The sequence below is a fragment of the Ascaphus truei genome, chromosome 1 (genome assembly GCF_040206685.1).
Source record: "Ascaphus truei isolate aAscTru1 chromosome 1, aAscTru1.hap1, whole genome shotgun sequence".
Classification (NCBI taxonomy): domain Eukaryota; kingdom Metazoa; phylum Chordata; class Amphibia; order Anura; family Ascaphidae; genus Ascaphus; species Ascaphus truei.
In genome coordinates, this window is record NC_134483.1 from 285,612,260 (window position 1) to 285,684,348 (window position 72,089).

The window sequence follows — 72,089 nt, forward strand, 5'->3', positions numbered from 1 at the left end:
GCTTGACCTTTATTAGTGAGCCTGGTTACCCCCTCTCGGAACCACAGACTTAGAAATCGCCAGCTCATATACAGTGCATAAAATATATTTATATATATATACCCTTATACACCATTTTAATAAAAAATATCACAAAATTCTTCTAAGTCCCTCGGGAAGAGTGAAAGACGCGCACATTCATTTTCAGAGCTCGTAGACCTTCCTATAAGATGTTAGCCAAAAAGTAGCTTCGAAAAACGCTTAGGGTAAGTTTCAGAGTTGCTTCTAATGTACCAAAGCTGGACTTAGACATAATTTCACTCTCACAACATTATGGCTGGTTGGAGACAGTCCGAACCACAAGTACAAGGTCCATGGTTCTGGGCGTATACTGGGGGGACGGGGATGACTCCCATTAACCCCTGACTATACCGGGGATACGCTTATCACAATGCCTTTCTGGTCTGTGCTGAAGTAGGGCGTGCTGGCAACCAAGTGGCTTGACCTTTATTAGTGAGCCTGGTTACCCCCTCTCGGAACCACAGACTTAGAAATCGCCAGCATATATACAGTGCATAAAATATATTTATATATATATATACCCTTATTCCCCATTTTAATACAAAATATCACAAAATTCTTCTAAGTCCCTCGGGAAGAGTGAAAGACGCGCACGTTCATTTTGAGAGCTCCTAGACCTTCCTATAAGAAGTTAGCCAAAAAGTAGCTTCGAAAAACGCTTAGGTTAAGTTTCAGAGTTGCTTCTAATGTACCAAAGCTGGACTTAGACATAATTTCACTCTCACAACATTATGGCTGGTTGGAGACAGTCCGAACCACAAGTACCGGGTCCATGGTTCTGGGCGTATACTGGGGGGACGACGACGACTCCCATTAACCCCTGACTATACCGGGGAAACGCTTATCACAATGCCTTTCTGGTCTGTGCTGAAGTAGGGCGTGCTGGCAACCAAGTGGCTTGACCTTTATTAGTGAGCCTGGTTACCCCCTCTCGGAACCACAGACTTAGAAATCGCCAGCATATATACAGTGCATAAAATATATTTATATATATATATACCCTTATTCCCCATTTTAATACAAAATATCACAAAATTCTTCTAAGTCCCTCGGGAAGAGTGAAAGACGCGCACGTTCATTTTGAGAGCTCCTAAACCTTCCTATAAGAAGTTAGCCAAAAAGTAGCTTCGAAAAACGCTTAGGTTAAGTTTTAGAGTTGCTTCTAATGTACCAAAGCTGGACTTAGACATAATTTCACTCTCACAACATTATGGCTGGTTGGAGACAGTCCGAACCACAAGTACCGGGACCATGGTTCTGGGCGTATACTGGGGGGGACGGGGACGACTCCCATTAACCCCTGACAATACCGGGGATACACTTATCACAATGCCTTTCTAATCTGTGCTGAAGCAGGGCATTCTGGCAGCCAAGTGGCTTGACCTTTATTAGTGAGCCTGGTTACCCCCTCTCGGAACCACAGACATAGAAATCGCCAGCTCATATAAAATGCATAAAATATATTTATATATATACCCTTATACACCATTTTAATAAAAAATATCACAAAATACTTCTAAGTCCCTCGGAAAGAGTGAAAGACGCGCACGTTCATTTTGAGAGCTCCTAGACCTTCCTATAAGAAGTTAGCCAAAAAGTAGCTTCGAAAAACGCTTAGGTTAAGTTTCAGAGTTGCTTCTAATGTACCAAAGCTGGACTTAGACATAATTTCACTCTCACAACATTATGGCTGGTTGGAGACAGTCCGAACCACAAGTACCGGGTCCATGGTTCTGGGCGTATACTGGGGGGATGACGACGACTCCCATTAACCCCTGACTATACCGGGGATACGCTTATCACAATGCCTTTCTGGTCTGTGCTGAAGCAGGGCATTCTGGCAGCCAAGTGGCTTGACCTTTATTAGTGAGCCTGGTTACCCCCTCTCGGAACCACAGACTTAGAAATCGCCAGCTCATATACAGTGCATAAAATATATTTATATATATATACCCTTATACACCATTTTAATAAAAAATATCACAAAATTCTTCTAAGTCCCTCGGAAAGAGTGAAAGACGCGCACGTTCATTTTCAGAGCTCCTAGACCTTCCTATAAGAAGTTAGCCAAAAAGTAGCTTCGAAAAACGCTTATGGTAAGTTTCAGAGTTGCTTCTAATGTACCAAAGCTGGACTTAGACATAATTTCACTCTCACAACATTATGGCTGGTTGGAGACAGTCCGAACCACAAGTACCGGGTCGATGGTTCTGGGCGTATACTGGGGGGACGGGGACGACTCCCATTAACCCCTGACTATACCGGGGATACGCTTATCACAATGCCTTTCTGGTCTGTGCTGAAGTAGGGCGTGCTGGCAACCAAGTGGCTTGACCTTTATTAGTGAGCCTGGTTACCCCCTCTCGGAACCACAGACTTAGAAATCGCCAGCATATATACAGTGCATAAAATATATTTATATATATATATATACCCTTATTCCCCATTTTAATACAAAATATCACAAAATTCTTCTAAGTCCCTCGGGAAGAGTGAAAGATGCGCACGTTCATTTTGAGAGCTCCTAGACCTTCCTATAAGAAGTTAGCCAAAAAGTAGCTTCGAAAAACGCTTAGGTTAAGTTTCAGAGTTGCTTCTAATGTACCAAAGCTGGACTTAGACATAATTTCACTCTCACAACATTATGGCTGGTTGGAGACACTCCGAACCACAAGTACCGGGTCCATGGTTCTGGGCGTATACTGGGGGGACGACGACGACTCCCATTAACCCCTGACTATACCGGGGAAACGCTTATCACAATGCCTTTCTGGTCTGTGCTGAAGCAGGGCATTCTGGCAGCCAAAAGGCTTGACCTTTATTAGTGAGCCTGGTTACCCCCTCTCGGAACCACAGACTTAGAAATCGCCAGCTCATATACAGTGCATAAAATATATATATATATATATACCCTTATACACCATTTTAATAAAAAATATCACAAAATTCTTCTAAGTCCCTCGGGAAGAGTGATAGACGCGCACGTTCATTTTGAGAGCTCCTAGACCTTCCTATAAGAAGTTAGCCAAAAAGTAGCTTCGAAAAACGTTTAGGTTAAGTTTCAGAGTTGCTTCTAATGTACCAAAGCTGGACTTAGACATAATTTCACTCTCACAACATTATGGCTGGTTGGAGACAGTCCGAACCACAAGTACCGGGTCCATGGTTCTGGCCGTATACTGGGGGGACGGGGACGACTCCCATTAACCCCTGACTATACCGGGGATACGCTTATCACAATGCCTTTCTGGTCTGTGCTGAAGCAGGGCATTCTGGCAGCCAAGTGGCTTGACCTTTATTAGTGAGCCTGGTTACCCCCTCTCGGAACCACAGACTTAGAAATCGCCAGCTCATATACAGTGCATAAAATATATTTATATATATATACCCTTATACACCATTTTAATAAAAAATATCACAAAATTCTTCTAAGTCCCTCGGGAAGAGTGAAAGACAGGCACATTCATTTTCAGAGCTCCTAGACCTTCCTATAAGAAGTTAGCCAAAAAGTAGCTTCGAAAAACGCTTAGGTTAAGTTTCAGAGTTGCTTCTAATGTACCAAAGCTGGACTTAGACATAATTTCACTCTCACAACATTATGGCTGGTTGGAGACAGTCCGAACCACAAGTACCGGGTCCATGGTTCTGGCCGTATACTGGGGGGACGGGGACGACTCCCATTAACCCCTGACTATACCGGGGATACGCTTATCACAATGCCTTTCTGGTCTGTGCTGAAGCAGGGCATTCTGGCACCAAGTGGCTTGACCTTTATTAGTGAGCCTGGTTACCCCCTCTCAGAACCACAGACTTAGAAATCGCCAGCTCATATACAGTGCATAAAATATATTTATATATATATACCCTTATACACCATTTTAATAAAAAATATCACAAAATTCTTCTAAGTCCCTCGGGAAGAGTGAAAGACAGGCACATTCATTTTCAGAGCTCCTAGACCTTCCTATAAGAAGTTAGCCAAAAAGTAGCTTCCAAAAACGCTTAGGTTAAGTTTCAGAGTTGCTTCTAATGTACCAAAGCTGGACTTAGACATAATTTCACTCTCACAACATTATGGCTGGTTGGAGACAGTCCGAACCACAAGTACCGGGTCCATGGTTCTGGCCGTATACTGGGGGGACGGGGACGACTCCCATTAACCCCTGACTATACCGGGGATACGCTTATCACAATGCCTTTCTGGTCTGTGCTGAAGCAGGGCATTCTGGCACCAAGTGGCTTGACCTTTATTAGTGAGCCTGGTTACCCCCTCTCGGAACCACAGACTTAGAAATCGCCAGCTCATATACAGTGCATAAAATATATTTATATATATACCCTTATACACCATTTTAATAAAAATTATCACAAAATTCTTCTAAGTCCCTCGGGAAGAGTGAAAGACGCGCACGTTCATTTTCAGAGCTCCTAGACCTTCCTATAAGAAGTTAGCCAAAAAGTAGCTTCGAAAAACGCTTAGGGTAAGTTTCAGAGTTGCTTCTAATGTACCAAAGCTGGACTTAGACATAATTTCACTCTCACAACATTATGGCTGGTTGGAGACAGTCCGAACCACAAGTACCGGGTCCATGGTTCTGGGCGTATACTGGGGGGACGGGGACGACTCCCATTAACCCCTGACTATACCGGGGATACGCTTATCACAATGCCTTTCTGGTCTGTGCTGAAGTAGGGCGTGCTGCAACCAAGTGGCTTGACCTTTATTAGTGAGCCTGGTTACCCCCTCTCGGAACCACAGACTTAGAAATCGCCAGCATATATACAGTGCATAAAATATATTTATATATATATATACCCTTATTCCCCATTTTAATACAAAATATCACAAAATTCTTCTAAGTCCCTCGGGAAGAGTGAAAGATGCGCACATTCATTTTGAGAGCTCCTAGACCTTCCTATAAGAAGTTAGCCAAAAAGTAGCTTCGAAAAACGCTTAGGTTAAGTTTCAGAGTTGCTTCTAATGCACCAAAGCTGGACTTAGACATAATTTCACTCTCACAACATTATGGCTGGTTGGAGACACTCCGAACCACAAGTACCGGGTCCATGGTTCTGGGCGTATACTGGGGGGGACGGGGACGACTCCCATTAACCCCTGACAATACCGGGGATACGCTTATCACAATGCCTTTCTGGTCTGTGCTGAAGCAGGGCATTCTGGCAGACAAGTGGCTTGACCTTTATTAGTGAGCCTGGTTACCCCCTCTCGGAACCACAGACATAGAAATCGCCAGCTCATATACAATGCATAAAATATATTTATAAATATACCCTTATACACCATTTTAATAAAAAATATCTCAAAATACTTCTAAGTCCCTCGGAAAGAGTGAAAGACGCGCACGTTCATTTTGAGAGCTCCTAGACCTTCCTATAAGAAGTTAGCCAAAAAGTAGCTTCGAAAAACGCTTAGGTTAAGTTTCAGAGTTGCTTCTAATGTACCAAAGCTGGACTTAGACATAATTTCACTCTCACAACATTATGGCTGGTTGGAGACAGTCCGAACCACAAGTACCGGGTCCATGGTTCTGGGCGTATACTGGGGGGACGACGACGACTCCCATTAACCCCTGACTATACCGGGGAAACGCTTATCACAATGCCTTTCTGGTCTGTGCTGAAGTAGGGCGTGCTGGCAACCAAGTGGCTTGACCTTTATTAGTGAGCCTGGTTACCCCCTCTCGGAACCACAGACTTAGAAATCGCCAGCATATATACAGTGCATAAAATATATTTATATATATATATACCCTTATTCCCCATTTTAATACAAAATATCACAAAATTCTTCTAAGTCCCTCGGGAAGAGTGAAAGACGCGCACGTTCATTTTGAGAGCTCCTAAACCTTCCTATAAGAAGTTAGCCAAAAAGTAGCTTCGAAAAACGCTTAGGTTAAGTTTTAGAGTTGCTTCTAATGTACCAAAGCTGGACTTAGACATAATTTCACTCTCACAACATTATGGCTGGTTGGAGACAGTCCGAACCACAAGTACCGGGTCCATGGTTCTGGGCGTATACTGAGGGGACGACGACGACTCCCATTAACCCCTGACTATACCGGGGATACGCTTATCACAATGCCTTTCTGGTCTGTGCTGAAGCAGGGCATTCTGGCAGCCAAGTGGCTTGACCTTTATTAGTGAGCCTGGTTACCCCCTCTCGGAACCACAGACTTAGAAATCGCCAGCTCATATACAGTGCATAAAATATATTTATATATATATACCCTTATACACCATTTTAATAAAAAATATCACAAAATTCTTCTAAGTCCCTCGGGAAGAGTGAAAGACGCGCACATTCATTTTCAGAGCTCGTAGACCTTCCTATAAGATGTTAGCCAAAAAGTAGCTTCGAAAAACGCTTAGGGTAAGTTTCAGAGTTGCTTCTAATGTACCAAAGCTGGACTTAGACATAATTTCACTCTCACAACATTATGGCTGGTTGGAGACAGTCCGAACCACAAGTACAAGGTCCATGGTTCTGGGCGTATACTGGGGGGACGGGGATGACTCCCATTAACCCCTGACTATACCGGGGATACGCTTATCACAATGCCTTTCTGGTCTGTGCTGAAGTAGGGCGTGCTGGCAACCAAGTGGCTTGACCTTTATTAGTGAGCCTGGTTACCCCCTCTCGGAACCACAGACTTAGAAATCGCCAGCATATATACAGTGCATAAAATATATTTATATATATATATACCCTTATTCCCCATTTTAATACAAAATATCACAAAATTCTTCTAAGTCCCTCGGGAAGAGTGAAAGACGCGCACGTTCATTTTGAGAGCTCCTAGACCTTCCTATAAGAAGTTAGCCAAAAAGTAGCTTCGAAAAACGCTTAGGTTAAGTTTCAGAGTTGCTTCTAATGCACCAAAGCTGGACTTAGACATAATTTCACTCTCACAACATTATGGCTGGTTGGAGACACTCCGAACCACAAGTACCGGGTCCATGGTTCTGGGCGTATACTGGGGGGGACGGGGACGACTCCCATTAACCCCTGACAATACCGGGGATACGCTTATCACAATGCCTTTCTGGTCTGTGCTGAAGCAGGGCATTCTGGCAGACAAGTGGCTTGACCTTTATTAGTGAGCCTGGTTACCCCCTCTCGGAACCACAGACATAGAAATCGCCAGCTCATATACAATGCATAAAATATATTTATAAATATACCCTTATACACCATTTTAATAAAAAATATCTCAAAATACTTCTAAGTCCCTCGGAAAGAGTGAAAGACGCGCACGTTCATTTTGAGAGCTCCTAGACCTTCCTATAAGAAGTTAGCCAAAAAGTAGCTTCGAAAAACGCTTAGGTTAAGTTTCAGAGTTGCTTCTAATGTACCAAAGCTGGACTTAGACATAATTTCACTCTCACAACATTATGGCTGGTTGGAGACAGTCCGAACCACAAGTACCGGGTCCATGGTTCTGGGCGTATACTGGGGGGACGACGACGACTCCCATTAACCCCTGACTATACCGGGGAAACGCTTATCACAATGCCTTTCTGGTCTGTGCTGAAGTAGGGCGTGCTGGCAACCAAGTGGCTTGACCTTTATTAGTGAGCCTGGTTACCCCCTCTCGGAACCACAGACTTAGAAATCGCCAGCATATATACAGTGCATAAAATATATTTATATATATATATACCCTTATTCCCCATTTTAATACAAAATATCACAAAATTCTTCTAAGTCCCTCGGGAAGAGTGAAAGACGCGCACGTTCATTTTGAGAGCTCCTAAACCTTCCTATAAGAAGTTAGCCAAAAAGTAGCTTCGAAAAACGCTTAGGTTAAGTTTTAGAGTTGCTTCTAATGTACCAAAGCTGGACTTAGACATAATTTCACTCTCACAACATTATGGCTGGTTGGAGACAGTCCGAACCACAAGTACCGGGTCCATGGTTCTGGGCGTATACTGAGGGGACGACGACGACTCCCATTAACCCCTGACTATACCGGGGATACGCTTATCACAATGCCTTTCTGGTCTGTGCTGAAGCAGGGCATTCTGGCAGCCAAGTGGCTTGACCTTTATTAGTGAGCCTGGTTACCCCGTCTCGGAACCACAGACTTAGAAATCGCCAGCTCATATACAGTGCATAAAATATATTTATATATATATACCCTTATACACCATTTTAATAAAAAATATCACAAAATTCTTCTAAGTCCCTCGGGAAGAGTGAAAGACAGGCACATTCATTTTCAGAGCTCCTAGACCTTCCTATAAGAAGTTAGCCAAAAAGTAGCTTCGAAAAACGCTTAGGTTAAGTTTCAGAGTTGCTTCTAATGTACCAAAGCTGGACTTAGACATAATTTCACTCTCACAACATTATGGCTGGTTGGAGACAGTCCGAACCACAAGTACCGGGTCCATGGTTCTGGCCGTATACTGGGGGGACGGGGACGACTCCCATTAACCCCTGACTATACCGGGGATACGCTTATCACAATGCCTTTCTGGTCTGTGCTGAAGCAGGGCATTCTGGCAGCCAAGTGGCTTGACCTTTATTAGTAAGCCTGGTTACTCCTTCTCGGAACCACAGACTTAGAAATCGCCAGCTCATATACAGTGCATAAAATATATTTATATATATACCCTTATACACCATTTTAATAAAAATTATCACAAAATTCTTCTAAGTCCCTCGGGAAGAGTGAAAGACGCGCACGTTCATTTTCAGAGCTCCTAGACCTTCCTATAAGAAGTTAGCCAAAAAGTAGCTTCGAAAAACGCTTAGGGTAAGTTTCAGAGTTGCTTCTAATGTACCAAAGCTGGACTTAGACATAATTTCACTCTCACAACATTATGGCTGGTTGGAGACAGTCCGAACCACAAGTACCGGGTCCATGGTTCTGGGCGTATACTGGGGGGACGGGGACGACTCCCATTAACCCCTGACTATACCGGGGATACGCTTATCACAATGCCTTTCTGGTCTGTGCTGAAGCAGGGCATTCTGGCAGCCAAGTGGCTTGACCTTTATTAGTGAGCCTGGTTACCCCCTCTCGGAACCACAGACTTAGAAATCGCAAGCTCATATACAGTGCATACAATATATTTATATAATATATTTATATATATACCCTTATACACCATTTTAATAAAAAATATCACAAAATTCTTCTAAGTCCCTCGGGAAGAGTGAAAGACGCGCACGTTCATTTTGAGAGCTCCTAGACCTTCCTATAAGAAGTTAGCCAAAAAGTAGCTTCGAAAAACGCTTAGGTTAAGTTTCAGAGTTGCTTCTAATGTACCAAAGCTGGACTTAGACATAATTTCACTCTCACAACATTATGGCTGGTTGGAGACACTCCGAACCACAAGTACCGGGTCCATGGTTCTGGGCGTATACTGGGGGGACGACGACGACTCCCATTAACCCCTGACTATACCGGGGAAACGCTTATCACAATGACTTTCTGGTCTGTGCTGAAGCAGGGCATTCTGGCAGCCAAGTGGCTTGACCTTTATTAGTGAGCCTGGTTACCCCTTCTCGGAACCACAGACATAGAAAACGCCAGCTCATATACAACGCATAAAATATATTTATATATATACCCTTATACACCATTTTAATAAAAAATATCACAAAATACTTCTAAGTCCCTCGGAAAGAGTGAAAGACGCGCACGTTCATTTTGAGAGCTCCTAGACCTTCCTATAAGAAGTTAGCCAAAAAGTAGCTTCGAAAAACGCTTAGGTTAAGTTTCAGAGTTGCTTCTAATGTACCAAAGCTGGACTTAGACATAATTTCACTCTCACAACATTATGGCTGGTTGGAGACAGTCCGAACCACAAGTACCGGGTCCATGGTTCTGGGCGTATACTGAGGGGACGACGACGACTCCCATTAACCCCTGACTATACCGGGGATACGCTTATCACAATGCCTTTCTGGTCTGTGCTGAAGCAGGGCATTCTGGCAGCCAAGTGGCTTGACCTTTATTAGTGAGCCTGGTTACCCCTTCTCGGAACCACAGACATAGAAATCGCCAGCTCATATACAGTGCATAAAATATATTTATATATATACCCTTATACACCATTTTAATAAAAATTATCACAAAATTCTTCTAAGTCCCTCGGGAAGAGTGAAAGACGCGCACGTTCATTTTCAGAGCTCCTAGACCTTCCTATAAGAAGTTAGCCAAAAAGTAGCTTCGAAAAACGCTTAGGGTAAGTTTCAGAGTTGCTTCTAATGTACCAAAGCTGGACTTAGACATAATTTCACTCTCACAACATTATGGCTGGTTGGAGACAGTCCGAACCACAAGTACCGGGTCCATGGTTCTGGGCGTATACTGGGGGGACGGGGACGACTCCCATTAACCCCTGACTATACCGGGGATACGCTTATCACAATGCCTTTCTGGTCTGTGCTGAAGCAGGGCATTCTGGCAGCCAAGTGGCTTGACCTTTATTAGTGAGCCTGGTTACCCCCTCTCGGAACCACAGACTTAGAAATCGCAAGCTCATATACAGTGCATACAATATATTTATATAATATATTTATATATATACCCTTATACACCATTTTAATAAAAAATATCACAAAATTCTTCTAAGTCCCTCGGGAAGAGTGAAAGACGCGCACGTTCATTTTGAGAGCTCCTAGACCTTCCTATAAGAAGTTAGCCAAAAAGTAGCTTCGAAAAACGCTTAGGTTAAGTTTCAGAGTTGCTTCTAATGTACCAAAGCTGGACTTAGACATAATTTCACTCTCACAACATTATGGCTGGTTGGAGACACTCCGAACCACAAGTACCGGGTCCATGGTTCTGGGCGTATACTGGGGGGACGACGACGACTCCCATTAACCCCTGACTATACCGGGGAAACGCTTATCACAATGACTTTCTGGTCTGTGCTGAAGCAGGGCATTCTGGCAGCCAAGTGGCTTGACCTTTATTAGTGAGCCTGGTTACCCCTTCTCGGAACCACAGACATAGAAAACGCCAGCTCATATACAACGCATAAAATATATTTATATATATACCCTTATACACCATTTTAATAAAAAATATCACAAAATACTTCTAAGTCCCTCGGAAAGAGTGAAAGACGCGCACGTTCATTTTGAGAGCTCCTAGACCTTCCTATAAGAAGTTAGCCAAAAAGTAGCTTCGAAAAACGCTTAGGTTAAGTTTCAGAGTTGCTTCTAATGTACCAAAGCTGGACTTAGACATAATTTCACTCTCACAACATTATGGCTGGTTGGAGACAGTCCGAACCACAAGTACCGGGTCCATGGTTCTGGGCGTATACTGAGGGGACGACGACGACTCCCATTAACCCCTGACTATACCGGGGATACGCTTATCACAATGCCTTTCTGGTCTGTGCTGAAGCAGGGCATTCTGGCAGCCAAGTGGCTTGACCTTTATTAGTGAGCCTGGTTACCCCGTCTCGGAACCACAGACTTAGAAATCGCCAGCTCATATACAGTGCATAAAATATATTTATATATATATACCCTTATACACCATTTTAATAAAAAATATCACAAAATTCTTCTAAGTCCCTCGGGAAGAGTGAAAGACAGGCACATTCATTTTCAGAGCTCCTAGACCTTCCTATAAGAAGTTAGCCAAAAAGTAGCTTCGAAAAACGCTTAGGTTAAGTTTCAGAGTTGCTTCTAATGTACCAAAGCTGGACTTAGACATAATTTCACTCTCACAACATTATGGCTGGTTGGAGACAGTCCGAACCACAAGTACCGGGTCCATGGTTCTGGCCGTATACTGGGGGGACGGGGACGACTCCCATTAACCCCTGACTATACCGGGGATACGCTTATCACAATGCCTTTCTGGTCTGTGCTGAAGCAGGGCATTCTGGCAGCCAAGTGGCTTGACCTTTATTAGTGAGCCTGGTTACCCCCTCTCGGAACCACAGACTTAGAAATCGCAAGCTCATATACAGTGCATACAATATATTTATATAATATATTTATATATATACCCTTATACACCATTTTAATAAAAAATATCACAAAATTCTTCTAAGTCCCTCGGGAAGAGTGAAAGACGTGCACGTTCATTTTCAGAGCTCCTAGACCTTCCTATAAGAAGTTAGCCAAAAAGTAGATTCGAAAAACGCTTAGGTTAAGTTTCAGAGTTGCTTCTAATGTACCAAAGCTGGACTTAGACATAATTTCACTCTCACAACATTATGGCTGGTTGGAGACAGTCCGAACCACAAGTACCGGGTCCATGGTGCTGGGCGTATACTGGGGGGACGGGGACGACTCCCATTAACCAATGACTATACCGGGGATACGCTTATCACAATGCCTTTCTGGTCTGTGCTGAAGCAGGGCATTCTGGCAGCCAAGTGGCTTGACCTTTATTAGTGAGCCTGGTTACCCACTCTCGGAACCACAGACTTAGAAATCGCCAGCTCATATACTGTACAGTGCATAAAATATATTTATATAATATATTTATATATATATACCCTTATACACCATTTTAATAAAAAATATCACAAAATTCTTCTAAGTCCCTTGGGAAGAGTGAAAGACGCGCACGTTCATTTTCAGAGCTCCTAGACCTTCCTATAAGAAGTTAGCCAAAAAGTAGCTTCGAAAAACGCTTAGGTTAAGTTTCAGAGTTGCTTCTAATGTACCAAAGCTGGACTTAGACATAATTTCACTCTCACAACATTATGGCTGGTTGGAGACAGTCCGAACCACAAGTACCGGGTCCATGGTTCTGGGCGTATACTGGGGGGACGACGACGACACCCATTAACCCCTGACTATACCGGGGAAACGCTTATCACAATGCCTTTCTGGTCTGTGCTGAAGCAGGGCATTCTGGCAGCCAAGTGGCTTGACCTTTATTAGTGAGCCTGGTTACCCCCTCTCGGAACCACAGACTTAGAAATCGCCAGCTCATATACAGTGCATAAAATATATATATATATATACCCTTATACACCATTTTAATAAAAAATATCACAAAATTCTTCTAAGTCCCTCGGGAAGAGTGAAAGACGTGCACGTTCATTTTCAGAGCTCCTAGACCTTCCTATAAGAAGTTACTGTAGCCAAAAAGTATCTTCGAAAAACGCTTAGGTTAAGTTTCAGAGTTGCTTCTAATGTACCAAAGCTGGACTTAGACATAATTTCACTCTCACAACATTATGGCTGGTTGGAGACAGTCCGAACCACAAGTACCGGGTCCATGGTGCTGGGGGTATACTGGGGGGACGGGGACGACTCCCATTAACCAATGACTATACCGGGGATACGCTTATCACAATGCCTTTCTGGTCTGTGCTGAAGCAGGGCATTCTGGCAGCCAAGTGGCTTGACCTTTATTAGTGAGCCTGGTTACCCCCTCTCGGAACCACAGACTTAGAAATCGCCAGCTCATATACTGTACAGTGCATAAAATATATTTATATAATATATTTATATATATATACCCTTATACACCATTTTAATAAAAAATATCACAAAATTCTTCTAAGTCCCTTGGGAAGAGTGAAAGACGCGCACGTTCATTTTCAGAGCTCCTAGACCTTCCTATAAGATGTTAGCCAAAAAGTAGCTTCGAAAAACGCTTAGGTTAAGTTTCAGAGTTGCTTCTAATGTACCAAAGCTGGACTTAGACATAATTTCACTCTCACAACATTATGGCTGGTTGGAGACAGTCCGAACCACAAGTACCGGGTCCATGGTTCTGGGCGTATACTGGGGGGACGACGACGACTCCCATTAACCCCTGACTATACCGGGGAAACGCTTATCACAATGCCTTTCTGGTCTGTGCTGAAGCAGGGCATTCTGGCAGCCAAGTGGCTTGACCTTTATTAGTGAACCTGGTTACCCCCTCTCGGAACCACAGACTTAGAAATCGCCAGCTCATATACAGTGCATAAAATATATATATATATACCCTTATACACCATTTTAATAAAAAATATCACAAAATTCTTCTAAGTCCCTCGGGAAGAGTGATAGACGCGCACGTTCATTTTGAGAGCTCCTAGACCTTCCTATAAGAAGTTAGCCAAAAAGTAGCTTCGAAAAACGCTTAGGTTAAGTTTCAGAGTTGCTTCTAATGTACCAAAGCTGGACTTAGACATAATTTCACTCTCACAACATTATGGCTGGTTGGAGACAGTCCGAACCACAAGTACCGGGTCGATGGTTCTGGGCGTATACTGGGGGGACGGGGACGACTCCCATTAACCCCTGACTATACCGGGGATACGCTTATCACAATGCCTTTCTGGTCTGTGCTGAAGTAGGGCGTGCTGGCAACCAAGTGGCTTGACCTTTATTAGTGAGCCTGGTTACCCCCTCTCGGAACCACAGACTTAGAAATCGCCAGCATATATACAGTGCATAAAATATATTTATATATATATATATACCCTTATTCCCCATTTTAATACAAAATATCACAAAATTCTTCTAAGTCCCTCGGGAAGAGTGAAAGACGCGCACGTTCATTTTGAGAGCTCCTAGACCTTCCTATAAGAAGTTAGCCAAAAAGTAGCTTCGAAAAACGCTTAGGTTAAGTTTCAGAGTTGCTTCTAATGTACCAAAGCTGGACTTAGACATAATTTCACTCTCACAACATTATGGCTGGTTGGAGACACTCCGAACCACAAGTACCGGGTCCATGGTTCTGGGCGTATACTGGGGGGACGACGACGACTCCCATTAACCCCTGACTATACCGGGGAAACGCTTATCACAATGACTTTCTGGTCTGTGCTGAAGCAGGGCATTCTGGCAGCCAAGTGGCTTGACCTTTATTAGTGAGCCTGGTTACCCCTTCTCGGAACCACAGACATAGAAATCGCCAGCTCATATACAACGCATAAAATATATTTATATATATACCCTTATACACCATTTTAATAAAAAATATCACAAAATACTTCTAAGTCCCTCGGAAAGAGTGAAAGACGCGCACGTTCATTTTGAGAGCTCCTAGACCTTCCTATAAGAAGTTAGCCAAAAAGTAGCTTCGAAAAACGCTTAGGTTAAGTTTCAGAGTTGCTTCTAATGTACCAAAGCTGGACTTAGACATAATTTCACTCTCACAACATTATGGCTGGTTGGAGACAGTCCGAACCACAAGTACCGGGTCCATGGTTCTGGGCGTATACTGAGGGGACGACGACGACTCCCATTAACCCCTGACTATACCGGGGATACGCTTATCACAATGCCTTTCTGGTCTGTGCTGAAGCAGGGCATTCTGGCAGCCAAGTGGCTTGACCTTTATTAGTGAGCCTGGTTACCCCGTCTCGGAACCACAGACTTAGAAATCGCCAGCTCATATACAGTGCATAAAATATATTTATATATATATATACCCTTATACACCATTTTAATAAAAAATATCACAAAATTCTTCTAAGTCCCTCGGGAAGAGTGAAAGACAGGCACATTCATTTTCAGAGCTCCTAGACCTTCCTATAAGAAGTTAGCCAAAAAGTAGCTTCGAAAAACGCTTAGGTTAAGTTTCAGAGTTGCTTCTAATGTACCAAAGCTGGACTTAGACATAATTTCACTCTCACAACATTATGGCTGGTTGGAGACAGTCCGAACCACAAGTACCGGGTCCATGGTTCTGGCCGTATACTGGGGGGACGGGGACGACTCCCATTAACCCCTGACTATACCGGGGATACGCTTATCACAATGCCTTTCTGGTCTGTGCTGAAGCAGGGCATTCTGGCAGCCAAGTGGCTTGACCTTTATTAGTAAGCCTGGTTACTCCTTCTCGGAACCACAGACTTAGAAATCGCCAGCTCATATACAGTGCATAAAATATATTTATATATATACCCTTATACACCATTTTAATAAAAATTATCACAAAATTCTTCTAAGTCCCTCGGGAAGAGTGAAAGACGCGCACGTTCATTTTCAGAGCTCCTAGACCTTCCTATAAGAAGTTAGCCAAAAAGTAGCTTCGAAAAACGCTTAGGGTAAGTTTCAGAGTTGCTTCTAATGTACCAAAGCTGGACTTAGACATAATTTCACTCTCACAACATTATGGCTGGTTGGAGACAGTCCGAACCACAAGTACCGGGTCCATGGTTCTGGGCGTATACTGGGGGGACGGGGACGACTCCCATTAACCCCTGACTATACCGGGGATACGCTTATCACAATGCCTTTCTGGTCTGTGCTGAAGCAGGGCATTCTGGCAGCCAAGTGGCTTGACCTTTATTAGTGAGCCTGGTTACCCCCTCTCGGAACCACAGACTTAGAAATCGCAAGCTCATATACAGTGCATACAATATATTTATATAATATATTTATATATATACCCTTATACACCATTTTAATAAAAAATATCACAAAATTCTTCTAAGTCCCTCGGGAAGAGTGAAAGACGTGCACGTTCATTTTCAGAGCTCCTAGACCTTCCTATAAGAAGTTAGCCAAAAAGTAGATTCGAAAAACGCTTAGGTTAAGTTTCAGAGTTGCTTCTAATGTACCAAAGCTGGACTTAGACATAATTTCACTCTCACAACATTATGGCTGGTTGGAGACAGTCCGAACCACAAGTACCGGGTCCATGGTGCTGGGCGTATACTGGGGGGACGGGGACGACTCCCATTAACCAATGACTATACCGGGGATACGCTTATCACAATGCCTTTCTGGTCTGTGCTGAAGCAGGGCATTCTGGCAGCCAAGTGGCTTGACCTTTATTAGTGAGCCTGGTTACCCCCTCTCGGAACCACAGACTTAGAAATCGCCAGCTCATATACTGTACAGTGCATAAAATATATTTATATAATATATTTATATATATATACCCTTATACACCATTTTAATAAAAAATATCACAAAATTCTTCTAAGTCCCTCGGGAAGAGTGAAAGACGCGCACGTTCATTTTGAGAGCTCCTAGACCTTCCTATAAGAAGTTAGCCAAAAAGTAGCTTCGAAAAACGCTTAGGTTAAGTTTCAGAGTTGCTTCTAATGTACCAAAGCTGGACTTAGACATAATTTCACTCTCACAACATTATGGCTGGTTGGAGACACTCCGAACCACAAGTACCGGGTCCATGGTTCTGGGCGTATACTGGGGGGACGACGACGACTCCCATTAACCCCTGACTATACCGGGGAAACGCTTATCACAATGACTTTCTGGTCTGTGCTGAAGCAGGGCATTCTGGCAGCCAAGTGGCTTGACCTTTATTAGTGAGCCTGGTTACCCCTTCTCGGAACCACAGACATAGAAATCGCCAGCTCATATACAACGCATAAAATATATTTATATATATACCCTTATACACCATTTTAATAAAAAATATCACAAAATACTTCTAAGTCCCTCGGAAAGAGTGAAAGACGCGCACGTTCATTTTGAGAGCTCCTAGACCTTCCTATAAGAAGTTAGCCAAAAAGTAGCTTCGAAAAACGCTTAGGTTAAGTTTCAGAGTTGCTTCTAATGTACCAAAGCTGGACTTAGACATAATTTCACTCTCACAACATTATGGCTGGTTGGAGACAGTCCGAACCACAAGTACCGGGTCCATGGTTCTGGGCGTATACTGAGGGGACGACGACGACTCCCATTAACCCCTGACTATACCGGGGATACGCTTATCACAATGCCTTTCTGGTCTGTGCTGAAGCAGGGCATTCTGGCAGCCAAGTGGCTTGACCTTTATTAGTGAGCCTGGTTACCCCGTCTCGGAACCACAGACTTAGAAATCGCCAGCTCATATACAGTGCATAAAATATATTTATATATATATATACCCTTATACACCATTTTAATAAAAAATATCACAAAATTCTTCTAAGTCCCTCGGGAAGAGTGAAAGACAGGCACATTCATTTTCAGAGCTCCTAGACCTTCCTATAAGAAGTTAGCCAAAAAGTAGCTTCGAAAAACGCTTAGGTTAAGTTTCAGAGTTGCTTCTAATGTACCAAAGCTGGACTTACAGTAGACATAATTTCACTCTCACAACATTATGGCTGGTTGGAGACAGTCCGAACCACAAGTACCGGGTCCATGGTTCTGGCCGTATACTGGGGGGACGGGGACAACTCCCATTAACCCCTGACTATACCGGGGATACGCTTATCACAATGCCTTTCTGGTCTGTGCTGAAGCAGGGCATTCTGGCAGCCAAGTGGCTTGACCTTTATTAGTAAGCCTGGTTACTCCTTCTCGGAACCACAGACTTAGAAATCGCCAGCTCATATACAGTGCATAAAATATATTTATATATATACCCTTATACACCATTTTAATAAAAATTATCACAAAATTCTTCTAAGTCCCTCGGGAAGAGTGAAAGACGCGCACGTTCATTTTCAGAGCTCCTAGACCTTCCTATAAGAAGTTAGCCAAAAAGTAGCTTCGAAAAACGCTTAGGGTAAGTTTCAGAGTTGCTTCTAATGTACCAAAGCTGGACTTAGACATAATTTCACTCTCACAACATTATGGCTGGTTGGAGACAGTCCGAACCACAAGTACCGGGTCCATGGTTCTGGGCGTATACTGGGGGGACGGGGACGACTCCCATTAACCCCTGACTATACCGGGGATACGCTTATCACAATGCCTTTCTGGTCTGTGCTGAAGCAGGGCATTCTGGCAGCCAAGTGGCTTGACCTTTATTAGTGAGCCTGGTTACCCCCTCTCGGAACCACAGACTTAGAAATCGCAAGCTCATATACAGTGCATACAATATATTTATATAATATATTTATATATATACCCTTATACACCATTTTAATAAAAAATATCACAAAATTCTTCTAAGTCCCTCGGGAAGAGTGAAAGACGTGCACGTTCATTTTCAGAGCTCCTAGACCTTCCTATAAGAAGTTAGCCAAAAAGTAGATTCGAAAAACGCTTAGGGTAAGTTTCAGAGTTGCTTCTAATGTACCAAAGCTGGACTTAGACATAATTTCACTCTCACAACATTATGGCTGGTTGGAGACAGTCCGAACCACAAGTACCGGGTCCATGGTTCTGGGCGTATACTGGGGGGACGGGGACGACTCCCATTAACCCCTGACTATACCGGGGATACGCTTATCACAATGCCTTTCTGGTCTGTGCTGAAGCAGGGCATTCTGGCAGCCAAGTGGCTTGACCTTTATTAGTGAGCCTGGTTACCCCCTCTCGGAACCACAGACTTAGAAATCGCAAGCTCATATACAGTGCATACAATATATTTATATAATATATTTATATATATACCCTTATACACCATTTTAATAAAAAATATCACAAAATTCTTCTAAGTCCCTCGGGAAGAGTGAAAGACGTGCACGTTCATTTTCAGAGCTCCTAGACCTTCCTATAAGAAGTTAGCCAAAAAGTAGATTCGAAAAACGCTTAGGTTAAGTTTCAGAGTTGCTTCTAATGTACCAAAGCTGGACTTAGACATAATTTCACTCTCACAACATTATGGCTGGTTGGAGACAGTCCGAACCACAAGTACCGGGTCCATGGTGCTGGGCGTATACTGGGGGACGGGGACGACTCCCATTAACCAATGACTATACCGGGGATACGCTTATCACAATGCCTTTCTGGTCTGTGCTGAAGCAGGGCATTCTGGCAGCCAAGTGGCTTGACCTTTATTAGTGAGCCTGGTTACCCCCTCTCGGAACCACAGACTTAGAAATCGCCAGCTCATATACTGTACAGTGCATAAAATATATTTATATAATATATTTATATATATATACCCTTATACACCATTTTAATAAAAAATATCACAAAATTCTTCTAAGTCCCTCGGGAAGAGTGAAAGACGCGCACGTTCATTTTGAGAGCTCCTAGACCTTCCTATAAGAAGTTAGCCAAAAAGTAGCTTCGAAAAACGCTTAGGTTAAGTTTCAGAGTTGCTTCTAATGTACCAAAGCTGGACTTAGACATAATTTCACTCTCACAACATTATGGCTGGTTGGAGACACTCCGAACCACAAGTACCGGGTCCATGGTTCTGGGCGTATACTGGGGGGACGACGACGACTCCCATTAACCCCTGACTATACCGGGGAAACGCTTATCACAATGACTTTCTGGTCTGTGCTGAAGCAGGGCATTCTGGCAGCCAAGTGGCTTGACCTTTATTAGTGAGCCTGGTTACCCCTTCTCGGAACCACAGACATAGAAATCGCCAGCTCATATACAACGCATAAAATATATTTATATATATACCCTTATACACCATTTTAATAAAAAATATCACAAAATACTTCTAAGTCCCTCGGAAAGAGTGAAAGACGCGCACGTTCATTTTGAGAGCTCCTAGACCTTCCTATAAGAAGTTAGCCAAAAAGTAGCTTCGAAAAACGCTTAGGTTAAGTTTCAGAGTTGCTTCTAATGTACCAAAGCTGGACTTAGACATAATTTCACTCTCACAACATTATGGCTGGTTGGAGACAGTCCGAACCACAAGTACCGGGTCCATGGTTCTGGGCGTATACTGAGGGGACGACGACGACTCCCATTAACCCCTGACTATACCGGGGATACGCTTATCACAATGCCTTTCTGGTCTGTGCTGAAGCAGGGCATTCTGGCAGCCAAGTGGCTTGACCTTTATTAGTGAGCCTGGTTACCCCGTCTCGGAACCACAGACTTAGAAATCGCCAGCTCATATACAGTGCATAAAATATATTTATATATATATATACCCTTATACACCATTTTAATAAAAAATATCACAAAATTCTTCTAAGTCCCTCGGGAAGAGTGAAAGACAGGCACATTCATTTTCAGAGCTCCTAGACCTTCCTATAAGAAGTTAGCCAAAAAGTAGCTTCGAAAAACGCTTAGGTTAAGTTTCAGAGTTGCTTCTAATGTACCAAAGCTGGACTTAGACATAATTTCACTCTCACAACATTATGGCTGGTTGGAGACAGTCCGAACCACAAGTACCGGGTCCATGGTTCTGGCCGTATACTGGGGGGACGGGGACAACTCCCATTAACCCCTGACTATACCGGGGATACGCTTATCACAATGCCTTTCTGGTCTGTGCTGAAGCAGGGCATTCTGGCAGCCAAGTGGCTTGACCTTTATTAGTAAGCCTGGTTACTCCTTCTCGGAACCACAGACTTAGAAATCGCCAGCTCATATACAGTGCATAAAATATATTTATATATATACCCTTATACACCATTTTAATAAAAATTATCACAAAATTCTTCTAAGTCCCTCGGGAAGAGTGAAAGACGCGCACGTTCATTTTCAGAGCTCCTAGACCTTCCTATAAGAAGTTAGCCAAAAAGTAGATTCGAAAAACGCTTAGGTTAAGTTTCAGAGTTGCTTCTAATGTACCAAAGCTGGACTTAGACATAATTTCACTCTCACAACATTATGGCTGGTTGGAGACAGTCCGAACCACAAGTACCGGGTCCATGGTGCTGGGCGTATACTGGGGGGACGGGGACGACTCCCATTAACCAATGACTATACCGGGGATACGCTTATCACAATGCCTTTCTGGTCTGTGCTGAAGCAGGGCATTCTGGCAGCCAAGTGGCTTGACCTTTATTAGTGAGCCTGGTTACCCCCTCTCGGAACCACAGACTTAGAAATCGCCAGCTCATATACTGTACAGTGCATAAAATATATTTATATAATATATTTATATATATATACCCTTATACACCATTTTAATAAAAAATATCACAAAATTCTTCTAAGTCCCTTGGGAAGAGTGAAAGACGCGCACGTTCATTTTCAGAGCTCCTAGACCTTCCTATAAGATGTTAGCCAAAAAGTAGCTTCGAAAAACGCTTAGGTTAAGTTTCAGAGTTGCTTCTAATGTACCAAAGCTGGACTTAGACATAATTTCACTCTCACAACATTATGGCTGGTTGGAGACAGTCCGAACCACAAGTACCGGGTTCATGGTTCTGGGCGTATACTGGGGGGACGACGACGACTCCCATTAACCCCTGACTATACCGGGGAAACGCTTATCACAATGCCTTTCTGGTCTGTGCTGAAGCAGGGCATTCTGGCAGCCAAGTGGCTTGACCTTTATTAGTGAACCTGGTTACCCCCTCTCGGAACCACAGACTTAGAAATCGCCAGCTCATATACAGTGCATAAAATATATATATATATACCCTTATACACCATTTTAATAAAAAATATCACAAAATTCTTCTAAGTCCCTCGGGAAGAGTGATAGACGCGCACGTTCATTTTGAGAGCTCCTAGACCTTCCTATAAGAAGTTAGCCAAAAAGTAGCTTCGAAAAACGCTTAGGTTAAGTTTCAGAGTTGCTTCTAATGTACCAAAGCTGGACTTAGACATAATTTCACTCTCACAACATTATGGCTGGTTGGAGACAGTCCGAACCACAAGTACCGGGTCCATGGTTCTGGGCGTATACTGGGGGGACGACGACGACTCCCATTAACCCCTGACTATACCGGGGAAACGCTTATCACAATGTCTTTCTGGTCTGTGCTGAAGCAGGGCATTCTGGCAGCCAAGTGGCTTGACCTTTATTAGTGAGCCTGGTTACCCCCTCTCGGAACCACAGACTTAGAAATCGCCAGCTCATATACAGTGCATAAAATATATATATATATATATATATATATACCCTTATACACCATTTTAATAAAAAATATCACAAAATTCTTCTAAGTCCCTTGGAAAGAGTTATAGACGCGCACGTTCATTTTGAGAGCTCCTAGACCTTCCTATAAGAAGTTAGCCAAAAAGTAGCTTCGAAAAACGCTTAGGTTAAGTTTCAGAGTTGCTTCTAATGTACCAAAGCTGGACTTAGACATAATTTCACTCTCACAACATTATGGCTGGTTGGAGACAGTCCGAACCACAAGTACCGGGTCCATGGTTCTGGGCGTATACTGGGGGGACGGGGACGACTCCCATTAACCCCTGACTATACCGGGGATACGCTTATCACAATGCCTTTCTGGTCTGTGCTGAAGCAGGGCATTCTGGCAGCCAAGTGGCTTGACCTTTATTAGTGAGCCTGGTTACCCCCTCTCGGAACCACAGACTTAGAAATCGCAAGCTCATATACAGTGCATACAATATATTTATATAATATATTTATATATATACCCTTATACACCATTTTAATAAAAAATATCACAAAATTCTTCTAAGTCCCTCGGGAAGAGTGAAAGACGTGCACGTTCATTTTCAGAGCTCCTAGACCTTCCTATAAGAAGTTAGCCAAAAAGTAGATTCGAAAAACGCTTAGGTTAAGTTTCAGAGTTGCTTCTAATGTACCAAAGCTGGACTTAGACATAATTTCACTCTCACAACATTATGGCTGGTTGGAGACAGTCCGAACCACAAGTACCGGGTCCATGGTGCTGGGCGTATACTGGGGGGACGGGGACGACTCCCATTAACCAATGACTATACCGGGGATACGCTTATCACAATGCCTTTCTGGTCTGTGCTGAAGCAGGGCATTCTGGCAGCCAAGTGGCTTGACCTTTATTAGTGAGCCTGGTTACCCCCTCTCGGAACCACAGACTTAGAAATCGCCAGCTCATATACTGTACAGTGCATAAAATATATTTATATAATATATTTATATATATATACCCTTATACACCATTTTAATAAAAAATATCACAAAATTCTTCTAAGTCCCTTGGGAAGAGTGAAAGACGCGCACGTTCATTTTCAGAGCTCCTAGACCTTCCTATAAGAAGTTAGCCAAAAAGTAGCTTCGAAAAACGCTTAGGTTAAGTTTCAGAGTTGCTTCTAATGTACCAAAGCTGGACTTAGACATAATTTCACTCTCACAACATTATGGCTGGTTGGAGACAGTCCGAACCACAAGTACCGGGTCCATGGTTCTGGGCGTATACTGGGGGGACGACGACGACTCCCATTAACCCCTGACTATACCGGGGAAACGCTTATCACAATGCCTTTCTGGTCTGTGCTGAAGCAGGGCATTCTGGCAGCCAAGTGGCTTGACCTTTATTAGTGAGCCTGGTTACCCCCTCTCGGAACCACAGACTTAGAAATCGCCAGCTCATATACAGTGCATAAAATATATATATATATATACCCTTATACACCATTTTAATAAAAAATATCACAAAATTCTTCTAAGTCCCTCGGGAAGAGTGATAGACGCGCACGTTCATTTTGAGAGCTCCTAGACCTTCCTATAAGAAGTTAGCCAAAAAGTAGCTTCGAAAAACGCTTAGGTTAAGTTTCAGAGTTGCTTCTAATGTACCAAAGCTGGACTTAGACATAATTTCACTCTTACAACATTATGGCTGGTTGGAGACAGTCCGAACCACAAGTACCGGGTCCATGGTTCTGGGCGTATACTGGGGGGACAGGGACGACTCCCATTAACCCCTGACTATACCGGGGATACGCTTATCACAATGCCTTTCTGGTCTGTGCTGAAGCAGGGCATTCTGGCAGCCAAGTGGCTTGACCTTTATTAGTGAGCCTGGTTACCCCCTCTCGGAACCACAGACTTAGAAATCGCAAGCTCATATACAGTGCATACAATATATTTATATAATATATTTATATATATACCCTTATACACCATTTTAATAAAAAATATCACAAAATTCTTCTAAGTCCCTCGGGAAGAGTGAAAGACGTGCACGTTCATTTTCAGAGCTCCTAGACCTTCCTATAAGAAGTTAGCCAAAAAGTAGATTCGAAAAACGCTTAGGTTAAATTTCAGAGTTGCTTCTAATGTACCAAAGCTGGACTTAGACATAATTTCACTCTCACAACATTATGGCTGGTTGGAGACAGTCCGAACCACAAGTACCGGGTCCATGGTGCTGGGCGTATACTGGGGGGACGGGGACGACTCCCATTAACCAATGACTATACCGGGGATACGCTTATCACAATGCCTTTCTGGTCTGTGCTGAAGCAGGGCATTCTGGCAGCCAAGTGGCTTGACATTTATTAGTGAGCCTGGTTACCCCCTCTCGGAACCACAGACTTAGAAATCGCCAGCTCATATACTGTACAGTGCATAAAATATATTTATATAATATATTTATATATATATATACCCTTATACACCATTTTAATAAAAAATATCACAAAATTCTTCTAAGTCCCTTGGGAAGAGTGAAAGACGCGCACGTTCATTTTCAGAGCTCCTAGACCTTCCTATAAGATGTTAGCCAAAAAGTAGCTTCGAAAAACGCTTAGGTTAAGTTTCAGAGTTGCTTCTAATGTACCAAAGCTGGACTTAGACATAATTTCACTCTCACAACATTATGGCTGGTTGGAGACAGTCCGAACCACAAGTACCGGGTCCATGGTTCTGGGCGTATACTGGGGGGACGACGACGACTCCCATTAACCCCTGACTATACCGGGGAAACGCTTATCACAATGCCTTTCTGGTCTGTGCTGAAGCAGGGCATTCTGGCAGCCAAGTGGCTTGACCTTTATTAGTGAGCCTGGTTACCCCCTCTCGGAACCACAGACTTAGAAATCGCCAGCTCATATACAGTGCATAAAATATATATATATATACCCTTATACACCATTTTAATAAAAAATATCACAAAATTCTTCTAAGTCCCTCGGGAAGAGTGATAGACGCGCACGTTCATTTTGAGAGCTCCTAGACCTTCCTATAAGAAGTTAGCCAAAAAGTAGCTTCGAAAAACGCTTAGGTTAAGTTTCAGAGTTGCTTCTAATGTACCAAAGCTGGACTTAGACATAATTTCACTCTCACAACATTATGGCTGGTTGGAGACAGTCCGAACCACAAGTACCGGGTCCATGGTTCTGGGCGTATACTGGGGGGACGACGACGACTCCCATTAACCCCTGACTATACCGGGGAAACGCTTATCACAATGCCTTTCTGGTCTGTGCTGAAGCAGGGCATTCTGGCAGCCAAGTGGCTTGACCTTTATTAGTGAGCCTGGTTACCCCCTCTCGGAACCACAGACTTAGAAATCGCCAGCTCATATACAGTGCATAAAATATATATATATATATATATATATATATACCCTTATACACCATTTTAATAAAAAATATCACAAAATTCTTCTAAGTCCCTTGGGAAGAGTGAAAGACGCGCACGTTCATTTTCAGAGCTCCTAGACCTTCCTATAAGAAGTTAGCCAAAAAGTAGCTTCGAAAAACGCTTAGGTTAAGTTTCAGAGTTGCTTCTAATGTACCAAAGCTGGACTTAGACATAATTTCACTCTCACAACATTATGGCTGGTTGGAGACAGTCCGAACCACAAGTACCGGGTCCATGGTTCTGGGCGTATACTGGGGGGACGACGACGACTCCCATTAACCCCTGACTATACCGGGGAAACGCTTATCACAATGCCTTTCTTGTCTGTGCTGAAGCAGGGCATTCTGGCAGCCAAGTGGCTTGACCTTTATTAGTGAGCCTGGTTACCCCCTCTCGGAACCACAGACTTAGAAATCGCCAGCTCATATACAGTGCATAAAATATATATATATATACCCTTATACACCATTTTAATAAAAAATATCACAAAATTCTTCTAAGTCCCTCGGGAAGAGTGATAGACGCGCACGTTAATTTTGAGAGCTCCTAGACCTTCCTATAAGAAGTTAGCCAAAAAGTAGCTTCGAAAAACGCTTAGGTTAAGTTTCAGAGTTGCTTCTAATGTACCAAAGCTGGACTTAGACATAATTTCACTCTCACAACATTATGGCTGGTTGGAGACAGTCCGAACCACAAGTACCGGGTCCATGGTTCTGGGCGTATACTGGGGGGACGACGACGACTCCCATTAACCCCTGACTATACCGGGGAAACGCTTATCACAATGCCTTTCTGGTCTGTGCTGAAGCAGGGCATTCTGGCAGCCAAGTGGCTTGACCTTTATTAGTGAGCCTGGTTACCCCCTCTCGGAACCACAGACTTAGAAATCGCCAGCTCATATACAGTGCATAAAATATATATATATATATATATATATATACCCTTATACACCATTTTAATAAAAAATATCACAAAATTCTTCTAAGTCCCTTGGAAAGAGTGATAGACGCGCACGTTCATTTTGAGAGCTCCTAGACCTTCCTATAAGAAGTTAGCCAAAAAGTAGCTTCGAAAAACGCTTAGGTTAAGTTTCAGAGTTGCTTCTAATGTACCAAAGCTGGACTTAGACATAATTTCACTCTCACAACATTATGGCTGGTTGGAGACAGTCCGAACCACAAGTACCGGGTCCATGGTTCTGGGCGTATACTGGGGGGACGGGGACGACTCCCATTTACCCCTGACTATACCGGGGATACGCTTATCACAATGCCTTTCTGGTCTGTGCTGAAGCAGGGCATTCTGGCAGCCAAGTGGCTTGACCTTTATTAGTGAGCCTGGTTACCCCCTCTCGGAACCACAGACTTAGAAATCGCAAGCTCATATACAGTGCATAAAATATATATATATATATATATATACCCTTATACACCATTTTAATAAAAAATATCACAAAATTCTTCTAAGTCCCTCGGGAAGAGTGAAAGACGCGCACGTTCATTTTCAGAGCTCCTAGACCTTCCTATAAGAAGTTAGCCAAAAAGTAGCTTCGAAAAACGCTTAGGTTAAGTTTCAGAGTTGCTTCTAATGTACCAAAGCTGGACTTAGACATAATTTCACTCTCACAACATTATGGCTGGTTGGAGACAGTCCGAACCACAAGTACCGGGTCCATGGTTCTGGGCGTATACTGGGGGGACGGGGACGACTCCCATTAACCCCTGACTATACCGGGGATACGCTTATCACAATGCCTTTCTGGTCTGTGCTGAAGCAGGGCATTCTGGCAGCCAAGTGGCTTGACCTTTATTAGTGAGCCTGGTTACCCCCTCTCGGAACCACAGACTTAGAAATCGCAAGCTCATATACAGTGCATACAATATATTTATGTAATATATTTATATATATACCCTTATACACCATTTTAATAAAAAATATCACAAAATTCTTCTAAGTCCCTCGGGAAGAGTGAAAGACGTGCACGTTCATTTTCAGAGCTCCTAGACCTTCCTATAAGAAGTTAGCCAAAAAGTAGATTCGAAAAACGCTTAGGTTAAGTTTCAGAGTTGCTTCTAATGTACCAAAGCTGGACTTAGACATAATTTCACTCTCACAACATTATGGCTGGTTGGAGACAGTCCGAACCACAAGTACCGGGTCCATGGTGCTGGGCGTATACTGGGGGGACGGGGACGACTCCCATTAACCAATGACTATACCGGGGATACGCTTATCACAATGCCTTTCTGGTCTGTGCTGAAGCAGGGCATTCTGGCAGCCAAGTGGCTTGACCTTTATTAGTGAGCCTGGTTACCCCCTCTCGGAACCACAGACTTAGAAATCGCCAGCTCATATACAGTACTGTACAGTGCATAAAATATATTTATATAATATATTTATATATATATACCCTTATACACCATTTTAATAAAAAATATCACAAAATTCTTCTAAGTCCCTTGGGAAGAGTGAAAGACGCGCACGTTCATTTTCAGAGCTCCTAGACCTTCCTATAAGAAGTTAGCCAAAAAGTAGCTTCGAAAAACGCTTAGGTTAAGTTTCAGAGTTGCTTCTAATGTACCAAAGCTGGACTTAGACATAATTTCACTCTCACAACATTATGGCTGGTTGGAGACAGTCCGAACCACAAGTACCGGGTCCATGGTTCTGGGCGTATACTGGGGGGACGACGACGACTCCCATTAACCCCTGACTATACCGGGGAAACGCTTATCACAATGCCTTTCTGGTCTGTGCTGAAGCAGGGCATTCTGGCAGCCAAGTGGCTTGACCTTTATTAGTGAGCCTGGTTACCCCCTCTCGGAACCACAGACTTAGAAATCGCCAGCTCATATACAGTGCATAAAATATATATATATATATACCCTTATACACCATTTTAATAAAAAATATCACAAAATTCTTCTAAGTCCCTCGGGAAGAGTGATAGACGCGCACGTTCATTTTGAGAGCTCCTAGACCTTCCTATAAGAAGTTAGCCAAAAAGTAGCTTCGAAAAACGCTTAGGTTAAGTTTCAGAGTTGCTTCTAATGTACCAAAGCTGGACTTAGACATAATTTCACTCTCACAACATTATGGCTGGTTGGAGACAGTCCGAACCACAAGTACCGGGTCCATGGTTCTGGGCGTATACTGGGGGGACGACGACGACTCCCATTAACCCCTGACTATACCGGGGAAACGCTTATCACAATGCCTTTCTGGTCTGTGCTGAAGCAGGGCATTCTGGCAGCCAAGTGGCTTGACCTTTATTAGTGAGCCTGGTTACCCCCTCTCGGAACCACAGACTTAGAAATCGCCAGCTCATATACAGTGCATAAAATATATATATATATATATATATATATACCCTTATACACCATTTTAATAAAAAATATCACAAAATTCTTCTAAGTCCCTTGGGAAGAGTGAAAGACGCGCACGTTCATTTTCAGAGCTCCTAGACCTTCCTATAAGAAGTTAGCCAAAAAGTAGCTTCGAAAAACGCTTAGGTTAAGTTTCAGAGTTGCTTCTAATGTACCAAAGCTGGACTTAGACATAATTTCACTCTCACAACATTATGGCTGGTTGGAGACAGTCCGAACCACAAGTACCGGGTCCATGGTTCTGGGCGTATACTGGGGGGACGACGACGACTCCCATTAACCCCTGACTATACCGGGGAAACGCTTATCACAATGCCTTTCTGGTCTGTGCTGAAGCAGGGCATTCTGGCAGCCAAGTGGCTTGACCTTTATTAGTGAGCCTGGTTACCCCCTCTCGGAACCACAGACTTAGAAATCGCCAGCTCATATACAGTGCATAAAATATATATATATATACCCTTATACACCATTTTAATAAAAAATATCACAAAATTCTTCTAAGTCCCTCGGGAAGAGTTATAGACGCGCACGTTAATTTTGAGAGCTCCTAGACCTTCCTATAAGAAGTTAGCCAAAAAGTAGCTTCGAAAAACGCTTAGGTTAAGTTTCAGAGTTGCTTCTAATGTACCAAAGCTGGACTTAGACATAATTTCACTCTCACAACATTATGGCTGGTTGGAGACAGTCCGAACCACAAGTACCGGGTCCATGGTTCTGGGCGTATACTGGGGGGACGACGACGACTCCCATTAACCCCTGACTATACCGGGGAAACGCTTATCACAATGCCTTTCTGGTCTGTGCTGAAGCAGGGCATTCTGGCAGCCAAGTGGCTTGACCTTTATTAGTGAGCCTGGTTACCCCCTCTCGGAACCACAGACTTAGAAATCGCCAGCTCATATACAGTGCATAAAATATATATATATAAATATATATATATACCCTTATACACCATTTTAATAAAAAATATCACAAAATTCTTCTAAGTCCCTTGGAAAGAGTGATAGACGCGCACGTTCATTTTGAGAGCTCCTAGACCTTCCTATAAGAAGTTAGCCAAAAAGTAGCTTCGAAAAACGCTTAGGTTAAGTTTCAGAGTTGCTTCTAATGTACCAAAGCTGGACTTAGACATAATTTCACTCTCACAACATTATGGCTGGTTGGAGACAGTCCGAACCACAAGTACCGGGTCCATGGTTCTGGGCGTATACTGGGGGGACGGGGACGACTCCCATTTACCCCTGACTATACCGGGGATACGCTTATCACAATGCCTTTCTGGTCTGTGCTGAAGCAGGGCATTCTGGCAGCCAAGTGGCTTGACCTTTATTAGTGAGCCTGGTTACCCCCTCTCGGAACCACAGACTTAGAAATCGCCAGCTCATATACAGTGCATAAAATATATATATATATATATATATACCCTTATACACCATTTTAATAAAAAATATCACAAAATTCTTCTAAGTCCCTCGGGAAGAGTGAAAGACGCGCACGTTCATTTTCAGAGCTCCTAGACCTTCCTATAAGAAGTTAGCCAAAAAGTAGCTTCGAAAAACGCTTAGGTTAAGTTTCAGAGTTGCTTCTAATGTACCAAAGCTGGACTTAGACATAATTTCACTCTCACAACATTATGGCTGGTTGGAGACAGTCCGAACCACAAGTACCGGGTCCATGGTTCTGGGCGTATACTGGGGGGACGGGGACGACTCCCATTAACCCCTGACTATACCGGGGATACGCTTATCACAATGCCTTTCTGGTCTGTGCTGAAGCAGGGCATTCTGGCAGCCAAGTGGCTTGACCTTTATTAGTGAGCCTGGTTACCCCCTCTCGGAACCACAGACTTAGAAATCGCAAGCTCATATACAGTGCATACAATATATTTATGTAATATATTTATATATATACCCTTATACACCATTTTAATAAAAAATATCACAAAATTCTTCTAAGTCCCTCGGGAAGAGTGAAAGACGTGCACGTTCATTTTCAGAGCTCCTAGACCTTCCTATAAGAAGTTAGCCAAAAAGTAGATTCGAAAAACGCTTAGGTTAAGTTTCAGAGTTGCTTCTAATGTACCAAAGCTGGACTTAGACATAATTTCACTCTCACAACATTATGGCTGGTTGGAGACAGTCCGAACCACAAGTACCGGGTCCATGGTGCTGGGCGTATACTGGGGGGACGGGGACGACTCCCATTAACCAATGACTATACCGGGGATACGCTTATCACAATGCCTTTCTGGTCTGTGCTGAAGCAGGGCATTCTGGCAGCCAAGTGGCTTGACCTTTATTAGTGAGCCTGGTTACCCCCTCTCGGAACCACAGACTTAGAAATCGCCAGCTCATATACAGTACTGTACAGTGCATAAAATATATTTATATAATATATTTATATATATATACCCTTATACACCATTTTAATAAAAAATATCACAAAATTCTTCTAAGTCCCTTGGGAAGAGTGAAAGACGCGCACGTTCATTTTCAGAGCTCCTAGACCTTCCTATAAGAAGTTAGCCAAAAAGTAGCTTCGAAAAACGCTTAGGTTAAGTTTCAGAGTTGCTTCTAATGTACCAAAGCTGGACTTAGACATAATTTCACTCTCACAACATTATGGCTGGTTGGAGACAGTCCGAACCACAAGTACCGGGTCCATGGTTCTGGGCGTATACTGGGGGGACGACGACGACTCCCATTAACCCCTGACTATACCGGGGAAACGCTTATCACAATGCCTTTCTGGTCTGTGCTGAAGCAGGGCATTCTGGCAGCCAAGTGGCTTGACCTTTATTAGTGAGCCTGGTTACCCCCTCTCGGAACCACAGACTTAGAAATCGCCAGCTCATATACAGTGCATAAAATATATATATATATATACCCTTATACACCATTTTAATAAAAAATATCACAAAATTCTTCTAAGTCCCTCGGGAAGAGTGATAGACGCGCACGTTCATTTTGAGAGCTCCTAGACCTTCCTATAAGAAGTTAGCCAAAAAGTAGCTTCGAAAAACGCTTAGGTTAAGTTTCAGAGTTGCTTCTAATGTACCAAAGCTGGACTTAGACATAATTTCACTCTCACAACATTATGGCTGGTTGGAGACAGTCCGAACCACAAGTACCGGGTCCATGGTTCTGGGCGTATACTGGGGGGACGACGACGACTCCCATTAACCCCTGACTATACCGGGGAAACGCTTATCACAATGCCTTTCTGGTCTGTGCTGAAGCAGGGCATTCTGGCAGCCAAGTGGCTTGACCTTTATTAGTGAGCCTGGTTACCCCCTCTCGGAACCACAGACTTAGAAATCGCCAGCTCATATACAGTGCATAAAATATATATATATATATATATATATACCCTTATACACCATTTTAATAAAAAATATCACAAAATTCTTCTAAGTCCCTTGGGAAGAGTGAAAGACGCGCACGTTCATTTTCAGAGCTCCTAGACCTTCCTATAAGAAGTTAGCCAAAAAGTAGCTTCGAAAAACGCTTAGGTTAAGTTTCAGAGTTGCTTCTAATGTACCAAAGCTGGACTTAGACATAATTTCACTCTCACAACATTATGGCTGGTTGGAGACAGTCCGAACCACAAGTACCGGGTCCATGGTTCTGGGCGTATACTGGGGGGACGACGACGACTCCCATTAACCCCTGACTATACCGGGGAAACGCTTATCACAATGCCTTTCTGGTCTGTGCTGAAGCAGGGCATTCTGGCAGCCAAGTGGCTTGACCTTTATTAGTGAGCCTGGTTACCCCCTCTCGGAACCACAGACTTAGAAATCGCCAGCTCATATACAGTGCATAAAATATATATATATATACCCTTATACACCATTTTAATAAAAAATATCACAAAATTCTTCTAAGTCCCTCGGGAAGAGTTATAGACGCGCACGTTAATTTTGAGAGCTCCTAGACCTTCCTATAAGAAGTTAGCCAAAAAGTAGCTTCGAAAAACGCTTAGGTTAAGTTTCAGAGTTGCTTCTAATGTACCAAAGCTGGACTTAGACATAATTTCACTCTCACAACATTATGGCTGGTTGGAGACAGTCCGAACCACAAGTACCGGGTCCATGGTTCTGGGCGTATACTGGGGGGACGACGACGACTCCCATTAACCCCTGACTATACCGGGGAAACGCTTATCACAATGCCTTTCTGGTCTGTGCTGAAGCAGGGCATTCTGGCAGCCAAGTGGCTTGACCTTTATTAGTGAGCCTGGTTACCCCCTCTCGGAACCACAGACTTAGAAATCGCCAGCTCATATACAGTGCATAAAATATATATATATATATATATATATATACCCTTATACACCATTTTAATAAAAAATATCACAAAATTCTTCTAAGTCCCTTGGAAAGAGTGATAGACGCGCACGTTCATTTTGAGAGCTCCTAGACCTTCCTATAAGAAGTTAGCCAAAAAGTAGCTTCGAAAAACGCTTAGGTTAAGTTTCAGAGTTGCTTCTAATGTACCAAAGCTGGACTTAGACATAATTTCACTCTCACAACATTATGGCTGGTTGGAGACAGTCCGAACCACAAGTACCGGGTCCATGGTTCTGGGCGTATACTGGGGGGACGGGGACGACTCCCATTTACCCCTGACTATACCGGGGATACGCTTATCACAATGCCTTTCTGGTCTGTGCTGAAGCAGGGCATTCTGGCAGCCAAGTGGCTTGACCTTTATTAGTGAGCCTGGTTACCCCCTCTCGGAACCACAGACTTAGAAATCGCAAGCTCATATACAGTGCATAAAATATATATATATATATATATATATATACCCTTATACACCATTTTAATAAAAAATATCACAAAATTCTTCTAAGTCCCTCGGGAAGAGTGAAAGACGCGCACGTTCATTTTCAGAGCTCCTAGACCTTCCTATAAGAAGTTAGCCAAAAAGTAGCTTCGAAAAACGCTTAGGTTAAGTTTCAGAGTTGCTTCTAATGTACCAAAGCTGGACTTAGACATAATTTCACTCTCACAACATTATGGCTGGTTGGAGACAGTCCGAACCACAAGTACCGGGTCCATGGTTCTGGGCGTATACTGGGGGGACGGGGACGACTCCCATTAACCCCTGACTATACCGGGGATACGCTTATCACAATGCCTTTCTGGTCTGTGCTGAAGCAGGGCATTCTGGCAGCCAAGTGGCTTGACCTTTATTAGTGAGCCTGGTTACCCCCTCTCGGAACCACAGACTTAGAAATCGCCAGCTCATATACAGTGCATAAAATATATATATATATATATATATATATATACCCTTATACACCATTTTAATAAAAAATATCACAAAATTCTTCTAAGTCCCTTGGAAAGAGTGATAGACGCGCACGTTCATTTTGAGAGCTCCTAGACCTTCCTATAAGAAGTTAGCCAAAAAGTAGCTTCGAAAAACGCTTAGGTTAAGTTTCAGAGTTGCTTCTAATGTACCAAAGCTGGACTTAGACATAATTTCACTCTCACAACATTATGGCTGGTTGGAGACAGTCCGAACCACAAGTACCGGGTCCATGGTTCTGGGCGTATACTGGGGGGACGGGGACGACTCCCATTTACCCCTGACTATACCGGGGATACGCTTATCACAATGCCTTTCTGGTCTGTGCTGAAGCAGGGCATTCTGGCAGCCAAGTGGCTTGACCTTTATTAGTGAGCCTGGTTACCCCCTCTCGGAACCACAGACTTAGAAATCGCAAGCTCATATACAGTGCATAAAATATATATATATATATATATATATACCCTTATACACCATTTTAATAAAAAATATCACAAAATTCTTCTAAGTCCCTCGGGAAGAGTGAAAGACGCGCACGTTCATTTTCAGAGCTCCTAGACCTTCCTATAAGAAGTTAGCCAAAAAGTAGCTTCGAAAAACGCTTAGGTTAAGTTTCAGAGTTGCTTCTAATGTACCAAAGCTGGACTTAGACATAATTTCACTCTCACAACATTATGGCTGGTTGGAGACAGTCCGAACCACAAGTACCGGGTCCATGGTTCTGGGCGTATACTGGGGGGACGGGGACGACTCCCATTAACCCCTGACTATACCGGGGATACGCTTATCACAATGCCTTTCTGGTCTGTGCTGAAGCAGGGCATTCTGGCAGCCAAGTGGCTTGACCTTTATTAGTGAGCCTGGTTACCCCCTCTCGGAACCACAGACTTAGAAATCGCAAGCTCATATACAGTGCATACAATATATTTATATAATATATTTATATATATACCCTTATACACCATTTTAATAAAAAATATCACAAAATTCTTCTAAGTCCCTCGGGAAGAGTGAAAGACGTGCACGTTCATTTTCAGAGCTCCTAGACCTTCCTATAAGAAGTTAGCCAAAAAGTAGATTCGAAAAACGCTTAGGTTAAGTTTCAGAGTTGCTTCTAATGTACCAAAGCTGGACTTAGACATAATTTCACTCTCACAACATTATGGCTGGTTGGAGACAGTCCGAACCACAAGTACCGGGTCCATGGTGCTGGGCGTATACTGGGGGGACGGGGACGACTCCCATTAACCAATGACTATACCGGGGATACGCTTATCACAATGCCTTTCTGGTCTGTGCTGAAGCAGGGCATTCTGGCAGCCAAGTGGCTTGACCTTTATTAGTGAGCCTGGTTACCCCCTCTCGGAACCACAGACTTAGAAATCGCCAGCTCATATACAGTACTGTACAGTGCATAAAATATATTTATATAATATATTTATATATATATACCCTTATACACCATTTTAATAAAAAATATCACAAAATTCTTCTAAGTCCCTCGGGAAGAGTGAAAGACGCGCACGTTCATTTTCAGAGCTCCTAGACCTTCCTATAAGAAGTTAGCCAAAAAGTAGCTTCGAAAAACGCTTAGGTTAAGTTTCAGAGTTGCTTCTAATGTACCAAAGCTGGACTTAGACATAATTTCACTCTCACAACATTATGGCTGGTTGGAGACAGTCCGAACCACAAGTACCGGGTCCATGGTTCTGGGCGTATACTGGGGGGACGGGGACGACTCCCATTAACCCCTGACTATACCGGGGATACGCTTATCACAATGCCTTTCTGGTCTGTGCTGAAGCAGGGCATTCTGGCAGCCAAGTGGCTTGACCTTTATTAGTGAGCCTGGTTACCCCCTCTCGGAACCACAGACTTAGAAATCGCCAGCTCATATACAGTGCATAAAATATATATATATATATATATATATATATACCCTTATACACCATTTTAATAAAAAATATCACAAAATTCTTCTAAGTCCCTTGGAAAGAGTGATAGACGCGCACGTTCATTTTGAGAGCTCCTAGACCTTCCTATAAGAAGTTAGCCAAAAAGTAGCTTCGAAAAACGCTTAGGTTAAGTTTCAGAGTTGCTTCTAATGTACCAAAGCTGGACTTAGACATAATTTCACTCTCACAACATTATGGCTGGTTGGAGACAGTCCGAACCACAAGTACCGGGTCCATGGTTCTGGGCGTATACTGGGGGGACGGGGACGACTCCCATTTACCCCTGACTATACCGGGGATACGCTTATCACAATGCCTTTCTGGTCTGTGCTGAAGCAGGGCATTCTGGCAGCCAAGTGGCTTGACCTTTATTAGTGAGCCTGGTTACCCCCTCTCGGAACCACAGACTTAGAAATCGCAAGCTCATATACAGTGCATAAAATATATATATATATATATATATATACCCTTATACACCATTTTAATAAAAAATATCACAAAATTCTTCTAAGTCCCTCGGGAAGAGTGAAAGACGCGCACGTTCATTTTCAGAGCTCCTAGACCTTCCTATAAGAAGTTAGCCAAAAAGTAGCTTCGAAAAACGCTTAGGTTAAGTTTCAGAGTTGCTTCTAATGTACCAAAGCTGGACTTAGACATAATTTCACTCTCACAACATTATGGCTGGTTGGAGACAGTCCGAACCACAAGTACCGGGTCCATGGTTCTGGGCGTATACTGGGGGGACGGGGACGACTCCCATTAACCCCTGACTATACCGGGGATACGCTTATCACAATGCCTTTCTGGTCTGTGCTGAAGCAGGGCATTCTGGCAGCCAAGTGGCTTGACCTTTATTAGTGAGCCTGGTTACCCCCTCTCGGAACCACAGACTTAGAAATCGCCAGCTCATATACAGTGCATAAAATATATATATATATATATATATATATATACCCTTATACACCATTTTAATAAAAAATATCACAAAATTCTTCTAAGTCCCTTGGAAAGAGTGATAGACGCGCACGTTCATTTTGAGAGCTCCTAGACCTTCCTATAAGAAGTTAGCCAAAAAGTAGCTTCGAAAAACGCTTAGGTTAAGTTTCAGAGTTGCTTCTAATGTACCAAAGCTGGACTTAGACATAATTTCACTCTCACAACATTATGGCTGGTTGGAGACAGTCCGAACCACAAGTACCGGGTCCATGGTTCTGGGCGTATACTGGGGGGACGGGGACGACTCCCATTTACCCCTGACTATACCGGGGATACGCTTATCACAATGCCTTTCTGGTCTGTGCTGAAGCAGGGCATTCTGGCAGCCAAGTGGCTTGACCTTTATTAGTGAGCCTGGTTACCCCCTCTCGGAACCACAGACTTAGAAATCGCAAGCTCATATACAGTGCATAAAATATATATATATATATATATATATACCCTTATACACCATTTTAATAAAAAATATCACAAAATTCTTCTAAGTCCCTCGGGAAGAGTGAAAGACGCGCACGTTCATTTTCAGAGCTCCTAGACCTTCCTATAAGAAGTTAGCCAAAAAGTAGCTTCGAAAAACGCTTAGGTTAAGTTTCAGAGTTGCTTCTAATGTACCAAAGCTGGACTTAGACATAATTTCACTCTCACAACATTATGGCTGGTTGGAGACAGTCCGAACCACAAGTACCGGGTCCATGGTTCTGGGCGTATACTGGGGGGACGGGGACGACTCCCATTAACCCCTGACTATACCGGGGATACGCTTATCACAATGCCTTTCTGGTCTGTGCTGAAGCAGGGCATTCTGGCAGCCAAGTGGCTTGACCTTTATTAGTGAGCCTGGTTACCCCCTCTCGGAACCACAGACTTAGAAATCGCAAGCTCATATACAGTGCATACAATATATTTATATAATATATTTATATATATACCCTTATACACCATTTTAATAAAAAATATCACAAAATTCTTCTAAGTCCCTCGGGAAGAGTGAAAGACGTGCACGTTCATTTTCAGAGCTCCTAGACCTTCCTATAAGAAGTTAGCCAAAAAGTAGATTCGAAAAACGCTTAGGTTAAGTTTCAGAGTTGCTTCTAATGTACCAAAGCTGGACTTAGACATAATTTCACTCTCACAACATTATGGCTGGTTGGAGACAGTCCGAACCACAAGTACCGGGTCCATGGTGCTGGGCGTATACTGGGGGGACGGGGACGACTCCCATTAACCAATGACTATACCGGGGATACGCTTATCACAATGCCTTTCTGGTCTGTGCTGAAGCAGGGCATTCTGGCAGCCAAGTGGCTTGACCTTTATTAGTGAGCCTGGTTACCCCCTCTCGGAACCACAGACTTAGAAATCGCCAGCTCATATACAGTACTGTACAGTGCATAAAATATATTTATATAATATATTTATATATATATACCCTTATACACCATTTTAATAAAAAATATCACAAAATTCTTCTAAGTCCCTTGGGAAGAGTGAAAGACGCGCACGTTCATTTTCAGAGCTCCTAGACCTTCCTATAAGAAGTTAGCCAAAAAGTAGCTTCGAAAAACGCTTAGGTTAAGTTTCAGAGTTGCTTCTAATGTACCAAAGCTGGACTTAGACATAATTTCACTCTCACAACATTATGGCTGGTTGGAGACAGTCCGAACCACAAGTACCGGGTCCATGGTTCTGGGCGTATACTGGGGGGACGACGACGACTCCCATTAACCCCTGACTATACCGGGGAAACGCTTATCACAATGCCTTTCTGGTCTGTGCTGAAGCAGGGCATTCTGGCAGCCAAGTGGCTTGACCTTTATTAGTGAGCCTGGTTACCCCCTCTCGGAACCACAGACTTAGAAATCGCCAGCTCATATACAGTGCATAAAATATATATATATATATACCCTTATACACCATTTTAATAAAAAATATCACAAAATTCTTCTAAGTCCCTCGGGAAGAGTGATAGACGCGCACGTTCATTTTGAGAGCTCCTAGACCTTCCTATAAGAAGTTAGCCAAAAAGTAGCTTCGAAAAACGCTTAGGTTAAGTTTCAGAGTTGCTTCTAATGTACCAAAGCTGGACTTAGACATAATTTCACTCTCACAACATTATGGCTGGTTGGAGACAGTCCGAACCACAAGTACCGGGTCCATGGTTCTGGGCGTATACTGGGGGGACAGGGACGACTCCCATTAACCCCTGACTATACCGGGGATACACTTATCACAATGCCTTTCTGGTCTGTGCTGAAGCAGGGCATTCTGGAAGCCAAGTGGCTTGACCTATATTAGTGAGCCTGGTTACCCCCTCTCGGAACCACAGACTTAGAAATCGCCAGCTCATATACAGTGCATAAAATATATTTATATAATATATTTATATATATACCCTTATACACCATTTTAATAAAAAATATCACAAAATTCTTCTAAGTCCCTCGGGAAGAGTGAAAGACGCGCACGTTCATTTTCAGAGCTCCTAGACCTTCCTATAAGAAGTTAGCCAAAAAGTAGCTTCGAAAAACGCTTAGGTTAAGTTTCAGAGTTGCTTCTAATGTACCAAAGCTGGACTTAGACATACAGTAATTTCACTCTCACAACATTATGGCTGGTTGGAGACAGTCCGAACCACAAGTACCGGGTCCATGGTTCTGGGCGTATACTGGGGGGACGGGGACGACTCCCATTAACCCCTGACTATACCGGGGATACGCTTATCACAATGCCTTTCTGGTCTGTGCTGAAGCAGGGCATTCTGGCAGCCAAATGGCTTGACCTTTATTAGTGAGCCTGGTTACCCCCTCTCGGAACCACAGACTTAGAAATCGCAAGCTCATATACAGTGCATACAATATATTTATATAATATATTTATATATATACCCTTATACACCATTTTAATAAAAAATATCACAAAATTCTTCTAAGTCCCTTGGGAAGAGTGAAAGACGCGCACGTTGATTTTCAGAGCTCCTAGACCTTCCTATAAGAAGTTAGCCAAAAAGTAGCTTCGAAAAACGCTTAGGTTAAGTTTCAGAGTTGCTTCTAATGTACCAAAGCTGGACTTAGACATAATTTCACTCTCACAACATTATGGCTGGTTGGAGACAGTCCGAACCACAAGTACCGGGTCCATGGTTCTGGGCGTATACTGGGGGGACGACGACGACTCCCATTAACCCCTGACTATACCGGAGAAATGCTTATCACAATGCCTTTCTGGTCTGTGCTGAAGCAGGGCATTCTGGCAGCCAAGTGGCTTGACCTTTATTAGTGAGCCTGGTTACCCCCTCTCGGAACCACAGACTTAGAAATCGCCAGCTCATATACAGTGCATAAAATATATATATATATATATATACCCTTATACACCATTTTAATAAAAAATATCACAAAATTCTTCTAAGTCCCTCGGGAAGAGTGATAGACGCGCACGTTCATTTTGAGAGCTCCTAGACCTTCCTATAAGAAGTTAGCCAAAAAGTAGCTTCGAAAAACGCTTAGGTTAAGTTTCAGAGTTACTTCTAATGTACCAAAGCTGGACTTAGACATAATTTCACTCTCACAACATTATGGCTGGTTGGAGACAGTCCGAACCACAAGTACCGGGTCCATGGTTCTGGGCGTATACTGGGGGGACGGGGACGACTCCCATTAACCCCTGACTATACCGGGGATACGCTTATCACAATGCCTTTCTGGTCTGTGGTGAAGCAGGGCATTCTGGCAGCCAAGTGGCTTGACCTTTATTAGTGAGCCTGGTTACCCCCTCTCGGAACCACAGACTTAGAAATCGCAAGCTCATATACAGTGCATAAAATATATATATATATACCCTTATACACCATTTTAATAAAAAATATCACAAAATTCTTCTAAGTCCCTCGGGAAGAGTGAAAGACGCGCACGTTCATTTTCAGAGCTCCTAGACCTTCCTATAAGAAGTTAGCCAAAAAGTAGCTTCGAAAAACGCTTAGGTTAAGTTTCAGAGTTGCTTCTAATGTACCAAAGCTGGACTTAGACATACAGTAATTTCACTCTCACAACATTATGGCTGGTTGGAGACAGTCCGAACCACAAGTACCGGGTCCATGGTTCTGGGCGTATACTGGGGGGACGGGGACGACTCCCATTAACCCCTGACTATACCGGGGATACGCTTATCACAATGCCTTTCTGGTCTGTGCTGAAGCAGGGCATTCTGGCAGCCAAGTGGCTTGACCTTTATTAGTGAGCCTGGTTACCCCCTCTCGGAACCACAGACTTAGAAATCGCCAGCTCATATACAGTGCATACAATATATTTATATAATATATTTATATATATACCCTTATACACCATTTTAATAAAAAATATCACAAAATTCTTCTAAGTCCCTCGGGAAGAGTGAAAGACGTGCACGTTCATTTTCAGAGCTCCTAGACCTTCCTATAAGAAGTTAGCCAAAAAGTAGATTCGAAAAACGCTTAGGTTAAGTTTCAGAGTTGCTTCTAATGTACCAAAGCTGGACTTAGACATAATTTCACTCTCACAACATTATGGCTGGTTGGAGACAGTCCGAACCACAAGTACCGGGTCCATGGTGCTGGGCGTATACTGGGGGGACGGGGACGACTCCCATTAACCAATGACTATACCGGGGATACGCTTATCACAATGCCTTTTTGGTCTGTGCTGAAGCAGGGCATTCTGGCAGCCAAGTGGCTTGACCTTTATTAGTGAGCCTGGTTACCCCCTCTCGGAACCACAGACTTAGAAATCGCCAGCTCATATACTGTACAGTGCATAAAATATATTTATATAATATATTTATATATATATACCCTTATACACCATTTTAATATTAAATATCACAAAATTCTTCTAAGTCCCTTGGGAAGAGTGAAAGACGCGCACGTTCATTTTCAGAGCTCCTAGACCTTCCTATAAGAAGTTAGCCAAAAAGTAGCTTCGAAAAACGCTTAGGTTAAGTTTCAGAGTTGCTTCTAATGTACCAAAGCTGGACTTAGACATAATTTCACTCTCACAACATTATGGCTGGTTGGAGACAGTCCGAACCACAAGTACCGGGTCCATGGTTCTGGGCGTATACTGGGGGGACGACGACGACTCCCATTAACCCCTGACTATACCGGGGAAACGCTTATCACAATGCCTTTCTGGTCTGTGCTGAAGCAGGGCATTCTGGCAGCCAAGTGGCTTGACCTTTATTAGTGAGCCTGGTTACCCCCTCTCGGAACCACAGACTTAGAAATCGCAAGCTCATATACTGTACAGTGCATAAAATATATTTATATAATATATTTATATATATATACCCTTATACACCATTTTAATAAAAAATATCACAAAATTCTTCTAAGTCCCTCGGGAAGAGTGAAAGACGCGCACGTTCATTTTCAGACCTCCTAGACCTTCCTATAAGAAGTTAGCCAAAAAGTAGCTTCGAAAAACGCTTAGGTTAAGTTTCAGAGTTGCTTCTAATGTACCAAAGCTGGACTTAGACATAATTTCACTCTCACAACATTATGGCTGGTTGGAGACAGTCCGAACCACAAGTACCGAGTCCATGGTTCTGGGCGTATACTGGGGGGACGACGACGACTCCCATTAACCCCTGACTATACCGGGGAAACGCTTATCACAATGCCTTTCTGGTCTGTGCTGAAGCAGGGCATTCTGGCAGCCAAGTGGCTTGACCTTTATTAGTGAGCCTGGTTACCCCCTCTCGGAACCACAGACTTAGAAATCGCCAGCTCATATACAGTGCATAATATATATATATATATATATACCCTTATACACCATTTTAATAAAAAATATCACAAAATTCTTCTAAGTCCCTCGGGAAGAGTGATATACGCGCACGTTCATTTTGAGAGCTCCTAGACCTTCCTATAAGAAGTTAGCCAAAAAGTAGCTTCGAAAAACGCTTAGGTTAAGTTTCAGAGTTGCTTCTAATGTACCAAAGCTGGACTTAGACATAATTTCACTCTCACAACATTATGGCTGGTTGGAGACAGTCCGAACCACAAGTACCGGGTCCATGGTTCTGGGCGTATACTGGGGGGACGGGGACGACTCCCATTAACCCCTGACTATACCGGGGATACGCTTATCACAATGCCTTTCTGGTCTGTGCTGAAGCAGGGCATTCTGGCAGCCAAGTGGATTGACCTTTATTAGTGAGCCTGGTTACCCCCTCTCGGAACCACAGACTTAGAAATCGCAAGCTCATATACAGTGCATAAAATATATATATATATATATACCCTTATACACCATTTTAATAAAAAATATCACAAAATTCTTCTAAGTCCCTCGGGAAGAGTGATAGACGCGCACGTTCATTTTCAGAGCTCCTAGACCTTCCTATAAGAAGTTAGCCAAAAAGTAGCTTCGAAAAACGCTTAGGTAAAGTTTCAGAGTTGCTTCTAATGTACCAAAGCTGGACTTAGACATAATTTCACTCTCACAACATTATGGCTGGTTGGAGACAGTCCGAACCACAAGTATCGGGTCCATGGTTCTGGGCGTATACTGGGGGGACAGGGACGACTCCCATTAACCCCTGACTATACCGGGGATACGCTTATCACAATGCCTTTCTGGTCTGTGCTGAAGCAGGGCATTCTGGCAGCCAAGTGGCTTGACCTTTATTAGTGAGCCTGGTACCCCCTCTCGGAACCACAGACTTAGAAATCGTAAGCTCATATACAGTGCATAAAATATATATATATATATATATATATATACTCTTATACACCATTTTAATAAAAAATATCACAAAATTCTTCTAAGTCCCTCGGGAAGAGTGAAAGACGCGCACGTTCATTTTCAGAGCTCCTAGACCTTCCTATAAGAAGTTAGCCAAAAAGTAGCTTCGAAAAACGCTTAGGTTAAGTTTCAGAGTTGCTTCTAATGTACCAAAGCTGGACTTAGACATACAGTAATTTCACTCTCACAACATTATGGCTGGTTGGAGACAGTCCGAACCACAAGTACCGGGTCCATGGTTCTGGGCGTATACTGGGGGGACGGGGACGACTCCCATTAACCCCTGACTATACTGGGGATACGCTTATCACAATGCCTTTCTGGTCTGTGCTGAAGCAGGGCATTCTGGCAGCCAAGTGGCTTGACCTTTATTAGTGAGCCTGGTTACCCCCTCTCGGAACCACAGACTTAGAAATCGCAAGCTCATATACAGTGCATACAATATATTTATATAATATATTTATATATATACCCTTATACACGATTTTAATAAAAAATATCACAAAATTCTTCTAAGTCCCTCGGGAAGAGTGAAAGACGTGCACGTTCATTTTCAGAGCTCCTAGACCTTCCTATAAGAAGTTAGCCAAAAAGTAGATTCGAAAAACGCTTAGGTTAAGTTTCAGAGTTGCTTCTAATGTACCAAAGCTGGACTTAGACATAATTTCACTCTCACAACATTATGGCTGGTTGGAGACAGTCCGAACCACAAGTACCGGGTCCATGGTGCTGGGCGTATACTGGGGGGACGGGGACGACTCCCATTAACCAATGACTATACCGGGGATACGCTTATCACAATGCCTTTCTGGTCTGTGCTGAAGCAGGGCATTCTGGCAGCCAAGTGGCTTGACCTTTATTAGTGAGCCTGGTTACCCCCTCTCGGAACCACAGACTTAGAAATCGCCAGCTCATATACTGTACAGTGCATAAAATATATTTATATAATATATTTATATATATATACCCTTATACACCATTTTAATAAAAAATATCACAAAATTCTTCTAAGTCCCTTGGGAAGAGTGAAAGACGCGCACGTTCATTTTCAGAGCTCCTAGACCTTCCTATAAGAAGTTAGCCAAAAAGTAGCTTCGAAAAACGCTTAGGTTAAGTTTCAGAGTTGCTTCTAATGTACCAAAGCTGGACTTAGACATAATTTCACTCTCACAACATTATGGCTGGTTGGAGACAGTCCGAACCACAAGTACCGGGTCCATGGTTCTGGGCGTATACTGGGGGGACGACGACGACTCCCATTAACCCCTGACTATACCGGGGAAACGCTTATCACAATGCCTTTCTGGTCTGTGCTGAAGCAGGGCATTCTGGCAGCCAAGTGGCTTGACCTTTATTAGTGAGCCTGGTTACCCCCTCTCGGAACCACAGACTTAGAAATCGCCAGCTCATATACAGTGCATACAATATATTTATATAATATATTTATATATATACCCTTATACACCATTTTAATAAAAAATATCACAAAATTCTTCTAAGTCCCTCGGGAAGAGTGAAAGACGTGCACGTTCATTTTCAGAGCTCCTAGACCTTCCTATAAGAAGTTAGCCAAAAAGTAGATTCGAAAAACGCTTAGGTTAAGTTTCAGAGTTGCTTCTAATGTACCGAAGCTGGACTTAGACATAATTTCACTCTCACAACATTATGGCTGGTTGGAGACAGTCCGAACCACAAGTACCGGGTCCATGGTGCTGGGCGTATACTGGGGGGACGGGGACGACTCCCATTAACCAATAACTATACCGGGGATACGCTTATCACAATGCCTTTTTGGTCTGTGCTGAAGCAGGGCATTCTGGCAGCCAAGTGGCTTGACCTTTATTAGTGAGCCTGGTTACCCCCTCTCGGAACCACAGACTTAGAAATCGCCAGCTCATATACTGTACAGTGCATAAAATATATTTATATAATATATTTATATATATATACCCTTATACACCATTTTAATAAAAAATATCACAAAATTCTTCTAAGTCCCTTGGGAAGAGTGAACGACGCGCACGTTCATTTTCAGAGCTCCTAGACCTTCCTATAAGAAGTTAGCCAAAAAGTAGCTTCGAAAAACGCTTAGGTTAAGTTTCAGAGTTGCTTCTAATGTACCAAAGCTGGACTTAGACATAATTTCACTCTCACAACATTATGGCTGGTTGGAGACAGTCCGAACCACAAGTACCGGGTCCATGGTTCTGGGCGTATACTGGGGGGACGACGACGACTCCCATTAACCCCTGACTATACCGGGGAAACGCTTATCACAATGCCTTTCTGGTCTGTGCTGAAGCAGGGCATTCTGGCAGCCAAGTGGCTTGACCTTTATTAGTGAGCCTGGTTACCCCCTCTCGGAACCACAGACTTAGAAATCGCCAGCTCATATACAGTGCATAAAATATATATATATATATACCCTTATACACCATTTTAATAAAAAATATCACAAAATTCTTCTAAGTCCCTCGGGAAGAGTGATAGACGCGCACGTTCATTTTGAGAGCTCCTAGACCTTCCTATAAGAAGTTAGCCAAAAAGTAGCTTCGAAAAACGCTTAGGTTAAGTTTCAGAGTTGCTTCTAATGTACCAAAGCTGGACTTAGACATAATTTCACTCTCACAACATTATGGCTGGTTGGAGACAGTCCGAACCACAAGTACCGGGTCCATGGTTCTGGGCGTATACTGGGGGGACGGGGACGACTCCCATTAACCCCTGACTATACCGGGGATACGCTTATCACAATGCCTTTCTGGTCTGTGCTGAAGCAGGGCATTCTGGCAGCCAAGTGGCTTGACCTTTATTAGTGAGCCTGGTTACCCCCTCTCGGAACCACAGACTTAGAAATCGCAAGCTCATATACAGTGCATAAAATATATATATATATATACCCTTATACACCATTTTAATAAAAAATATCACAAAATTCTTCTAAGTCCCTCGGGAAGAGTGATAGACGCGCACGTTCATTTTCAGAGCTCCTAGACCTTCCTATAAGAAGTTAGCCAAAAAGTAGCTTCGAAAAACGCTTAGGTAAAGTTTCAGAGTTGCTTCTAATGTACCAAAGCTGGACTTAGACATAATTTCACTCTCACAACATTATGGCTGGTTGGAGACAGTCCGAACCACAAGTATCGGGTCCATGGTTCTGGGCGTATACTGGGGGGACAGGGACGACTCCCATTAACCCCTGACTATACCGGGGATACGCTTATCACAATGCCTTTCTGGTCTGTGCTGAAGCAGGGCATTCTGGCAGCCAAGTGGCTTGACCTTTATTAGTGAGCCTGGTACCCCCTCTCGGAACCACAGACTTAGAAATCGTAAGCTCATATACAGTGCATAAAATATATATATATATATATATATATATACTCTTATACACCATTTTAATAAAAAATATCACAAAATTCTTCTAAGTCCCTCGGGAAGAGTGAAAGACGCGCACGTTCATTTTCAGAGCTCCTAGACCTTCCTATAAGAAGTTAGCCAAAAAGTAGCTTCGAAAAACGCTTAGGTTAAGTTTCAGAGTTGCTTCTAATGTACCAAAGCTGGATTTAGACATACAGTAATTTCACTCTCACAACATTATGGCTGGTTGGAGACAGTCCGAACCACAAGTACCGGGTCCATGGTTCTGGGCGTATACTGGGGGGACGGGGACGACTCCCATTAACCCCTGACTATACTGGGGATACGCTTATCACAATGCCTTTCTGGTCTGTGCTGAAGCAGGGCATTCTGGCAGCCAAGTGGCTTGACCTTTATTAGTGAGCCTGGTTACCCCCTCTCGGAACCACAGACTTAGAAATCGCAAGCTCATATACAGTGCATACAATATATTTATATAATATATTTATATATATACCCTTATACACGATTTTAATAAAAAATATCACAAAATTCTTCTAAGTCCCTCGGGAAGAGTGAAAGACGTGCACGTTCATTTTCAGAGCTCCTAGACCTTCCTATAAGAAGTTAGCCAAAAAGTAGATTCGAAAAACGCTTAGGTTAAGTTTCAGAGTTGCTTCTAATGTACCAAAGCTGGACTTAGACATAATTTCACTCTCACAACATTATGGCTGGTTGGAGACAGTCCGAACCACAAGTACCGGGTCCATGGTGCTGGGCGTATACTGGGGGGACGGGGACGACTCCCATTAACCAATGACTATACCGGGGATACGCTTATCACAATGCCTTTCTGGTCTGTGCTGAAGCAGGGCATTCTGGCAGCCAAGTGGCTTGACCTTTATTAGTGAGCCTGGTTACCCCCTCTCGGAACCACAGGCTTAGAAATCGCCAGCTCATATACTGTACAGTGCATAAAATATATTTATATAATATATTTATATATATATACCCTTATACACCATTTTAATAAAAAATATCACAAAATTCTTCTAAGTCCCTTGGGAAGAGTGAAAGACGCGCACGTTCATTTTCAGAGCTCCTAGACCTTCCTATAAGAAGTTAGCCAAAAAGTAGCTTCGAAAAACGCTTAGGTTAAGTTTCAGAGTTGCTTCTAATGTACCAAAGCTGGACTTAGACATAATTTCACTCTCACAACATTATGGCTGGTTGGAGACAGTCCGAACCACAAGTACCGGGTCCATGGTTCTGGGCGTATACTGGGGGGACGACGACGACTCCCATTAACCCCTGACTATACCGGGGAAACGCTTATCACAATGCCTTTCTGGTCTGTGCTGAAGCAGGGCATTCTGGCAGCCAAGTGGCTTGACCTTTATTAGTGAGCCTGGTTACCCCCTCTCGGAACCACAGACTTAGAAATCGCCAGCTCATATACAGTGCATACAATATATTTATATAATATATTTATATATATACCCTTATACACCATTTTAATAAAAAATATCACAAAATTCTTCTAAGTCCCTCGGGAAGAGTGAAAGACGTGCACGTTCATTTTCAGAGCTCCTAGACCTTCCTATAAGAAGTTAGCCAAAAAGTAGATTCGAAAAACGCTTAGGTTAAGTTTCAGAGTTGCTTCTAATGTACCGAAGCTGGACTTAGACATAATTTCACTCTCACAACATTATGGCTGGTTGGAGACAGTCCGAACCACAAGTACCGGGTCCATGGTGCTGGGCGTATACTGGGGGGACGGGGACGACTCCCATTAACCAATAACTATACCGGGGATACGCTTATCACAATGCCTTTTTGGTCTGTGCTGAAGCAGGGCATTCTGGCAGCCAAGTGGCTTGACCTTTATTAGTGAGCCTGGTTACCCCCTCTCGGAACCACAGACTTAGAAATCGCCAGCTCATATACTGTACAGTGCATAAAATATATTTATATAATATATTTATATATATATACCCTTATACACCATTTTAATAAAAAATATCACAAAATTCTTCTAAGTCCCTTGGGAAGAGTGAACGACGCGCACGTTCATTTTCAGAGCTCCTAGACCTTCCTATAAGAAGTTAGCCAAAAAGTAGCTTCGAAAAACGCTTAGGTTAAGTTTCAGAGTTGCTTCTAATGTACCAAAGCTGGACTTAGACATAATTTCACTCTCACAACATTATGGCTGGTTGGAGACAGTCCGAACCACAAGTACCGGGTCCATGGTTCTGGGCGTATACTGGGGGGACGACGACGACTCCCATTAACCCCTGACTATACCGGGGAAACGCTTATCACAATGCCTTTCTGGTCTGTGCTGAAGCAGGGCATTCTGGCAGCCAAGTGGCTTGACCTTTATTAGTGAGCCTGGTTACCCCCTCTCGGAACCACAGACTTAGAAATCGCCAGCTCATATACAGTGCATAAAATATATATATATATATACCCTTATACACCATTTTAATAAAAAATATCACAAAATTCTTCTAAGTCCCTCGGGAAGAGTGATAGACGCGCACGTTCATTTTGAGAGCTCCTAGACCTTCCTATAAGAAGTTAGCCAAAAAGTAGCTTCGAAAAACGCTTAGGTTAAGTTTCAGAGTTGCTTCTAATGTACCAAAGCTGGACTTAGACATAATTTCACTCTCACAACATTATGGCTGGTTGGAGACAGTCCGAACCACAAGTACCGGGTCCATGGTTCTGGGCGTATACTGGGGGGACGGGGACGACTCCCATTAACCCCTGACTATACCGGGGATACGCTTATCACAATGCCTTTCTGGTCTGTGCTGAAGCAGGGCATTCTGGCAGCCAAGTGGCTTGACCTTTATTAGTGAGCCTGGTTACCCCCTCTCGGAACCACAGACTTAGAAATCGCAAGCTCATATACAGTGCATAAAATATATATATATATATACCCTTATACACCATTTTAATAAAAAATATCACAAAATTCTTCTAAGTCCCTCGGGAAGAGTGAAAGACGTGCACGTTCATTTTCAGAGCTCCTAGACCTTCCTATAAGAAGTTAGCCAAAAAGTAGATTCGAAAAACGCTTAGGTTAAGTTTCAGAGTTGCTTCTAATGTACCAAAGCTGGACTTAGACATAATTTCACTCTCACAACATTATGGCTGGTTGGAGACAGTCCGAACCACAAGTACCGGGTCCATGGTGCTGGGCGTATACTGGGGGGACGGGGACGACTCCCATTAACCAATGACTATACCGGGGATACGCTTATCACAATGCCTTTTTGGTCTGTGCTGAAGCAGGGCATTCTGGCAGCCAAGTGGCTTGACCTTTATTAGTGAGCCTGGTTACCCCCTCTCGGAACCACAGACTTAGAAATCGCCAGCTCATATACTGTACAGTGCATAAAATATATTTATATAATATATTTATATATATATACCCTTATACACCATTTTAATAAAAAATATCACAAAATTCTTCTAAGTTCCTCGGGAAGAGTGAAAGACGCGCACGTTCATTTTCAGACCTCCTAGACCTTCCTATAAGAAGTTAGCCAAAAAGTAGCTTAGAAAAACGCTTAGGTTAAGTTTCAGAGTTGCTTCTAATGTACCAAAGCTGGACTTAGACATAATTTCACTCTCACAACATTATGGCTGGTTGGAGACAGTCCGAACCAAAAGTACCGAGTCCATGGTTCTGGGCGTATACTGGGGGGACGACGACGACTCCCATTAACCCCTGACTATACCGGGGAAACGCTTATCACAATGCCTTTCTGGTCTGTGCTGAAGCAGGGCATTCTGGCAGCCAAGTGGCTTGACCTTTATTAGTGAGCCTGGTTACCCCCTCTCGGAACCACAGACTTAGAAATCGCCAGCTCATATACAGTGCATAAAATATATATATATATATACCCTTATACACCATTTTAATAAAAAATATCACAAAATTCTTCTAAGTCCCTCGGGAAGAGTGATAGACGCGCACGTTCATTTTGAGAGCTCCTAGACCTTCCTATAAGAAGTTAGCCAAAAAGTAGCTTCGAAAAACGCTTAGGTTAAGTTTCAGAGTTGCTTCTAATGTACCAAAGCTGGACTTAGACATAATTTCACTCTCACAACATTATGGCTGGTTGGAGACAGTCCGAACCACAAGTATCGGGTCCATGGTTCTGGGCGTATACTGGGGGGACAGGGACGACTCCCATTAACCCCTGACTATACCGGGGATACGCTTATCACAATGCCTTTCTGGTCTGTGCTGAAGCAGGGCATTCTGGCAGCCAAGTGGCTTGACCTTTATTAGTGAGCCTGGTACCCCCTCTCGGAACCACAGACTTAGAAATCGTAAGCTCATATACAGTGCATAAAATATATATATATATATATATATATATACTCTTATACACCATTTTAATAAAAAATATCACAAAATTCTTCTAAGTCCCTCGGGAAGAGTGAAAGACGCGCACGTTCATTTTCAGAGCTCCTAGACCTTCCTATAAGAAGTTAGCCAAAAAGTAGCTTCGAAAAACGCTTAGGTTAAGTTTCAGAGTTGCTTCTAATGTACCAAAGCTGGATTTAGACATACAGTAATTTCACTCTCACAACATTATGGCTGGTTGGAGACAGTCCGAACCACAAGTACCGGGTCCATGGTTCTGGGCGTATACTGGGGGGACGGGGACGACTCCCATTAACCCCTGACTATACTGGGGATACGCTTATCACAATGCCTTTCTGGTCTGTGCTGAAGCAGGGCATTCTGGCAGCCAAGTGGCTTGACCTTTATTAGTGAGCCTGGTTACCCCCTCTCGGAACCACAGACTTAGAAATCGCAAGCTCATATACAGTGCATACAATATATTTATATAATATATTTATATATATACCCTTATACACGATTTTAATAAAAAATATCACAAAATTCTTCTAAGTCCCTCGGGAAGAGTGAAAGACGTGCACGTTCATTTTCAGAGCTCCTAGACCTTCCTATAAGAAGTTAGCCAAAAAGTAGATTCGAAAAACGCTTAGGTTAAGTTTCAGAGTTGCTTCTAATGTACCAAAGCTGGACTTAGACATAATTTCACTCTCACAACATTATGGCTGGTTGGAGACAGTCCGAACCACAAGTACCGGGTCCATGGTGCTGGGCGTATACTGGGGGGACGGGGACGACTCCCATTAACCAATGACTATACCGGGGATACGCTTATCACAATGCCTTTCTGGTCTGTGCTGAAGCAGGGCATTCTGGCAGCCAAGTGGCTTGACCTTTATTAGTGAGCCTGGTTACCCCCTCTCGGAACCACAGGCTTAGAAATCGCCAGCTCATATACTGTACAGTGCATAAAATATATTTATATAATATATTTATATATATATACCCTTATACACCATTTTAATAAAAAATATCACAAAATTCTTCTAAGTCCCTTGGGAAGAGTGAAAGACGCGCACGTTCATTTTCAGAGCTCCTAGACCTTCCTATAAGAAGTTAGCCAAAAAGTAGCTTCGAAAAACGCTTAGGTTAAGTTTCAGAGTTGCTTCTAATGTACCAAAGCTGGACTTAGACATAATTTCACTCTCACAACATTATGGCTGGTTGGAGACAGTCCGAACCACAAGTACCGGGTCCATGGTTCTGGGCGTATACTGGGGGGACGACGACGACTCCCATTAACCCCTGACTATACCGGGGAAACGCTTATAACAATGCCTTTCTGGTCTGTGCTGAAGCAGGGCATTCTGGCAGCCAAGTGGCTTGACCTTTATTAGTGAGCCTGGTTACCCCCTCTCGGAACCACAGACTTAGAAATCGCAAGCTCATATACAGTGCATAAAATATATATATATATATATACCCTTATACACCATTTTAATAAAAAATATCACAAAATTCTTCTAAGTCCCTCGGGAAGAGTGATAGACGCGCACGTTCATTTTCAGAGCTCCTAGACCTTCCTATAAGAAGTTAGCCAAAAAGTAGCTTCGAAAAACGCTTAGGTAAAGTTTCAGAGTTGCTTCTAATGTACCAAAGCTGGACTTAGACATAATTTCACTCTCACAACATTATGGCTGGTTGGAGACAGTCCGAACCACAAGTACCGGGTCCATGGTGCTGGGCGTATACTGGGGGGACGGGGACGACTCCCATTAACCAATGACTATACCGGGGATACGCTTATCACAATGCCTTTCTGGTCTGTGCTGAAGCAGGGCATTCTGGCAGCCAAGTGGCTTGACCTTTATTAGTGAGCCTGGTTACCCCCTCTCGGAACCACAGGCTTAGAAATCGCCAGCTCATATACTGTACAGTGCATAAAATATATTTATATAATATATTTATATATATATACCCTTATACACCATTTTAATAAAAAATATCACAAAATTCTTCTAAGTCCCTTGGGAAGAGTGAAAGACGCGCACGTTCATTTTCAGAGCTCCTAGACCTTCCTATAAGAAGTTAGCCAAAAAGTAGCTTCGAAAAACGCTTAGGTTAAGTTTCAGAGTTGCTTCTAATGTACCAAAGCTGGACTTAGACATAATTTCACTCTCACAACATTATGGCTGGTTGGAGACAGTCCGAACCACAAGTACCGGGTCCATGGTTCTGGGCGTATACTGGGGGGACGACGACGACTCCCATTAACCCCTGACTATACCGGGGAAACGCTTATAACAATGCCTTTCTGGTCTGTGCTGAAGCAGGGCATTCTGGCAGCCAAGTGGCTTGACCTTTATTAGTGAGCCTGGTTACCCCCTCTCGGAACCACAGACTTAGAAATCGCCAGCTCATATACAGTGCATACAATATATTTATATAATATATTTATATATATACCCTTATACACCATTTTAATAAAAAATATCACAAAATTCTTCTAAGTCCCTCGGGAAGAGTGAAAGACGTGCACGTTCATTTTCAGAGCTCCTAGACCTTCCTATAAGAAGTTAGCCAAAAAGTAGATTCGAAAAACGCTTAGGTTAAGTTTCAGAGTTGCTTCTAATGTACCGAAGCTGGACTTAGACATAATTTCACTCTCACAACATTATGGCTGGTTGGAGACAGTCCGAACCACAAGTACCGGGTCCATGGTGCTGGGCGTATACTGGGGGGACGGGGACGACTCCCATTAACCAATAACTATACCGGGGATACGCTTATCACAATGCCTTTTTGGTCTGTGCTGAAGCAGGGCATTCTGGCAGCCAAGTGGCTTGACCTTTATTAGTGAGCCTGGTTACCCCCTCTCGGAACCACAGACTTAGAAATCGCCAGCTCATATACTGTACAGTGCATAAAATATATTTATATAATATATTTATATATATATACCCTTATACACCATTTTAATAAAAAATATCACAAAATTCTTCTAAGTCCCTTGGGAAGAGTGAACGACGCGCACGTTCATTTTCAGAGCTCCTAGACCTTCCTATAAGAAGTTAGCCAAAAAGTAGCTTCGAAAAACGCTTAGGTTAAGTTTCAGAGTTGCTTCTAATGTACCAAAGCTGGACTTAGACATAATTTCACTCTCACAACATTATGGCTGGTTGGAGACAGTCCGAACCACAAGTACCGGGTCCATGGTTCTGGGCGTATACTGGGGGGACGACGACGACTCCCATTAACCCCTGACTATACCGGGGAAACGCTTATCACAATGCCTTTCTGGTCTGTGCTGAAGCAGGGCATTCTGGCAGCCAAGTGGCTTGACCTTTATTAGTGAGCCTGGTTACCCCCTCTCGGAACCACAGACTTAGAAATCGCCAGCTCATATACAGTGCATAAAATATATATATATATATACCCTTATACACCATTTTAATAAAAAATATCACAAAATTCTTCTAAGTCCCTCGGGAAGAGTGATAGACGCGCACGTTCATTTTGAGAGCTCCTAGACCTTCCTATAAGAAGTTAGCCAAAAAGTAGCTTCGAAAAACGCTTAGGTTAAGTTTCAGAGTTGCTTCTAATGTACCAAAGCTGGACTTAGACATAATTTCACTCTCACAACATTATGGCTGGTTGGAGACAGTCCGAACCACAAGTACCGGGTCCATGGTTCTGGGCGTATACTGGGGGGACGGGGACGACTCCCATTAACCCCTGACTATACCGGGGATACGCTTATCACAATGCCTTTCTGGTCTGTGCTGAAGCAGGGCATTCTGGCAGCCAAGTGGCTTGACCTTTATTAGTGAGCCTGGTTACCCCCTCTCGGAACCACAGACTTAGAAATCGCAAGCTCATATACAGTGCATAAAATATATATATATATATACCCTTATACACCATTTTAATAAAAAATATCACAAAATTCTTCTAAGTCCCTCGGGAAGAGTGAAAGACGTGCACGTTCATTTTCAGAGCTCCTAGACCTTCCTATAAGAAGTTAGCCAAAAAGTAGATTCGAAAAACGCTTAGGTTAAGTTTCAGAGTTGCTTCTAATGTACCAAAGCTGGACTTAGACATAATTTCACTCTCACAACATTATGGCTGGTTGGAGACAGTCCGAACCACAAGTACCGGGTCCATGGTGCTGGGCGTATACTGGGGGGACGGGGACGACTCCCATTAACCAATGACTATACCGGGGATACGCTTATCACAATGCCTTTTTGGTCTGTGCTGAAGCAGGGCATTCTGGCAGCCAAGTGGCTTGACCTTTATTAGTGAGCCTGGTTACCCCCTCTCGGAACCACAGACTTAGAAATCGCCAGCTCATATACTGTACAGTGCATAAAATATATTTATATAATATATTTATATATATATACCCTTATACACCATTTTAATAAAAAATATCACAAAATTCTTCTAAGTTCCTCGGGAAGAGTGAAAGACGCGCACGTTCATTTTCAGACCTCCTAGACCTTCCTATAAGAAGTTAGCCAAAAAGTAGCTTAGAAAAACGCTTAGGTTAAGTTTCAGAGTTGCTTCTAATGTACCAAAGCTGGACTTAGACATAATTTCACTCTCACAACATTATGGCTGGTTGGAGACAGTCCGAACCAAAAGTACCGAGTCCATGGTTCTGGGCGTATACTGGGGGGACGACGACGACTCCCATTAACCCCTGACTATACCGGGGAAACGCTTATCACAATGCCTTTCTGGTCTGTGCTGAAGCAGGGCATTCTGGCAGCCAAGTGGCTTGACCTTTATTAGTGAGCCTGGTTACCCCCTCTCGGAACCACAGACTTAGAAATCGCCAGCTCATATACAGTGCATAATATATATATATATATATATACCCTTATACACCATTTTAATAAAAAATATCACAAAATTCTTCTAAGTCCCTCGGGAAGAGTTATAGACGCGCACGTTCATTTTGAGAGCTCCTAGACCTTCCTATAAGAAGTTAGCCAAAAAGTAGCTTCGAAAAACGCTTAGGTTAAGTTTCAGAGTTGCTTCTAATGTACCAAAGCTGGACTTAGACATAATTTCACTCTCACAACATTATGGCTGGTTGGAGACAGTCCGAACCACAAGTACCGGGTCCATGGTTCTGGGCGTATACTGGGGGGACGGGGACGACTCCCATTAACCCCTGACTATACCGGGGATACGCTTATCACAATGCCTTTCTGGTCTGTGCTGAAGCAGGGCATTCTGGCAGCCAAGTGGCTTGACCTTTATTAGTGAGCCTGGTTACCCCCTCTCGGAACCACAGACTTAGAAATCGCAAGCTCATATACAGTGCATAAAATATATATATATATATATACCCTTATACACCATTTTAATAAAAAATATCACAAAATTCTTCTAAGTCCCTCGGGAAGAGTGATAGACGCGCACGTTCATTTTCAGAGCTCCTAGACCTTCCTATAAGAAGTTAGCCAAAAAGTAGCTTCGAAAAACGCTTAGGTAAAGTTTCAGAGTTGCTTCTAATGTACCAAAGCTGGACTTAGACATAATTTCACTCTCACAACATTATGGCTGGTTGGAGACAGTCCGAACCACAAGTACCGGGTCCATGGTTCTGGGCGTATACTGGGGGGACAGGGACGACTCCCATTAACCCCTGACTATACCGGGGATACGCTTATCACAATGCCTTTCTGGTCTGTGCTGAAGCAGGGCATTCTGGCAGCCAAGTGGCTTGACCTTTATTAGTGAGCCTGGTACCCCCTCTCGGAACCACAGACTTAGAAATCGCAAGCTCATATACAGTGCATAAAATATATATATATATATATATATATATATATACTCTTATACACCATTTTAATAAAAAATATCACAAAATTCTTCTAAGTCCCTCGGGAAGAGTGAAAGACGCGCACGTTCATTTTCAGAGCTCCTAGACCTTCCTATAAGAAGTTAGCCAAAAAGTAGCTTCGAAAAACGCTTAGGTTAAGTTTCAGAGTTGCTTCTAATGTACCAAAGCTGGACTTAGACATACAGTAATTTCACTCTCACAACATTATGGCTGGTTGGAGACAGTCCGAACCACAAGTACCGGGTCCATGGTTCTGGGCGTATACTGGGGGGACGGGGACGACTCCCATTAACCCCTGACTATACTGGGGATACGCTTATCACAATGCCTTTCTGGTCTGTGCTGAAGCAGGGCATTCTGGCAGCCAAGTGGCTTGACCTTTATTAGTGAGCCTGGTTACCCCCTCTCGGAACCACAGACTTAGAAATCGCAAGCTCATATACAGTGCATACAATATATTTATATAATATATTTATATATATACCCTTATACACGATTTTAATAAAAAATATCACAAAATTCTTCTAAGTCCCTCGGGAAGAGTGAAAGACGTGCACGTTCATTTTCAGAGCTCCTAGACCTTCCTATAAGAAGTTAGCCAAAAAGTAGATTCGAAAAACGCTTAGGTTAAGTTTCAGAGTTGCTTCTAATGTACCAAAGCTGGACTTAGACATAATTTCACTCTCACAACATTATGGCTGGTTGGAGACAGTCCGAACCACAAGTACCGGGTCCATGGTGCTGGGCGTATACTGGGGGGACGGGGACGACTCCCATTAACCAATGACTATACCGGGGATACGCTTATCACAATGCCTTTCTGGTCTGTGCTGAAGCAGGGCATTCTGGCAGCCAAGTGGCTTGACCTTTATTAGTGAGCCTGGTTACCCCCTCTCGGAACCACAGACTTAGAAATCGCCAGCTCATATACTGTACAGTGCATAAAATATATTTATATAATATATTTATATATATATACCCTTATACACCATTTTAATAAAAAATATCACAAAATTCTTCTAAGTCCCTTGGGAAGAGTGAAAGACGCGCACGTTCATTTTCAGAGCTCCTAGACCTTCCTATAAGAAGTTAGCCAAAAAGTAGCTTCGAAAAACGCTTAGGTTAAGTTTCAGAGTTGCTTCTAATGTACCAAAGCTGGACTTAGACATAATTTCACTCTCACAACATTATGGCTGGTTGGAGACAGTCCGAACCACAAGTACCGGGTCCATGGTTCTGGGCGTATACTGGGGGGACGACGACGACTCCCATTAACCCCTGACTATACCGGGGAAACGCTTATCACAATGCCTTTCTGGTCTGTGCTGAAGCAGGGCATTCTGGCAGCCAAGTGGCTTGACCTTTATTAGTGAGCCTGGTTACCCCCTCTCGGAACCACAGACTTAGAAATCGCCAGCTCATATACAGTGCATAAAATATATATATATATATACCCTTATACACCATTTTAATAAAAAATATCACAAAATTCTTCTAAGTCCCTCGGGAAGAGTGATAGACGCGCACGTTCATTTTCAGAGCTCCTAGACCTTCCTATAAGAAGTTAGCCAAAAAGTAGCTTCGAAAAACGCTTAGGTAAAGTTTCAGAGTTGCTTCTAATGTACCAAAGCTGGACTTAGACATAATTTCACTCTCACAACATTATGGCTGGTTGGAGACAGTCCGAACCACAAGTACCGGGTCCATGGTTCTGGGCGTATACTGGGGGGACAGGGACGACTCCCATTAACCCCTGACTATACCGGGGATACGCTTATCACAATGCCTTTCTGGTCTGTGCTGAAGCAGGGCATTCTGGCAGCCAAGTGGCTTGACCTTTATTAGTGAGCCTGGTTACCCCCTCTCGGAACCACAGACTTAGAAATCGCAAGCTCATATACAGTGCATAAAATATATATATATATATATATATATATATATATATATATACTCTTATACACCATTTTAATAAAAAATATCACAAAATTCTTCTAAGTCCCTCGGGAAGAGTGAAAGACGCGCACGTTCATTTTCAGAGCTCCTAGACCTTCCTATAAGAAGTTAGCCAAAAAGTAGCTTCGAAAAACGCTTAGGTTAAGTTTCAGAGTTGCTTCTAATGTACCAAAGCTGGACTTAGACATACAGTAATTTCACTCTCACAACATTATGGCTGGTTGGAGACAGTCCGAACCACAAGTACCGGGTCCATGGTTCTGGGCGTATACTGGGGGGACGGGGACGACTCCCATTAACCCCTGACTATACCGGGGATACGCTTATCACAATGCCTTTCTGGTCTGTGCTGAAGCAGGGCATTCTGGCAGCCAAATGGCTTGACCTTTATTAGTGAGCCTGGTTACCCCCTCTCGGAACCACAGACTTAGAAATCGCAAGCTCATATACAGTGCATACAATATATTTATATAATATATTTATATATATACCCTTATACACCATTTTAATAAAAAATATCACAAAATTCTTCTAAGTCCCTCGGGAAGAGTGAAAGACGCGCACGTTCATTTTCAGACCTCCTAGACCTTCCTATAAGAAGTTAGCCAAAAAGTAGCTTCGAAAAACGCTTAGGTTAAGTTTCAGAGTTGCTTCTAATGTACCAAAGCTGGACTTAGACATAATTTCACTCTCACAACATTATGGCTGGTTGGAGACAGTCCGAACCACAAGTACCGAGTCCATGGTTCTGGGCGTATACTGGGGGGACGACGACGACTCCCATTAACCCCTGACTATACCGGGGAAACGCTTATCACAATGCCTTTCTGGTCTGTGCTGAAGCAGGGCATTCTGGCAGCCAAGTGGCTTGACCTTTATTAGTGAGCCTGGTTACCCCCTCTCGGAACCACAGACTTAGAAATCGCCAGCTCATATACAGTGCATAATATATATATATATATATACCCTTATACACCATTTTAATAAAAAATATCACAAAATTCTTCTAAGTCCCTCGGGAAGAGTGATAGACGCGCACGTTCATTTTGAGAGCTCCTAGACCTTCCTATAAGAAGTTAGCCAAAAAGTAGCTTCGAAAAACGCTTAGGTTAAGTTTCAGAGTTGCTTCTAATGTACCAAAGCTGGACTTAGACATAATTTCACTCTCACAACATTATGGCTGGTTGGAGACAGTCCGAACCACAAGTACCGGGTCCATGGTTCTGGGCGTATACTGGGGGGACGGGGACGACTCCCATTAACCCCTGACTATACCGGGGATACGCTTATCACAATGCCTTTCTGGTCTGTGCTGAAGCAGGGCATTCTGGCAGCCAAGTGGCTTGACCTTTATTAGTGAGCCTGGTTACCCCCTCTCGGAACCACAGACTTAGAAATCGCAAGCTCATATACAGTGCATAAAATATATATATATATATATACCCTTATACACCATTTTAATAAAAAATATCACAAAATTCTTCTAAGTCCCTCGGGAAGAGTGATAGACGCGCACGTTCATTTTCAGAGCTCCTAGACCTTCCTATAAGAAGTTAGCCAAAAAGTAGCTTCGAAAAACGCTTAGGTAAAGTTTCAGAGTTGCTTCTAATGTACCAAAGCTGGACTTAGACATAATTTCACTCTCACAACATTATGGCTGGTTGGAGACAGTCCGAACCACAAGTACCGGGTCCATGGTTCTGGGCGTATACTGGGGGGACAGGGACGACTCCCATTAACCCCTGACTATACCGGGGATACGCTTATCACAATGCCTTTCTGGTCTGTGCTGAAGCAGGGCATTCTGGCAGCCAAGTGGCTTGACCTTTATTAGTGAGCCTGGTACCCCCTCTCGGAACCACAGACTTAGAAATCGTAAGCTCATATACAGTGCATAAAATATATATATATATATATATATATATACTCTTATACACCATTTTAATAAAAAATATCACAAAATTCTTCTAAGTCCCTCGGGAAGAGTGAAAGACGCGCACGTTCATTTTCAGAGCTCCTAGACCTTCCTATAAGAAGTTAGCCAAAAAGTAGCTTCGAAAAACGCTTAGGTTAAGTTTCAGAGTTGCTTCTAATGTACCAAAGCTGGACTTAGACATACAGTAATTTCACTCTCACAACATTATGGCTGGTTGGAGACAGTACGAACCACAAGTACCGGGTCCATGGTTCTGGGCGTATACTGGGGGGACGGGGACGACTCCCATTAACCCCTGACTATACTGGGGATACGCTTATCACAATGCCTTTCTGGTCTGTGCTGAAGCAGGGCATTCTGGCAGCCAAGTGGCTTGACCTTTATTAGTGAGCCTGGTTACCCCCTCTCGGAACCACAGACTTAGAAATCGCAAGCTCATATACAGTGCATACAATATATTTATATAATATATTTATATATATACCCTTATACACGATTTTAATAAAAAATATCACAAAATTCTTCTAAGTCCCTCGGGAAGAGTGAAAGACGTGCACGTTCATTTTCAGAGCTCCTAGACCTTCCTATAAGAAGTTAGCCAAAAAGTAGATTCGAAAAACGCTTAGGTTAAGTTTCAGAGTTGCTTCTAATGTACCAAAGCTGGACTTAGACATAATTTCACTCTCACAACATTATGGCTGGTTGGAGACAGTCCGAACCACAAGTACCGGGTCCATGGTGCTGGGCGTATACTGGGGGGACGGGGACGACTCCCATTAACCAATGACTATACCGGGGATACGCTTATCACAATGCCTTTCTGGTCTGTGCTGAAGCAGGGCATTCTGGCAGCCAAGTGGCTTGACCTTTATTAGTGAGCCTGGTTACCCCCTCTCGGAACCACAGACTTAGAAATCGCCAGCTCATATACTGTACAGTGCATAAAATATATTTATATAATATATTTATATATATATACCCTTATACACCATTTTAATAAAAAATATCACAAAATTCTTCTAAGTCCCTTGGGAAGAGTGAAAGACGCGCACGTTCATTTTCAGAGCTCCTAGACCTTCCTATAAGAAGTTAGCCAAAAAGTAGCTTCGAAAAACGCTTAGGTTAAGTTTCAGAGTTGCTTCTAATGTACCAAAGCTGGACTTAGACATAATTTCACTCTCACAACATTATGGCTGGTTGGAGACAGTCCGAACCACAAGTACCGGGTCCATTGTTCTGGGCGTATACTGGGGGGACGACGACGACTCCCATTAACCCCTGACTATACCGGGGAAACGCTTATCACAATGCCTTTCTGGTCTGTGCTGAAGCAGGGCATTCTGGCAGCCAAGTGGCTTGACCTTTATTAGTGAGCCTGGTTACCCCCTCTCGGAACCACAGACTTAGAAATCGCCAGCTCATATACAGTGCATACAATATATTTATATAATATATTTATATATATACCCTTATACACCATTTTAATAAAAAATATCACAAAAATCTTCTAAGTCCCTCGGGAAGAGTGAAAGACGTGCACGTTCATTTTCAGAGCTCCTAGACCTTCCTATAAGAAGTTAGCCAAAAAGTAGCTTCGAAAAACGCTTAGGTTAAGTTTCAGAGTTGCTTCTAATGTACCAAAGCTGGACTTAGACATAATTTCACTCTCACAACATTATGGCTGGTTGGAGACAGTCCGAACCACAAGTACCGGGTCCATGGTTCTGGGCGTATACTGGGGGGACGGGGACGACTCCCATTAACCCCTGACTATACCGGGGATACGCTTATCACAATGCCTTTCTGGTCTGTGCTGAAGCAGGGCATTCTGGCAGCCAAGTGGCTTGACCTTTATTAGTGAGCCTGGTTACCCCCTCTCGGAACCACAGACTTAGAAATCGCAAGCTCATATACAGTGCATAAAATATATATATATATATACCCTTATACACCATTTTAATAAAAAATATCACAAAATTCTTCTAAGTCCCTCGGGAAGAGTGAAAGACGCGCACGTTCATTTTCAGAGCTCCTTGACCTTCCTATAAGAAGTTAGCCAAAAAGTAGCTTCGAAAAACGCTTAGGTTAAGTTTCAGAGTTGCTTCTAATGTACCAAAGCTGGACTTAGACATACAGTAATTTCACTCTCACAACATTATGGCTGGTTGGAGACAGTCCGAACCACAAGTACCGGGTCCATGGTTCTGGGCATATACTGGGGGGACGGGGACGACTCCCATTAACCCCTGACTATACCGGGGATACGCTTATCACAATGCCTTTCTGGTCTGTGCTGAAGCAGGGCATTCTGGCAGCCAAGTGGCTTGACCTTTATTAGTGAGCCTGGTTACCCCCTCTCGGAACCACAGACTTAGAAATCGCCAGCTCATATACAGTACAGTGCATAAAATATATTTACTGCACCGACACACTTTATTCGAGCAAATACCCAGTATGTACCTGGCAGATACCTGGAATGCGCCGCTCCTCACCTCTGACAAGCCCCGTTGCGTTTGCCTTCCCAGCCTGGGTTCATGCCTGGCTGACGGGCGGCTGATCTGTTAAATGATAATGATTAGGATTTAATAGGCTGCAATGCTTCGCGTGTCTACCAGATGGCATAAATTCATGAATTGTAATGCAGTATATATATATATACTGTGCAGTATTGCAGCCAGGGGGAATAAAATGCTTCAATCCCTGCCTGGAAAATACCTCAATGCACTCGGGCAGAAAACAGTCACAAACCTCAATACACCCGGGTATACCCGAATTCGTGGGACTAGCCGAGCTCGAATAAAGTGTGTCGCCAGTGTATATAATATATTTATATATATACCCTTATAAACCATTTTAATAAAAAATATCACAAAATTCTTCTAAGTCCCTTGGGAAGAGTGAAAGACGCGCACGTTCATTTTCAGAGCTCCTAGACCTTCCTATAAGAAGTTAGCCAAAAAGTAGCTTCGAAAAACGCTTAGGTTAAGTTTCAGAGTTGCTTCTAATGTACCAAAGCTGGACTTAGACATAATTTCACTCTCACAACATTATGGCTGGTTGGAGACAGTCCGAACCACAAGTACCGGGTCCATGGTTCTGGGCGTATACTGGGGGGACGACGACGACTCCCATTAACCCCTGACTATACCGGGGAAACGCTTATCACAATGCCTTTCTGGTCTGTGCTGAAGCAGGGCATTCTGGCAGCCAAGTGGCTTGACCTTTATTAGTGAGCCTGGTTACCCCCTCTCGGAACCACAGACTTAGAAATCGCCAGCTCATATACAGTGCATAAAATATATATATATATATATACCCTTATACACCATTTTAATAAAAAATATCACAAAATTCTTCTAAGTCCCTCGGGAAGAGTGATAGACGCGCACGTTCATTTTGAGAGCTCCTAGACCTTCCTATAAGAAGTTAGCCAAAAAGTAGCTTCGAAAAACGCTTAGGTTAAGTTTCAGAGTTGCTTCTAATGTACCAAAGCTGGACTTAGACATAATTTCACTCTCACAACATTATGGCTGGTTGGAGACAGTCCGAACCACAAGTACCGGGTCCATGGTTCTGGGCGTATACTGGGGGGACGGGGACGACTCCCATTAACCCCTGACTATACCGGGGATACGCTTATCACAATGCCTTTCTGGTCTGTGCTGAAGCAGGGCATTCTGGCAGCCAAGTGGCTTGACCTTTATTAGTGAGCCTGGTTACCCCCTCTCGGAACCACAGACTTAGAAATCGCAAGCTCATATACAGTGCATAAAATATATATATATATATACCCTTATACACCATTTTAATAAAAAATATCACAAAATTCTTCTAAGTCCCTCGGGAAGAGTGAAAGACGCGCACGTTCATTTTCAGAGCTCCTAGACCTTCCTATAAGAAGTTAGCCAAAAAGTAGCTTCGAAAAACGCTTAGGTTAAGTTTCAGAGTTGCTTCTAATGTACCAAAGCTGGACTTAGACATACAGTAATTTCACTCTCACAACATTATGGCTGGTTGGAGACAGTCCGAACCACAAGTACCGGGTCCATGGTTCTGGGCATATACTGGGGGGACGGGGACGACTCCCATTAACCCCTGACTATACCGGGGATACGCTTATCACAATGCCTTTCTGGTCTGTGCTGAAGCAGGGCATTCTGGCAGCCAAGTGGCTTGACCTTTATTAGTGAGCCTGGTTACCCCCTCTCGGAACCACAGACTTAGAAATCGCCAGCTCATATACAGTGCATACAATATATTTATATAATATATTTATATATATACCCTTATACACCATTTTAATAAAAAATATCACAAAATTCTTCTAAGTCCCTCGGGAAGAGTGAAAGACGTGCACGTTCATTTTCAGAGCTCCTAGACCTTCCTATAAGAAGTTAGCCAAAAAGTAGATTCGAAAAACGCTTAGGTTAAGTTTCAGAGTTGCTTCTAATGTACCAAAGCTGGACTTAGACATAATTTCACTCTCACAACATTATGGCTGGTTGGAGACAGTCCGAACCACAAGTACCGGGTCCATGGTGCTGGGCGTATACTGGGGGGACGGGGACGACTCCCATTAACCAATGACTATACCGGGGATACGCGTATCACAATGCCTTTTTGGTCTGTGCTGAAGCAGGGCATTCTGGCAGCCAAGTGGCTTGACCTTTATTAGTGAGCCTGGTTACCCCCTCTCGGAACCACAGACTTAGAAATCGCCAGCTCATATACTGTACAGTGCATAAAATATATTTATATAATATATTTATATATATATACCCTTATACACCATTTTAATAAAAAATATCACAAAATTCTTCTAAGTCCCTCGGGAAGAGTGAAAGACGCGCACGTTCATTTTCAGACCTCCTAGACCTTCCTATAAGAAGTTAGCCAAAAAGTAGCTTCGAAAAACGCTTAGGTTAAGTTTCAGAGTTGCTTCTAATGTACCAAAGCTGGACTTAGACATAATTTCACTCTCACAACATTATGGCTGGTTGGAGACAGTCCGAACCAAAAGTACCGAGTCCATGGTTCTGGGCGTATACTGGGGGGACGACGACGACTCCCATTAACCCCTGACTATACCGGGGAAACGCTTATCACAATGCCTTTCTGGTCTGTGCTGAAGCAGGGCATTCTGGCAGCCAAGTGGCTTGACCTTTATTAGTGAGCCTGGTTACCCCCTCTCGGAACCACAGACTTAGAAATCGCCAGCTCATATACAGTGCATAATATATATATATATATATACCCTTATACACCATTTTAATAAAAAATATCACAAAATTCTTCTAAGTCCCTCGGGAAGAGTGATAGACGCGCACGTTCATTTTGAGAGCTCCTAGACCTTCCTATAAGAAGTTAGCCAAAAAGTAGCTTCGAAAAACGCTTAGGTTAAGTTTCAGAGTTGCTTCTAATGTACCAAAGCTGGACTTAGACATAATTTCACTCTCACAACATTATGGCTGGTTGGAGACAGTCCGAACCACAAGTACCGGGTCCATGGTTCTGGGCGTATACTGGGGGGACGGGGACGACTCCCATTAACCCCTGACTATACCGGGGATACGCTTATCACAATGCCTTTCTGGTCTGTGCTGAAGCAGGGCATTCTGGCAGCCAAGTGGCTTGACCTTTATTAGTGAGCCTGGTTACCCCCTCTCGGAACCACAGACTTAGAAATCGCAAGCTCATATACAGTGCATAAAATATATATATATATATATATACCCTTATACACCATTTTAATAAAAAATATCACAAAATTCTTCTAAGTCCCTCGGGAAGAATGATAGACGCGCACGTTCATTTTCAGAGCTCCTAGACCTTCCTATAAGAAGTTAGCCAAAAAGTAGCTTCGAAAAACGCTTAGGTAAAGTTTCAGAGTTGCTTCTAATGTACCAAAGCTGGACTTAGACATAATTTCACTCTCACAACATTATGGCTGGTTGGAGACAGTCCGAACCACAAGTACCGGGTCCATGGTTCTGGGCGTATACTGGGGGGACAGGGACGACTCCCATTAACCCCTGACTATACCGGGGATACGCTTATCACAATGCCTTTCTGGTCTGTGCTGAAGCAGGGCATTCTGGCAGCCAAGTGGCTTGACCTTTATTAGTGAGCCTGGTACCCCCTCTCGGAACCACAGACTTAGAAATCGCAAGCTCATATACAGTGCATAAAATATATATATATATATATATATATATACTCTTATACACCATTTTAATAAAAAATATCACAAAATTCTTCTAAGTCCCTCGGGAAGAGTGAAAGACGCGCACGTTCATTTTCAGAGCTCCTAGACCTTCCTATAAGAAGTTAGCCAAAAAGTAGCTTCGAAAAACGCTTAGGTTAAGTTTCAGAGTTGCTTCTAATGTACCAAAGCTGGACTTAGACATACAGTAATTTCACTCTCACAACATTATGGCTGGTTGGAGACAGTCCGAACCACAAGTACCGGGTCCATGGTTCTGGGCGTATACTGGGGGGACGGGGACGACTCCCATTAACCCCTGACTATACTGGGGATACGCTTATCACAATGCCTTTCTGGTCTGTGCTGAAGCAGGGCATTCTGGCAGCCAAGTGGCTTGACCTTTATTAGTGAGCCTGGTACCCCCTCTCGGAACCACAGACTTAGAAATCGCAAGCTCATATACAGTGCATACAATATATTTATATAATATATTTATATATATACCCTTATACACGATTTTAATAAAAAATATCACAAAATTCTTCTAAGTCCCTCGGGAAGAGTGAAAGACGTGCACGTTCATTTTCAGAGCTCCTAGACCTTCCTATAAGAAGTTAGCCAAAAAGTAGATTCGAAAAACGCTTAGGTTAAGTTTCAGAGTTGCTTCTAATGTACCAAAGCTGGACTTAGACATAATTTCACTCTCACAACATTATGGCTGGTTGGAGACAGTCCGAACCACAAGTACCGGGTCCATGGTGCTGGGCGTATACTGGGGGGACGGGGACGACTCCCATTAACCAATGACTATACCGGGGATACGCTTATCACAATGCCTTTCTGGTCTGTGCTGAAGCAGGGCATTCTGGCAGCCAAGTGGCTTGACCTTTATTAGTTAGCCTGGTTACCCCCTCTCGGAACCACAGACTTAGAAATCGCCAGCTCATATACTGTACAGTGCATAAAATATATTTATATAATATATTTATATATATATACCCTTATACACCATTTTAATAAAAAATATCACAAAATTCTTCTAAGTCCCTTGGGAAGAGTGAAAGACGCGCACGTTCATTTTCAGAGCTCCTAGACCTTCCTATAAGAAGTTAGCCAAAAAGTAGCTTCGAAAAACGCTTAGGTAAAGTTTCAGAGTTGCTTCTAATGTACCAAAGCTGGACTTAGACATAATTTCACTCTCACAACATTATGGCTGGTTGGAGACAGTCCGAACCACAAGTACCGGGTCCATGGTTCTGGGCGTATACTGGGGGGACAGGGACGACTCCCATTAACCCCTGACTATACCGGGGATACGCTTATCACAATGCCTTTCTGGTCTGTGCTGAAGCAGGGCATTCTGGCAGCCAAGTGGCTTGACCTTTATTAGTGAGCCTGGTTACCCCCTCTCGGAACCACAGACTTAGAAATCGCAAGCTCATATACAGTGCATAAAATATATATATATATATATATATATATATATATATATACTCTTATACACCATTTTAATAAAAAATATCACAAAATTCTTCTAAGTCCCTCGGGAAGAGTGAAAGACGCGCACGTTCATTTTCAGAGCTCCTAGACCTTCCTATAAGAAGTTAGCCAAAAAGTAGCTTCGAAAAACGCTTAGGTTAAGTTTCAGAGTTGCTTCTAATGTACCAAAGCTGGACTTAGACATAATTTCACTCTCACAACATTATGGCTGGTTGGAGACAGTCCGAACCACAAGTACCGGGTCCATGGTGCTGGGCGTATACTGGGGGGACGGGGACGACTCCCATTAACCAATGACTATACCGGGGATACGCTTATCACAATGCCTTTCTGGTCTGTGCTGAAGCAGGGCATTCTGGCAGCCAAGTGGCTTGACCTTTATTAGTGAGCCTGGTTACCCCCTCTCGGAACCACAGACTTAGAAATCGCCAGCTCATATACTGTACAGTGCATAAAATATATTTATATAATATATTTATATATATATACCCTTATACACCATTTTAATAAAAAATATCACAAAATTCTTCTAAGTCCCTTGGGAAGAGTGAAAGACGCGCACGTTCATTTTCAGAGCTCCTAGACCTTCCTATAAGAAGTTAGCCAAAAAGTAGCTTCGAAAAACGCTTAGGTTAAGTTTCAGAGTTGCTTCTAATGTACCAAAGCTGGACTTAGACATAATTTCACTCTCACAACATTATGGCTGGTTGGAGACAGTCCGAACCACAAGTACCGGGTCCATGGTTCTGGGCGTATACTGGGGGGACGACGACGACTCCCATTAACCCCTGACTATACCGGGGAAACGCTTATCACAATGCCTTTCTGGTCTGTGCTGAAGCAGGGCATTCTGGCAGCCAAGTGGCTTGACCTTTATTAGTGAGCCTGGTTACCCCCTCTCGGAACCACAGACTTAGAAATCGCCAGCTCATATACAGTGCATAAAATATATATATATATATACCCTTATACACCATTTTAATAAAAAATATCACAAAATTCTTCTAAGTCCCTCGGGAAGAGTAATAGACGCGCACGTTCATTTTCAGAGCTCCTAGACCTTCCTATAAGAAGTTAGCCAAAAAGTAGCTTCGAAAAACGCTTAGGTAAAGTTTCAGAGTTGCTTCTAATGTACCAAAGCTGGACTTAGACATAATTTCACTCTCACAACATTATGGCTGGTTGGAGACAGTCCGAACCACAAGTACCGGGTCCATGGTTCTGGGCGTATACTGGGGGGACAGGGACGACTCCCATTAACCCCTGACTATACCGGGGATACGCTTATCACAATGCCTTTCTGGTCTGTGCTGAAGCAGGGCATTCTGGCAGCCAAGTGGCTTGACCTTTATTAGTGAGCCTGGTTACCCCCTCTCGGAACCACAGACTTAGAAATCGCAAGCTCATATACAGTGCATAAAATATATATATATATATATATATATATATATATATATATATACTCTTATACACCATTTTAATAAAAAATATCACAAAATTCTTCTAAGTCCCTCGGGAAGAGTGAAAGACGCGCACGTTCATTTTCAGAGCTCCTAGACCTTCCTATAAGAAGTTAGCCAAAAAGTAGCTTCGAAAAACGCTTAGGTTAAGTTTCAGAGTTGCTTCTAATGTACCAAAGCTGGACTTAGACATACAGTAATTTCACTCTCACAACATTATGGCTGGTTGGAGACAGTCCGAACCACAAGTACCGGGTCCATGGTTCTGGGCGTATACTGGGGGGACGGGGACGACTCCCATTAACCCCTGACTATACCGGGGATACGCTTATCACAATGCCTTTCTGGTCTGTGCTGAAGCAGGGCATTCTGGCAGCCAAATGGCTTGACCTTTATTAGTGAGCCTGGTTACCCCCTCTCGGAACCACAGACTTAGAAATCGCAAGCTCATATACAGTGCATACAATATATTTATATAATATATTTATATATATACCCTTATACACCATTTTAATAAAAAATATCACAAAATTCTTCTAAGTCCCTTGGGAAGAGTGAAAGACGCGCACGTTCATTTTCAGAGCTCCTAGACCTTCCTATAAGAAGTTAGCCAAAAAGTAGCTTCGAAAAACGCTTAGGTTAAGTTTCAGAGTTGCTTCTAATGTACCAAAGCTGGACTTAGACATAATTTCACTCTCACAACATTATGGCTGGTTGGAGACAGTCCGAACCACAAGTACCGGGTCCATGGTTCTGGGCGTATACTGGGGGGACGACGACGACTCCCATTAACCCCTGACTATACCGGAGAAACGCTTATCACAATGCCTTTCTGGTCTGTGCTGAAGCAGGGCATTCTGGCAGCCAAGTGGCTTGACCTTTATTAGTGAGCCTGGTTACC